The sequence below is a fragment of the Lissotriton vulgaris genome, chromosome 7 (assembly GCF_964263255.1).
Source record: "Lissotriton vulgaris chromosome 7, aLisVul1.2, whole genome shotgun sequence".
Classification (NCBI taxonomy): Eukaryota; Metazoa; Chordata; class Amphibia; order Caudata; family Salamandridae; genus Lissotriton; species Lissotriton vulgaris.
The window spans coordinates 1,426,480,817-1,426,552,905 of NC_141695.1; the positions used below are offsets into that span (position 1 = coordinate 1,426,480,817).

General features: G+C 43.7%; 1 protein-coding gene across 1 annotated transcript; it reads right to left on the bottom strand.

The window, feature by feature from the left end:
• Positions 1-19,493: 19,493 nt before the first annotated feature.
• LOC147705761 (zinc finger BED domain-containing protein 6-like) lies at positions 19,494-28,033 on the bottom strand. Its single transcript, XM_086932202.1, has 5 exons — positions 22,793-28,033; positions 22,519-22,620; positions 21,972-22,073; positions 21,425-21,526; positions 19,494-19,675 (listed from the first exon to the last, which is right to left on the bottom strand). The coding sequence occupies exon 1, from the start codon at positions 27,266-27,268 to the stop codon at positions 23,711-23,713; it is 3,558 nt and encodes a 1,185-aa protein (XP_086788328.1). The 5' UTR covers positions 27,269-28,033; the 3' UTR covers positions 19,494-19,675; positions 21,425-21,526; positions 21,972-22,073; positions 22,519-22,620; positions 22,793-23,710.
• Between the last annotated feature and the right edge of the window lie 44,056 nt (positions 28,034-72,089).

The window sequence follows — 72,089 nt, forward strand, 5'->3', positions numbered from 1 at the left end:
CCTGGCACAGTAGGGGTGCCCGAGCCAACAACCTGGAGCCGAGGGGGCCCAGGAAACAGCGTCGGCGCCCCGTTAGTCCTTCGGGCGGTCGGGGGGCCTGAACCGACCGGGGGTGTGCCTCATCGCTCCGCCCTGACAGGGGGGGCGGGAGTAAACCGTAGTAAAGTACTAACGTATTGCACCGTCAAGAGCATCGACTTACCGTGCAAGATGGCTAATTAGGCATGCGGGTCAGCGAGGGGCTGCCGCATTGGATCGCCTGTAAGATGACCCACCTTATTTGCTACTTGTTATGCAAAATAAACCTGCACTACCGTTTCCCACAATTATGTCTCCTGAGTCTCCTTGGTATGGATGTGGTATGGGGCGCAAGGTAGAGGGAGCGCTGGCGGTGTGGGCACTATGCCGCTGGCCGCGCGACACGAAGGGGAGATAACGTGAGACAGCGTCTTAGTGCCACATGCCGCGCGAACACTACCAGCATGCCGGCCCGGGAGCCGCCCCCTTTTGGAACGGCCAATCGGTGGCGAGATTGTGCAAGCTGGGGGCGGACTCACGGGATTTATAATGGGGAGAGCAAGCTGCTCGGTCTTTTTCTGCCGCGTTTCCTGGGCTGCTCTGCGCTGTTCCCACCCTGGCCCTGACCCAGCAGCAGAGCGGCAGGCGAATTGTGAACAAATTAATGGTCTGTTTTGTGTTGCAGGCGGAGTCACAGGGCGATCTGGAAGCAGATGGACAGTAAGGGTACCTCTGCGACAGAAGGATACAGTCAATACCTCTGCCTGGCACAGTAGGGGTGCCCGAGCCAACAACCTGGAGCCGAGGGGGCCCAGGAAACAGCGTCGGCGCCCCGTTAGTCCTTCGGGCGGTCGGGGGGCCTGAACCGACCGGGGGTGTGCCTCATCGCTCCGCCCTGACAGGGGGGGCGGGAGTAAACCGTAGTAAAGTACTAACGTATTGCACCGTCAAGAGCATCGACTTACCGTGCAAGATGGCTAATTAGGCATGCGGGTCAGCGAGGGGCTGCCGCATTGGATCACCTGTAAGATGACCCACCTTATTTGCTACTTGTTATGCAAAATAAACCTGCACTACCGTTTCCCACAATTATGTCTCCTGAGTCTCCTTGGTATGGATGTGGTATGGGGCGCAAGGTAGAGGGAGCGATGGCGGTGTGGGCACTATAGAAACATGACAGGGCCGAATGACAACATACCCTGGAACAGCCTGAACCAAGCTTGAGCACCTATGCAATGCCCAGCACGCTGTACATCATTACCATACTTGTGAACGTGCGCCCCTGCATGGCATTGCCATGCATGGCATTGCATGGCATATGACAATGCCACATGAACCCTTAACTCTTAAACTCACAGTGCCATTATGCATTGCACTTGCGCCGTTTTGGTGGTGCTACGACCTACATATTACCAGCACCACTCATACTATATGCATCTGCACATAGCCCATTACCATTGGGTACCGTCACGCCACACAAGTGACCAGTCATCTACGTCCATGCGCTCTGCCACATACCAACAGAGCCGCGAAACTCCCACATTGGGAAGCTGAGTATTAATAATTTTTTGTTTTACTTTCTTCAGCCTTTTCACTTCATTTTGTAAACGCACAGATAGAATAAAAAAACAAACCTTTAACACAAGTTGTGTCTTTGGTGTCAACAAAGCTTTATACACACAAGCGCCCGACATACGTGCCAGTGCGCGTCTTTTCTTTCTGTTTATTTTCATCGTAGCACAGCATTTGCCCGCACCTGGAACCAATCTAGTAGTTCCCAGCGGCTTCCAATCAGCCGGCCTGCTCGCACCTGTTCTGTCAGCAAGGTATTTAAGTACCACTCACAACCACAGAGCTCCATGGTGGCTGCAATAGGTACAGAGGCGGATCTTTGACCATGATGAAGTAAGTGGGTACTCATGGATGCAGGCCGCAATGCTGCAATGCTGACACGCTGGTGGCAGCTTCCCATTGCCAACCAGTCGTGTAAGTTTTTAAAGGATTTTGTTTTCTTTCCATTGTCACATAGAGTGTGACTATAGGTCGAGCCCCCACATGGAACTCATGGGGCATTTTCCAGACACTCTCTGAGTAAGGAATTAAGTATCATATGTTTTATGTATATTCTCTAAGCACCATGTAAGACGTACATTGATTACCACATGGTAATGCATAATAACTAGGCTATGTTTTAACTACTCTCTGAACGCCACACTCCGTCCTCACTACGCCATTGCCCGGATAGAGCATGGACACCTCGCTCCGGAATAACTTGCCACTATGTGCTATATAAGCATTTTAAATGTTTCTTCGTCTGTATGTTTGTCTGTCGTTTTTTTCAAAACAGGAATGCGCCGTTAGAGGAAAATATCCTCTACCACATAACGCACCTTAGCGTGTGCGCCAAATAATTGGTCTTTTAAAAGCACTTTTCTAGACCACCACTTAACTTGCACTACACATAAGGTCCTGAAGAAAGCCATCACACTAAAGAGAGCAGTGCTGAAACATGTTGACTGATTAGGATATCAGAGTTACTTTAGACCTCCTAAGATATCCATCTATCGTTTTTAATTACTGCCAAGGGCCCATACATTAAAATAGTCCTTTTTGTTTTGTGTTTACTGCGCCAGGACGCTCATTCGCTGGAGCAGCTGTGCGCATAACAAATACCGATAACATAACATAACATAACATAACATAACCATTGAACAGTTTTTTAACATTCACTCACCCACTTTCACCGCACTTTCAGCGCACAAAACCTGCTCCGCTGTATCCAGGCGTCATACCACACCCAAGGTGCACTCGATGTCTTGGGTGGGGCCCGATGATGAAGCATGTCACCAACTAGGTTGGTGAGTGAGGGCCTTCTAAAAACCAAAATGTGTTTTCCATAGATCAAACATACCCTAGGAGCACCCACCCCATAGCTAGTTCTCCTTGATACATACACATTTTTAAAAGTTTCATTTCTTTAACAGTGACATTAAATTTGACTTGTGCATCAAGTCGGGTTTAATGCCACATTTAATTTGATACCTTACAGTATTCAGCTAAGTAGTCCCATTCGGAAACCCTATGTTAGCCAAAAAGGCTACTAACTCTCCCACTGCAAAATGACAATTTGTAAGTATTGCTGTCAGGACATTTATATAACATACATGTCAGAGTGCTTAGAACTCTGGCACTGAGGTCTGGTTTTCAGGTCTCAGTGCACTCTCAGAGTCGAAAAACCAAAAGCATTAGTCCAAAAAATGTGGGAGAGAACATGTTGGAAGAGGCATTTCCTTAAAGGGTGCACATTAGGGGTATCAACTTGCTGTAGGTCATTATAGACAATATTTCCCGTTTTGGACTTTCCTTTAATAACACCTTGCATCCTAGGTATAGTAGTCTTGTTTTGCTTACATTCAACCACATTGACTAACACTTGCAAACTGTGATAAAAAAAAGTTTGCGACTAGACACAGTGGGCCTGATTCACAAAAGTAATCAAATTCTAACTTTACGACTTTTGGTATTCACAAAAGGCATTTAGGAGTAGTAAAGTTAGGAATCCTAACTTTAATACTCCTAAATGCCTTTTGTGAATACAAAAAGTCGTAAAGTTAGAATTTTGTCTCAGATTACTTTTGTGAATCGGGCCCAGAGTCTGTAATTACCGGGAGTGAGTTGGTCACCCTAATGCAAACTAAGCACCAATGTTTTGCAACCTGCCTGCATTTTTGCAATATCACCATGTATTAACTATTGTTTTGAGGCTCCTTTTTAGAAATTGTACTTGGACGCAACTGTTTCTGTATGAGCAATGAGCTCCACTGACTGCCTTTCTTTGTCTGTTTTACTTTGCTTCATGTGCAATTAAGTCATGTTTGTGCACTGACGTCCGTACATATTAAAAGGTGACTACTTATTGTTGTGTTTGTGAATGTGTTGTTGTGTCATGTTCACCTGGACTTTATTTTTTTGTGATAATTGCTTGCACTACACATTTTGTTTTGTTGTCCACATGTTTGCTTGATTTGCACCAGTGTGAATTTATACTCTGGCAATTATTTGTCACAGCTCCTCTTCTCGAAGTCTGTATGGTCTTGTATTCTATTACCTGACCCTGCAAGATCAGCCCTGAAAAATGCCCTTTAGATGACCTTTTGCAAATAGTACACTTGTCCTAGGCCTGTAACCAATTCTCACCCTGATAGCAAATGTGAGGGAACAGTTTCAGATGACTAAAATCTATTTTTAAGACAGCTTATCCAACCCTCTGTGCAGTAATGTGCTCAGCTAAATCTGTGTTCACCCGAGGACACTTGCAATATCTTTTATCACGAATTATGCTATCCCCAGCATCTTTACATATGTAGGTCAATGGTGATGAGTAATCCTATTCTGAATCTCAGGCAACTCATCACACACTTTAGCAGCAGGGGCACTAGGCAGAAAATGGCAATAAATCCCCAGAGGCAGAGTAAGTTTTAATCAGTGCTAGTAAGGAACTAAATTATGTGGCAAAATGTAGCAGGGTAAATCTTCTACAGCAGCTAAAGCAGATTATGCAGCACATTGAGCAATGAAAGGCACCGTTTGTGACAATATTATGTAGTTATTTTCACATTGTGACACCTTGATCTAAAAGTAATCTCATCACACATTGGTTACTTAAAAAAGAAAAGGAAGAGTTCCACATTCAGTGAAACATATTCAAAATGTTATTCACCAACAATGAATAATTTTGACTTGCATGGAAGCACACGAGCTTCATTTTATTATGAGTCTTTTCTTCATTCTAGAGTAACACAGATTATATAGTGCATAAACTATGTGCTCTTGCAGAAAACTAGCCTTCAAACATATAAACATCTGTAGCAAAAGGTTTGTCCAATTCGATAGACACATTCCAGTGATGTTTATCTTCTAAAACGTATCTTCATGTTGTTGAGTCTCCAGAAGCATCTCTTTTAAGTAAGACATCTCTGAAGATCAAACAAAGCGACTCTGCACTCAAATGTTTAAGGTAGATTACTCATTATTGAAGATTAGTGTCCAAAATCAATCCCAGATTATTAGAATATAAAGCACTGAATGTAAATATCAACAATTAAACACAAATGGCATTAGCATTGCGACTCCCAATTGAGTCACGTTGCCTGTTGTGGTATTGGAAAATTATTCTCCTTTTATTCTTTATTCCTTTATTCAAATTTTCTTTAAGAAAACCGCGCATCACACTGTTACATTTACTTCACAGTGCTACATTTTGTTATGGGGGTCTGATGATGTGTCTCACCTAGGAGGTATCCTTCACCAAATTCCCCAGCTGTCAGCTGTGCATAGATGCCGCTGTTTTGGAAAATGTAGGAGTCGTGGGTACTCCCTGGGAATTTTGCAACCAGGTCTGTGATGGTGCCCTTAGCATTGCAGATCACCTGCACATTGATGGTGTGCGTAGACTTCCTATTGCGGTATATGTATTCTGTGTCAGCAGGGGGGCAAATCGGAATGTGCGTGCCATCAATGCAGCCGATGATGTGGGGAAATCGTGCCATCTGGTAAAAGTCTGCTTTTGTTTGTACCAGTTCCGCAAGGGTTGCAGGGAAAGAAATGTATTGGTCCATCCTCTGTATCATGGCATCAAGGAATTTGTTGAAAAACCTTGACAGGCTGCTCTGGGTCACCCCTCCTACCGCAGCAACTGCACATTGATAGCTGCCAGACGCAAGCAGGTGTAGGCTGCATGGCACCTGCACGTGCGTTGGGATGGCGTGTGCCCTTGGGGTGGGGTGGTCCAACAGTGGTTTTAGGTCCCTGATGAGCTCCAGAATGGTGTCTGAGTCCAGCCTGTACCTCTGTAGGATCTCTGCCTCTGTGAGCATGAACAGGGTGATCCTCTGTCTGTAGACCTGCTCCTCTCTTTGCCATTCCCTCTCTCCTTCCTGCTGTAGCCGTAGCCGCCTTGCAATGACATAAAATGCCACCATCCTGCAAGTTGCATTGCATTTTGGGTCTCATTTTATAGGTTGCAGTTGGTTACCACCTGATTCCAATCCATGGTAAATACCGATTTTGAAATACCGATTTTGAGGCAAAATCAGTATTTCTGTGCTTCCCTACATCTCTATCAGAGTTTTGGCCTGTCCGATTCGGTAATTTACCGATTCGGTAACTCTACCGAATCGGTAGATGGTCCGATTCGGACTATTTACCGATTCAGTAACTCTACCGATTCGGTAAATGGTCCGATTCGGTATATTTATCGATTCGGTATGTTAGCGATTCGTTCATTTACCGATTCGGTGTATTTCCGATTCGTTTTTTTACCGATTCGGTATCTATACCGATTCGGTAAAAATACCGATTCGGACGGATTTCAGGCTCCTACATCCCGATGGCTGGATACCGCTCGATAAGGGCCGAAAATCGGTATTTTCGGCCGATACCGATCGGTATTGGGCCACCTACATCGGGCCCTAGGTGCCTTGACCTTTCTTTGTGTTTTTGTATCTCTGAAGATCAGTTCTATACATTCAAATTTAGGGACACAGGCATGAGCAGGATTGTTTTAGTGCACTAAGGGATAACTTCCTGCACAAAAAGTATCCAAACAAATACTTTCTTCTTTCTATGTGTGATGTAGAATGCATCACGCATAGAAAGAGGAAGTAACGAGGAGAAATTATATTTCACTGGAGAAAACATAGTATTTTGATCAATTATACTAGCTTTAGTTATGCACCAAAATCCATGGGAGGGTGCATGGGATCACCCATGCTCCTTTAAAAATGTAATGCCTCCCAGCTTGAAATATAACGTAACACAGCACAACCCACTGCGTTGTGTTATATTTCTTTACAAAGCCATCAAAGGTGGTACAAATCACCCCTTGTGTGGCTCTGTAAATATTACTGAAGCAGTCCACTTGTGCAACACAAGGACAACACAAAGGCTTGATATATCCCTGGACCTTAAAAAGAAAGACAATATGTTTGGGATTCTGCTGTAGTCTGACTGGCTTTTGGAACTAGCTGCTGCTTTAAGATGTTGTCTGTGTTGTAGTTATGAATTTGTGTGCAAAGTTAAAGAAAACAATTTAATGACAAAGTCATCCTCCCTATTTTATTTATATTTAAATGTGAGACCTAACATCCATTTTGTGGTATTCCCCCAAACCTTTTGCATTCAGCCCCTGATTTTCACAGACCTTGACTTTGTTAGCATTAGGACTCTGCACTTTACCCTAGCTAAACAGTGATAATGTGCTAGTGCCCTTTCCTTCAAAATGGTAAAACTGTACAACAACCAAATTGGCACATTTAATTTATTTGTAAGTCCCTAGGACCTGTAAGCAGCACTCATGCCATCCACTAAAGTAGCCTTTTAAACATGTCTCAGGTCTGCTATTGCAGACTGTATGTGCAGTTTCAAACTGCCATTTCGACCAGTTGAAATAAACCGTTTTGCCAGACCTAAACAAATAGTTAGGAAAGAAAGAATGGTAACTTTCTAAAAGTGACGTTTTTAGAATTGTGACTTTAAATCAACTTTACCTTTAAAGAGGATTTTAAACTACAATTAATTTGGTTGTAAACACCATTTCACTATGTGCTCCCAATGCACAGTTATCACTTATTAATTTGAATAAGGTAGCCAGAGTTATTCAAGGGAGAGATGGGTCTTACGAAAGTGAACGACTTTAGGAGTTTTTCACTGCCGGACATGTAAAATTTAAGTACACATGCCCTACTTTAAAAAAAAATAAAATGCACCCTTCCTTTTGAGCATTTAGGGCCTAACTTTGGGGTGACTTAAAAAGAGAGGTAAATGCATGGCAAAGGTTTCTTTTGTCAGGGCAAAATTGCAGTTTGAAACTGCACTAAAGGCTACAGTGACAGGCATGAGACATGTTTTGAAGTGTGACTTTAGTGGATGGCACAAGGAGTACTGCTGCCCACTAGTAGTATTTAGTAAATAGGGACTGGGTAAATGAAGTGCCATCAACTAGGGACTTACAATTACATGTGGCAATTAGGTGTAAGACAATTTTACCATGTTTGAAGCATAGAGCACACACACTTTAGCACTGGTTAGAAGTGGTAAAGTGCACAGAGTCGTAAAAGCAAACAAACATGGGTTCAGCAAAGGAAGGGGATGAAGGCAAACAGTTTGGGGTGAATCTGCAAACAAAGCCAAGTTCTAAACACATTTATTTCCTTCATAAAAAAGCATAACTTTTCTTCAGTAATAATGTACACCCACAATCTGCATTCATAAAATGTATTGTGGGAAAATGAAATCATTACAATTTTAACAACCGTTAGTTCATAACATCTTTATGTACAGAGTAACAACGTTAACATTTTTCTTGGACTGATCAATGAGATGGTAGTCAATTTGTTGCACACCATGCTGCTTATGTAAACATTCTTACTCTGACAGAGAAATAATTGAATTATTCATGTTTATAGTATAGACATCTTCCATGTTGTGGAATTCTCTATTTATAACAACGCATTCTCCTCATTAATAATAAAGAGTCAAAGCATTAAATAGCAGGGTAATCATTTCATAGGATCTTCATCCAGGCTTAGATCCAATTTTGAATGTGTCTGGAGGAGGGATATCTCAGATTTTAATAGGCCATTTGAAATTCAAAGTTATTGTAACATGAGTTATTAACCCCTTCGCTGCTCATGACGAGCTCACCTGGTCATGCAGTACACTGGTCGTGTGCTTATGACGAGCTGATCTCGTCATGAATAGTGGGATTCATGGATCTGCAGCACAGGAGGGGAATTGCCTTAGCAGTCAAGGTGTTAAATTAGTGGGTGTACTATTGTGATGCTGAATCTTATCCTGGTTTAGACCTGTTTCACATGACTCCTGGAAAATGAACAGAATATGTCGGTGGTTAGAAAACATTGTTTTTCCTACCACTTGTTTTAATCTTATATGGCTTTGTGTTGACGAAATTTGTTTAATACTGATTACAAGTAAGAAAAACTGTCATTTAGACATACTTTGTGAGTGCTAATCCATCAGGTTTGGGATTGCATATAGATTTAAAGGCTGGCATCAGAGTTGTCTGGATTCAAGCCATACAGACAGACTCTCTTTTCTGGACTACCATGCCTGACGTTGCTTTTCTTGAGTTTAAGTGTCTTTATGAAATTTCATAAGAACAATCAATCAATCGATCAATCAATCATAGTATTTGTAAAGCACGCTACTTGCCCATGAGGTTCTCAAGGCACTGGGGCTGGGGGGTGCTGCTACTGCTCGAAGAGCCAGGTCTTGAGGCGTCTTCTGAAGGCTAGCAGGTCTTGGGTCTGCCGTGGGTGGGTAAGGAGGGTGTTCCAGGTCTTGGCGTCAAGGTGGGAGAAGGATCTGCCACCAGAGGTCGCTCTTTGGATGCGGAGGACAGCGGCAAGGGTGAGGCTGGCAGAGCGGAGCTGGCGGATGGGGGTGTAGAAGCTGAGTTGAGGTACGCTGGTTCGGTGTTGTGGAGTGCTTTGTGTGCGTGGGTGAGGAGCTTGAAGGTTATCCTCTTGGTGACCGGGGGCCAGTGCAGGTCTCTAAGGTGGGGTGTGATGTGGCTGTGGCGGGGGATGTCGAGGATCAGACGTGCGGAGGCGTTCTGGATGCGTTGCAGTCGTCTCAGGAGTTTGGCCGAGGCTCCTGCGTAGAGTGCATTTCCGTAGTCCAACCTGCTGCTGACGAGGGTCTGGGTGACCGGTCTTCTTGTTGTGGTGGGGATCCACCTGTAGATCTTGCAGAGCATGTGGAGGTTGTTGAAGCAGGAGGAGGAGATGGTGTTGACCTGTTTGTACATGGAGAGGGTGGAGTCGAGGATGACCCTAGGTTGCGTGCGTGGTCGGTGGGTGTTGGAGCTGTTCCTAGTGCAGCCGTAAACCAGGAGTCATCACAAGCCGAGGGGGTTGATCTGAGGATGAGGACCTCCGTCTTGTCTGAGTTCAGCTTCAACCGGCTGTTCCTCATCTATTCGGCAACGGCCTTCATTCCTTCATGTAGGTTGGCTTTGGCGGTGTGGGGGTCCTTGGTAAGCGAGAGGATCAGTTGGGTGTCATCGGCATAGGAGAAAATGTTGAGGTTGTGCTGTCGGGTGACGTGGCTAGAGGAGCCATGTAGATGTTGAACAGCGTTGGGCTGAGGGATGAGCCCTGGGGTACGCCGCAGATGATCTCGGTGGCCTCGGAGCGGAAGGGGGGAGACGGAAGCTCTGTGTTCTGCCGGAGAGGAAGGAGGTGGCCCAGTCCAGGGCCTTCTCTTGGATCCCCGCGTCATGGAGGCGTGTTTGTAGTGTTCGGTGGCAGACCGTTTCGAAGGCAGCTGACAGGTCCAGGAGGAAGAGGGACGCTGTTTCTTCATTATCCAGCAGAGACTTGAGGTCGTCAGAAGCGGCTATGAGGGCGGTTTTGGTGCTGTGGTTGCTGCGGATCCCAGACTGGGTCGGGTCCAGGATGCTGTTCTCCTCGAGGTAGCGGGTCAGCTGCTTGTTGACGGTTTTCTCGATGTCCTTTGCCGAGAATGGGAGCAGGGAGATGGGTCGGAAGTTCTTGAGGTCATTGGGGTCTGCCTTGAGTTTCTTGAGTAAGGCGTTGATCTCAGCGTGCTTCCGGCTTTCCGGGAAGGTTGCTGTCTCAAAGAAGATGTTGACAACTTTCCGGAGATGGGCTGCGATGATTGTGCTGGCTTTTTTGAAGATGTTGTGTGGGCATGGTTCTGACGGTGATCCGGAGTGGATGGAGTTCATTATCCTGCAGGTTTTGTCATCTTTGATGTTGGTCCAGTAGAGCAGCCTGTTGGTGTGAGTGTTGGTCACTGGGGTGGAGGTCTCAGTGGTTGTCGAGGTGGTCATGGCGTTGAAGCTGTCGTGGATGTTGGCGATCTTGCGGTGGAAGAAGGTGGTCAATGAGTCGCACAGATCTTGCTAGGGTGGGATGTCGTTGATGTTGGAGCTGGTGTTGGAGAGTTCCTTCACGATGATGAAGAGCTCTTTGCTGTTGTGTGCATTGTTGTCTAGGTGGTCTTTGAATGAAGCCCTTCTGGCGGCTCTGATGAGGTGGTGGTGTCTGCGGGTGGCGTGTTTGTGGGCTGCGAAGCTGTCTGGTGTTCGTTCGCGGAGCCAGTTCTTCTCCAGTTTTCGGCAAGTTCGTTTGGAGGCCTGGAAGTCTTCGGTGAACCAGCTGACTTTCTTGCTGGCGAGGGTGTTGGCACAGTTGTGGATCCATTGTCTGAAGTTTGTGGGCGGCGGTGTCGGTGGGGTCGGCAGGTGGGATCTGGGCGAAGGTAGTGGTTAGCTGGTCATCGGTGACTGCGCCACCTGCGGCGAGGCATCTGCTGGGTGCGGTGGTGCGTGGTGGGCTTCCTGAAGGTGGTCGGTTGGTCCAGTGGAGTTCAGTGGTGTGGTTGAAGGAAACATTGGGCTTGCAGAGAAGATGGGGTCGAGTGTGTGGCCGGCGGTGTGGGTGGGTGCAGTGACGAGTTGTCTGAGTCTGAGGTTGTCGAGGTCGTTGAGATTGTCGATTAGGGCGGTGGAGTTGGTGTTGCTGTTGTTCTCGAGGTGGAAGTTCATGTCCCAGAGGAGGATGTAGTCCAGGGAGGTGAGAGCGTGTGTGCTGATGAAGTCGGCGATCGAGTTGCTAAACTGTGGTTAAGGTCTGGGGGGTCTGTAGATGACGGTTCCACTGAAGGTGGTGTTGGGGTCCGTGTGGATCTGGAAGTGCAGGTGTTCGGCGGTGTTGAGGGTGTCGTCGGTGTTGGTCGAGACTCTGAGGCTGTTCCTGTGGACCATGGTGATTCCTCCTCCTACTCCGTTGGTGCAGTCTTTGCGGGTGGTCTTGTAGCCTTCCGGGATGGCTATGGCGGAGTCGGTGCTGAGGCGTTCAGCCAGGTCTCCGTCAAGATGGCAACGTCAGCGAAGGCAGAGTCGAGTAGGTCCCAAAGTTCAACGGCATGTTTGCGGGCGGAGCGGGTGTTGAGGAGGATGCATCTGAGGTAGTTTGGTTCTTTCCTGGGCAGTGGTTTGGGGGGCGAATGCTGGTGAAGCTGCAGGTCCGGCAGGTGAAGGGTCCTTGGGTGCGCTTTGGGTTGGCACTGTAGCAGGTGTGTTCTCTTCCTGGGTTGAGTGCGTGGAGGGTGCTGGCATCAGACCAGCGTCAGGTGTCATGGCGTATGCGGATGCCAGGGGTTCCGGCGCTGGGCGCAGTCCAGGCCCAGATGGGTGCAGACGGGCGCAGACGGGTTTGCCTTAGGCGCGCCCGCTGCGTGGTTGCTGAGCGGCCTCCATAAACAGGGAGCAGGAAGGGAGGAGCAGCTGGGAGGCGGGAGCGGGCGGCCAATGGGGGCTGAGGGGGTGGGCCGCAGGGGAGTCAGCGGCGGTGGGAAAAGTGGCAGGAGCGGGCACAGTGGGGTAACGGGGAAAAAATAGAGTTTGGACACCAGGGGAGAGAAGGCAAAACAACAGAGGCAAAAGTTAGGCACAGATCAGCAGTAGTAGGCAGCAAGCAGTGTGGGGAGCGGTCTACCCAGAGCTGGTCAAGGGACAGCTAAATTCCTTTCTGTGTAGATGCCAGAGTATGTTTTAATCATGGGAGTGCGTTGTATTGTATCTTCTCATTGAGTTGCTCTGACCTGTGCTGTGCCTCAGGGATCATGTAGATTTTTTCAGTCAGGGCTAAAAGCTCAATCCTTCTTCAATATGGCATCTATAGAGCAAATTCTAGTTTATATAATATGCTTATTTTGGGGCTGGAATTAATTATGTTTATATTTAATGCTTACATTTAATGAGGACTTACACTTAAAAGTAATTTTACAGTGCATGCCCTTCGCTGTGTAGCTCAGTCATCCTTAGTGTATCGGAAAAAGTGTACTTTGGGTTTTTTAGATTTCAGCAGTAGTTGTTGCTTTATGTTGCTACCACTTCTCTACATGTCCGATCATGGTTCTAAATTACCCTAGGTCCTAAGATTTAAAATTGGTGGCATGGCCCTATACCAATGATATTTATACTGCTGTATAGTTTAGATAATTTTAAGAGGACATTCTTACGTTCTCATTTGCTAAAGCCCCTCTCTAAGCTTCCTCATTGGTCTTTACCAAGGAGGCTACATTACAAGGACAAGGATGGCACAAAGATGCCACACTTTGTATTGCATTTTGTGGACTAAGAGTAAATGCGGTTATATTATACATATTTTTTTGCCATTTTAGGGTCTAATTATGACTCATACTGTGCATTCCTATCCCTGCATAAACAGGTATTTGTACAGGAATCAGTATTATTAAGTGTTTGAGAATTATTGCAGAGATTATATTTTTCCCCTGACAAATGTTGCCAGAAAAAAACATGCATAATACATGGGGTGAAATTCCCAGAAGAGTCAAAATGTGGATTTTAGTGCAATAAAGATTGCCTCTTTATCCCATTAGCATAGCCAGCGAATGGCTGCAAAAGGAGGTAGTTACCAAAACTGGTCAAAACCTCTTTCTGAAGTTATGGTATTTGCAGGTCTGGTAAATAATCTTCTGCCCAATTCCATGAGTTTCACATAACTCTTAATATGGCCTCATTGTATGTGCTTGTCTTGCAAATGCTCTACACTTGCTTTGTCCTAGAATCAAACAGTGTTTGGTACCTAAATTGGTTTTACAGGCGGATGTGAAATCTTTCATGAGATTCCTTCCCCTCTTTAATGCCAATATAAGCTTCTCTGATTTAACGAGTAGCCTGTTAGAAATGTGGTAAATTCTTTAGATTCTTATATTTATCTGCTTAATTTCTGTTAAATCGTAATGCACAGAAGACATGCCTGACTGCCCTTTTATTCCATAGGACATTTTCTGGATGGGCTGGACAATTGGAGGCTGGTTTTAAAAAAAACAGGACCACTGGTAGTGCCCCCATCACTTTTCCCAGCTGCTGGAGATTAACTGAGTAAGCACAGAGGCTTCAAAGTGAGAAATGAGAGTGGGAAGAAGGGAGGTGGAGAGAAAGAGATCAGATAGTGTGGAGAGAGAGGAGATAATGAGAGAGAAACAGAGAGAGAGCCAGGGAAAAAGGGAGCGGGGCAGGTTTGAGCATTTTTGCCAGGGCTGCTTTTGGGTAACCAGTCCAGCACTGCATACTAGTGGGTTCTCCTTTTTGCATGATTTTTATTAGTACTTTATTAGTTGTAAACCATTGATCTTTTCAGACTATTTAAAGTACCCTCTTTCACGTAATTTAAAAAATAGTGGTTGTCCATTAGAGAAACACTCTTCTTTTTTCATTTTTGACAGTCACAACATATTCTCCACAATGTTATATATTTATATATTACACAGCAGCAGTCACTACTGTGTAGTTATACGTAGGAGAGACCATCCATAGGAAGAACATTTTTGGTTTTGCTAATAACTTTAGCGCCTTTTAACAGAATTTCACGTAACCGCGTGTTTTTAAAAAATATGGTTGCGATTAGCGAAATAATCTTTTTACATTTCTGGCAGTTCCAATGTATTCTCCAAAATGTTATATATGTATATATTACTCAGTGGCGGTTGCTACTGAACAGTTATAGTTAGGACAGACTTTCGATAGGAAAATCATTTTTTGTTTTGCTAATAAGTTTAGCGCTGTTTGACGAATGTCCACAAAACTTTCCACCCCAAAAAAGCTCATCCACCTCAGACTATTTCCTGGAATGTTTGGAGTGATCCACTAATCGGGGGCTGGAAAAAAGAGGGGGTCCCAAAATTCAATTTCCCTATGCAATTTCCGTAGGGAATTTTGAATAGTGCTACAGTCAAAACCGTTGAACAGAATTACATCAAATTTGGTAGAAAGATAGATATTTACCATGAAAGCTAGCTTTTTGTGATTTGGTAAAAATCTGTTCTGTAAATTTGCAAAACTTAAGGTTGAAATGTATAGATATCTGGCAGTGGGGCTCAAAGAAGTCCTGCTAAAGAGCACTGGGCCCTAGATCCTGCAGGAATCCCACTGGAGGCAGCATGGCCCCCAGGACACCTTTGGGACGCCTGCAGTATGAGGATAGAAATTTATGAAAAAAATGGGTATTAGTGCCTGTTTGGGCTGGGGGTGGACTGGTTGTATATCATGAGATTAGGCACAGGGCCTGGCAGTAGGCCAGCCCCTTAGGCCAACCCCACAGCATGCATGACAGAAGGGGGTGCATGGCAGGTGATTAGCATAGTTAGGTATTTTACTAAAATCTTGCTGTATGTTAAACAAAAACCTAGAAATTCACGAAAAAACAAAGGTAAAGTGAAGTTATTGTTCGGTATGTTAATAATTTAATAATATCTCACTTTACATTAAAACTATCCATCAGAAATTCTGTGAAAAAGATTAAAGCGATGCTATAGTTAGGTGAAGATGTCTTTTAGAACATAACATGTTAAACTAAAAAAAGCACTGAAGAGATTCCCTATGGGCCCAAATCTAACAAAAACATTTTTCTGGGTTGCCACAATCCCACATGGTTCTTGTGGAAGCCATCATGCCTCTAACTTCCATAAGAGTTCAGCAGGGATAGAGTTGGTGTCCCTTAGGGCAGGACAAGCCCTGTGTCCAACTTCATGGTGCGCATGGTGGAGAGCAGTATGTGGGGAGTTTGGCTTCCTGCAGTGGGTTGGTCTAAGGGCCTGTACCTCAAGCCAGGCCTGCACCAAACCCCATAAGAGGGAAGAGTGGAAGAGGTGTGGCGCAGCGGCCAGAGCGACTGACGCTGGACGCTGGGGATCATGGTTCGATCCCCAGCTCCGGCGGCAGGGGTCTGCCCAGCACCATGTGACTCTGGGCAATAGCTCCCTTAATCTTCCCGACAGCCTCCAGCGTCTTGACACCTTCGGATAATTGTTTGCGCTTTACAAATACTGGACATTTACATTTACCACACATGGCTGAAGACCATTAATGCGGGTGGCCCATGCAGAGGTGACGGTGCAGGGCATGGCCTCAGACCATGCCATGGTGGCAACCAGATGCCATGCTTAGTGTCAGGCCATGTGTGGCAGGGGTTGGCATTATTCCATATATGGATAAAATATTTTTTTGCATTAACAAGATGCTAGAAATTTCCAAAACAAACAAAAATGTAAGTATTGTTATAGTTAGGTATGGTAGTAATATCTTAATTAACAGATGTCAAAGGTAGTTACTTCAGTTAACTAGGCATGGGCGGATTTTGCGGATTCGCAATCCGCGAATTTGCGGATTTGCGGATTGCGAAAATCCGCAAAATCCGCGAATCCTCGCGGATTTTGCGGATTTTATTTTTTGGGGTGTTCGCACGGGTTTCTGCAAGTTCGCGAGGGTTTTGTGCAATTTCGCAAATTGCGAACTTACTTGTCCGGTCGCCAGTTTTGCGAACTTGTTGTTTCTACGTGCCCAGCCTGTTTGCAAGCCTTTCTTCATCACTGCCACCCTCTGTCACCACTGGCACTCTCTTTGTTCACCCATGCCACCCTCGGGCTCACCCATGTCACCCTCTGTATCATCACAGCACCCTCTGGTTCACCAGTGTACATTATTGGGGCAAACAAAGCACTGCCATCCTCTGTCAACACTGGCACTCTGGTTTACCCATGCCACCCTCTGGCTGTCACACCCATGCCACCCTCGGTGTCATCACAGCACCCTCTGGTTGACCAGTGAGTGTACATTATTGTGGCAAAGCAAAGCACACCTGCTAAGTGCCTTAAGTTTTGCATAATTAAATTACAACAACACCTGCCCTGCCCCAACTGACATTAATGAAGGCTGGCACCTGCTTGTCTGCTCCCTTTCCTTTCCTTTTCCTGTTTGTTGCAATGTAATTTTTTTTTAACAGGAACCTAACCGAATTCTGGATGGCCCCTTCAGGAAGCACTACAGGGAATGGTTACAAATGATGAGGTTGAACTTTTGCACCTGCTCATAGCTTTTCCTTTTGCAAAACTCGTTTTTCGGTAATTTCGCACTATTCGCGAGGCGCGGCGTCGTGCGAAATCGATCGTGTAAGCCGCGAACTCGTGCGAGTTACCCCAAGGTTTCTGGGCGCCGCCATTTTGTTTGCGTGACGTTTTTCCGTTTCCGCCCGCTATGTGTAGTCTCGCGCGATGAGCGCCTTGCGAATACAAGTTCGCACGAGTTTGCGAGAGAAATCGCGTGAGAACCTACTTACGCTCACGTGATCGGCCGCCATCTTGTTTTTCATTCATTCCTATGTGTCTGGGCATGGTGTTTCTATCCTCTGTATATCTCTGCCATCCTTTGCTTATTTTATTTTGTTTTTGATCTATTAAACTTTTTTTCTATCCCTCTTGTTTTTTAGGTCTATATTTTTGTGTTTTAGGCTACTTTTGTTTACTTTTCAAGTACTTTTTAAACTTTTATTTCCTTCTTCTCTACTCCTATTCTTTTTCATTTTATCTCCTTACCTGCCCAGAACATGGTGAAGACAGCTGTCAAGCTGCCCAAGCCGGGCACCGCAGCCCGTGCCCGGCTCCCGTGTGGCCGCTTGAGGGCGGAAATGGTGGTGCCCAGGGAGATCTTCAGCCCTGAGGAGGTGGGCTCACTCGTTTATTTTGTGCAGCGCCGTCTCCCGAGGACCATCGCAGCAGGCGGCAGGATTGCTGCCGGTTATACCAACAGCCAGGAGCGTCGGAAGCGGTGGGGGCAGGTGTGCCGGGCCCTTTTTAAGATCACGGGGGTCCAGCGCACCTATAATCAGGTGACCCACCGCTGGACCGATATTCTGGAGCGGGAGCACGACCTGCTCGATCTGCTGGGAGTGGAGGTCCCCGGGCTTGGTGAGTAGTAGTAGCAATTTTTTCATCACTCACTACTCTGTTTTTTCTCCTGCTCTGTGTGTTAATATTGCAAATGTTTGCTTTAACTTTTTTACAAAGAACAATAATGCTGCTGATTACATTGATAGGAGAGCTAAATTAATATTTCAAAATCTTCTGTGCATTTCAGGTGCACTGCTCTCTTTCTCTGTGGCGGTGCCACTGCTTATTTGTTTTCTATTTTGTGTTCATTTAATTGGGCTGAGTAATGTATGAGTGTACTTTACAGAACTGCGTAATGCTAGACACAAAGGGGCAGATTTACAAGCCCCTTGCGCCACGTTTACGCTGCCTTACCTGACGCACAGCGACGTAAACGTGGCGCATCCCAGCGAGTCATGTACAACGTGATGCTTCTAAGGAGATGCGCCACGTTAAGACCTGGGCCTGCGCCACAATGGGTGCGTTGCCACGCAGGGGGAGGGGGGGGGGGGGGGGGGGTGGCGGTCAGGCAGATGTGCGCCTCGCAAAAGTGCCTGCGTGAAATCTACAAGATTTAACGCAGGCACTTCCGCGACGCTGCTACGTCAATTCTTTATGCCTGCTTGCTTGAAGCAGGCGTAAGGACTGATGCGGTATGTTGAGTATTGGGCATCCCTGAGCATTGCTATAGTTGCATCGCGCCTGCGACGCGACTCTAGAGATGCGCCCCTCTTTCGTCACGAGATGCATCACGCATCTGCCTACCCTTGCGCCAGGGTTTGCCGCATTGTAATTGCGGCGCATCTGCCGTGACGCAAGGTTAGTTTTGAGTTACGCATTTTGTTCTGGTGCACCTCTGGAGGTGTGCAGCCCAGAACTCGTAAGTATGCCCCTAAGTGCATTACCTGTGCATCCCTGCAAAGTGTGAGGCACGCCAGCACCACCCATGGTGCGCCGTATTTTCAATGCGGCACGCCATGGTGCCAAAACGTCACCGAAGCGTTACGCATCGGTGCCGTAAAGGCGGCTCATTGATGGAGTTGCGTTGCAACGATGGCGCAGCTCCAGCAATGCTGCGTCAAGCCGTAAGCCTGCTTCATGCAGGCGCAGGGTTTCAGTGACGCATCATTGTCCTAAATGACTGAGTAGAGGCTCAGGTGCAGTCCTTCCTTTGTAGCCCTCTTTTTGGCTAAAATAGTTGGTTCTTGTTCTTTCTAAATGTTTGATTTGGTTGACAAGGACATCGACAAGCAGCAATCATCATTTTTTTCTGTTCTTTCTTTCATGTTGTACGTCAGGTCCGCCCAGGGGCAAGCGGACAGAAACAGCGGATGCAGTGGCTCCAAAGGAGGAGGATGATGCAGGCCAGGGCGGCGAGTGCTCCTTTGCTGGCCCCAGTAAGTTTTCATTTAAATATAGAGGACCTATTGTTGTCCAAGCGTTCCTAATTTAAATTTTCGAAACAGTGTTTAGATAGGAGCTAAATCAATAATACTACTGTTGCAGGGACAATTCTCCACAAACCTTACTATGGACACCAAAGACCAGAGTAATAATATTTCAGAGTGGCGTGTTTGGCACACTGTATACTATAGTATAAACTCGGTAGTGTCAGCGGCACGGACTCCTCCTTGCAAAAATTACAAAACCTTTCTCTCGGTCACTCTAGCTTGGAGGACCAAAAACCACAGAGTCTATTCAAGTTTAAAAGCTTTATTAAAAAAAGTAAAAGTAAACACATATATTAAAATAAAGTTAGCTGGAAAAGGAAAAGTGCTTGGTGCTGAGTTGATGAGTAATGGAACACATGTCTTGTGGTCGAGCCGAGCTTTCACCTGGTTTAGTTGGTTGCTCTTGTCCGTAGAAGTCCAGCGTCTGTCTGTTCAGAGAAAAAAGATGTGTGTTAAAATTAAGCAAGCATTCATCAATTGTGACAAAAAAGTGCAGCAAGACAACAGCCTTCCCTGGAAGGAGGGACATTTTTACTTTAGACTAGAGTAGACAGTCAATTATTTTTTCTGTTTTCAAACTTCTTCATTCCTAGACCAAATACTAGTGAGTGGTGTAATCTAACAGTCTTAAATATATTTTTTAGGTGGAACAGCTGGTGGCGGGGCCAGCTCGGACGTGATCGTCATCGACTCGGAGTCTGAGGGCGACTCTGGGGAGGATGCGGCGCAAGTGGACAATCAGACTGTGAGGAAGCAGGCAGCGGTGGTGTGGAGTACAGGTAAGCTGGATCATGGTACTATCTGACTCTTAGATAGCATATGATGTGTATCCAGTGCTGGACCAGTGACAAATTACAATATGGTAATTGCAGCAGGCTGGGACCGACAGACAGATAGAGGCAGAGAGAGAGGAAGACAGAAGGAGAGAGAGAGGGAGGGAGCCAGAGGGAGGGTGAGGGAGGGAGACAGAGAGAGAGACAGCGAGGTAGAGGGAGACAGAGGGAGACAGAGAGAGAGATTGAGACATATCGCCTGGGCCTGGTGCAGATGATACGGTTGCTGGTGTGGTTAACGGCTCAGAGGAAAAGACACTCACTTCTGTCAGATCTCTTTCATATGAAAGAGCACCAAACCAAGGATACAAGTGAGTTGTGGGAAGGGAAATGGTGATTCAAGCGCCCCCCCTTGCCCCTCCATGCGGACGCCCATGATACTGGCCTCAATAGTTTTGTACTGCGCTGGCTAGTTGCTAGTTATACTGTGACACAACTTCCTGCTGAATCATTTTGTGTTAATCATATTTTTAAAGAGCATTCGTTACAGATTATGTTTTTTCTTTCTTCTTATAGTTGGTAATACCAAAACATCGAAACCGAGCAGGAGTATGCGGGCTGTACTTGCCCGGCAACGGAGGCTGGATGCCACTGTTGCGCAATATCGCCGGCTGGTGGAAATGGAGGGGGACGACACGCACTCCAGTGTAACATCTTCTGCATCCTCCTCCGTGACCCCACGTTCTGCCGGTAAGCGCAGTGCTCCAGCCAACCGGAGCCGTGCTGGAAGACGCCACCGCCGAGCAGCAAAGGCTGCACCTCCTCACAGTACTGTAAAGGCTCGCTTGCGCCTTGCACTCCGCAGAGTGTCCAACCTAGAGGCGGAGGTCCAGAGATGGAAGGAGTATCACAATCTGGTGGAGGGCCTCCGTTTAGATCAAGCCATCATCCAGGAGAAGTTTGATGCCCTGGAGGCCAAATTCAACAACCTGCATCCGTAGAGTGTCCCTTGCCCCTTTTTTAGAGACTTTTGGGGGGTGGGAATTGGGAGTTGGGGTTTTTGGGGACTTTTGATGGACTATTTGTTGGGGTTAGGGAGGGTCTTGCGGGAGTTTATTTTGTTAGGGATATAAAAATATACTTTTTCAAACTTTATCTGAGCATAGCTGTTTTTTACTACTTTTGAGCCTGGTGGGTGGTGGTTTTGCAGTAAGTTTGTTTTACGGAACACTGTCATCGTGTTGATTCACCTGTAGTTGGCCAAATGTTTTCCAAAGTTAAATGCCTGTCACAGAGTTTCCATAATCAAGAGTCCTAGGAGTTTACTAGTAGTACCACTGTCACTCTCTCGCCTCTCCTCCTAATACTCCATGATACTACCTCCCATCCAAACGCTTATCTTACCTGTAATTTGTGTTTGTTGAAGGGTTGTCTCCACCTGGAATTCACAGTGTCCTAAAGCGTTCCGCAGCTGGGCCCCAACTGGAGTTTCCCGGCGTGGATTTTCTGCAAAGCAAAAGCAACCTGTAGTTGGCCAAATGTTTTCCAAAGTTAAATGCCTGTCACAGAGTTTCCTAAATCAAGAGTCCTAGGAGTTTACTAGTAGTACCACTGTCACTCTCTCGCCTCTCCTCCTAATACTCCATTATACTACCTCCCATCCAAACGCTTATCTTACCTGTAATTTGTGTTTGTTGAGGGTTGTCTCCACCTGGAATTCACAGTGTCCTAAAGCGTTCCGCAGCTGGGCCCCAACTGGAGTTTCCCGGCGTGGATTTTCTGCAAAGCAAAAGCAACCTGTAGTTGGCCAAATGTTTTCCAAAGTTAAATGCCTGTCACAGAGTTTCCATAATCAAGAGTCCTAGGAGTTTACTAGTAGTACCACTGTCACTCTCTCGCCTCTCCTCCTAATACTCCATGATACTACTTCCCATCCAAACGCTTATCTTACCTGTAATTTGTGTTTGTTGAAGGGTTGTCTCCACCTGGAATTCACAGTGTCCTAAAGCGTTCCGCAGCTGGGCCCCAACTGGAGTTTCCCGGCGTGGATTTTCTGCAAAGCAAAAGCAACCTGTAGTTGGCCAAATGTTTTCCAAAGTTAAATGCCTGTCACAGAGTTTCCTAAATCAAGAGTCCTAGGAGTTTACTAGTAGTACCACTGTCACTCTCTCGCCTCTCCTCCTAATACTCCATTATACTACCTCCCATCCAAACGCTTATCTTACCTGTAATTTGTGTTTGTTGAGGGTTGTCTCCACCTGGAATTCACAGTGTCCTAAAGCGTTCCGCAGCTGGGCCCCAACTGGAGTTTCCCGGCGTGGATTTTCTGCAAAGCAAAAGCAACCTGTAGTTGGCCAAATGTTTTCCAAAGTTAAATGCCTGTCACAGAGTTTCCATAATCAAGAGTCCTAGGAGTTTACTAGTAGTACCACTGTCACTCTCTCGCCTCTCCTCCTAATACTCCATTATACTACCTCCCATCCAAACGCTTATCTTACCTGTAATTTGTGTTTGTTGAAGGGTTGTCTCCACCTGGAATTCACAGTGTCCTAAAGCGTTCCGCAGCTGGGCCCCAACTGGAGTTTCCCGGCGTGGATTTTCTGCAAAGCAAAAGCAACCTGTAGTTGGCCAAATGTTTTCCAAAGTTAAATGCCTGTCACAGAGTTTCCTAAATCAAGAGTCCTAGGAGTTTACTAGTAGTACCACTGTCACTCTCTCGCCTCTCCTCCTAATACTCCATTATACTACCTCCCATCCAAACGCTTATCTTACCTGTAATTTGTGTTTGTTGAGGGTTGTCTCCACCTGGAATTCACAGTGTCCTAAAGCGTTCCGCAGCTGGGCCCCAACTGGAGTTTCCCGGCGTGGATTTTCTGCAAAGCAAAAGCAACCTGTAGTTGGCCAAATGTTTTCCAAAGTTAAATGCCTGTCACAGAGTTTCCATAATCAAGAGTCCTAGGAGTTTACTAGTAGTACCACTGTCACTCTCTCGCCTCTCCTCCTAATACTCCATTATACTACCTCCCATCCAAACGCTTATCTTACCTGTAATTTGTGTTTGTTGAAGGGTTGTCTCCACCTGGAATTCACAGTGTCCTAAAGCGTTCCGCAGCTGGGCCCCAACTGGAGTTTCCCGGCGTGGATTTTCTGCAAAGCAAAAGCAACCTGTAGTTGGCCAAATGTTTTCCAAAGTTAAATGCCTGTCACAGAGTTTCCTAAATCAAGAGTCCTAGGAGTTTACTAGTAGTACCACTGTCACTCTCTCGCCTCTCCTCCTAATACTCCATGATACTACCTCCCATCCAAACGCTTATCTTACCTGTAATTTGTGTTTGTTGAAGGGTTGTCTCCACCTGGAATTCACAGTGTCCTAAAGCGTTCTGCAGCAACTCGTCAACGTAAGTTTCTTCATTGTGCGGAATCCAGGCATCAGCATTACGGGAAATGGATAGAATGAGTCTGGAGGAGGAGGATAGACGACCAGGACTGAGTTCTTGGCAACTAACTTGTGAACCTGATGAATGCTGCGGCAAGACAGTTCTGCTGATGGGCTTGTTCTTTGATTGGGTGATTACAGTTTTGTTGTGAATGGGATCAAGCACTTGGTAAACAAAGAAAGACAGACACACAGGAATAAAAGTGAATAAGGAGTCGAACTAAAAATAAAGTTAATGAATCATTGACTCATTTTCAGAACTCGGTGTCAGGGAAAATGAACTCGTCCTCATACTCTGCAAATTCAGTCGGTAGTACTTGTGGTAACTGAGGAGAACTTTCCTCAGGTAGGTCGGTGTCCTCTTCTTCCTGCGTGCATTCTCGTACTTTGTAATCTGGTGGTATGAAGTGCTGGTTCATCTTTATCATGGTGAGCCGCTCCACATTTGCGGGCAAGAGGCGGGACCTTTTGGAAGTCACAATGCCACCAGCAGAACTAAAAACACGTTCTGAAGACACGCTTGCGAGTGGGCAAGACAAGTAATTGATAGCCAGGTTGGTGAGCTCTCGCCATATGTTTCTTTTCCCATGCCAATACGCCAATGGGTCCTCAGTAATATTGACCGCTGTTGAGTCATCCAGGTAGGCCTGCACCATTGAAACAATGTTCTCCCGCATTCCTGTACTTTGCACTTCTGTGTCCTTTCTGGGACAAGCAAACCCTAGCTGACTTAGCCAATCCTCTTCAGACATATCGCCTGTGCCTGGTGCAGATGATACGGTTGCTGGTGTGGTTAACGGCTCAGAGGAAAAGACACTCACTTCTGCCACAGGCACAGAAGTGCTTTTATCCGACGCCTGTTGGCCTGCTGATTCACTAGTACTGTCTTCTCCTACAGTTTCCTTCCTCTCTCTTTCAAAACGAATGGCTGACCGAGCTAGCCAACCTTTGTACTCTGTAACATCTGAAGTTTCAAAAGGAATTAATACTTTTCCTAACAATGGCTTTCTGTAACGTGGATCCAGAATAGTAGCACAAATGTAGTGCTGTTGTTTCTTGATATTTACAAGCCGTTTATTGCTAACTAGGCGTTGTAATAATCTCTGCGCCAACTCATATGCTTCATTCTTTCCCGCATCCTTTAATTCTGAAGACACCACCTTGACTTGGTGCTCGAGCTTCAGCAACAATGGGATAGCTTTGCTCAAAGAACAGTCCTCCCTGCTGACTTCACGCGTGAAGACCTCAAAAGGACGAAGCATGTCTGTCAGGCTTTTAACTAGCTGCCATTGCTCCACCGCTAGCATCATTTCTGTCGTATCACCACCCAGGTTGTAGAAATACTCATTGACTACTGGAAACAGCTCATGCAGACGCTCAAGCATGTAGAAGGTTGAGTTCCAACGTGTTGCCACCTCCTGGATAAGTGCTTTCACTGGCATTCTACGTACATTTTGCTGGCGCCTCAGCTCCTTCCGGGCCTTAAAAGAATGGTTGAAATGTGTGCATATTCTTCTGCAGATGGTCAGTATTTTGTCGACTGCAGGTTCTTTTTTCAAGAACTTTTGCACGACAAGGTTCATACAGTGCGCCAAACACGGCACTCTGAAATAGTCACCTTCCGCCATGGCCTTAACTACATTGCTGCCATTATCAGTAGAAACATAACCAACCTTGCAATTTCTTTTGGGCAGCCATTGCAAGACCTTTTTGTTAAAGTCATGCAAAATGTTGTCTGCAGTATGAGTTTTCTCCATGCCAAACATGGCTAATGTTGCATGTTTACGAGCACCCTTAAAAATGTCGACCAAGTCACCACCTGCATTTATCCGTTTAGCAACCCCTGAAAAAGAGACCCAGTGTGCAGTGATGCACATGTAATCAAGGGCTTGGCAACTGGTCCACATGTCTGTTGTCAGGTGTATAGTGTGAACAGCACTCTTCTGCAAAGCTGCCCCAACCAACTCAAGCACCTCTTTATGTAGTGCTGGAACAGCAACCCTGGCAAAATAGAACCGGCTAGGAACCTTCCATTTAGGGACCAGTGTTGCCACGAGTTCAAGAAAACCCACACCTTCGACAAACGAAAAAGGGAGAAGGTCCACCGCTAGCATTTTAGCCAGCTTAGTGTTATACAGGCGCACAATTGGGTGGTTGCGTTGAAATGGCGCATCTGAGGAGAACATGTCTGTAATGCTGCGCTGGACAAGTTTAATGGATGATGCTGATGCCTTCTTCGACCCACTTCTGCTCAGTGTTGACATTTTCCGCATTGGTGTGTCTCCCAGACTCTCAGTGTGCCTCCTATGTGTTCCGGAGGGTGTGGTGCTGCCAGGGGTACTGGGTGCGCCCGAATAAATGTCTGACGCTTCTTCTACCTCCCCGTCATCTTCAGATGAAACACCTAGTACGGGTTTATTTTGGCCACTTGCCCTTTGGGATTCCTTTGCCTTGATGTTTGCTAGGTGCGCAGACCATTCTACAGAGTGCCATCTTTCAAGATGACCTAGCTGGCCTCCGGTACCATAGTTGGTACCAATCTTACCGCGGCTAACTGTAGTCGTACAAATGGAACAAACGGCTAGGTTATCATGCTTTGCATGGACACTAAAATAGTTCCAAACTGGGGACTGGAAACTTCTGGTTTTGCCGCACGAGGTGATGATACTGCCAATGCCAGATGAAGCAGTGGTGGATGAGCCTTGCAGACCTCTACTGGGTTGTGCAATTATTGCAGCAACCCTACTTGAGGGAGTCGAGCTGGATGGAGTTCCCCTCTGGGGAGAAAATATGGGAGCTGTAGGTTTTGGTGAACTTGTACTACATGACTGCGTTGGTGGTGCTACCAGTGCCACATCGCCAGGGTCACGCTCAGCATGACGTCGGGATAGGGTATAAATGTCTGTCTGCTGCATGGCCGGTGTGGCTGGAATGACGTGTGTGATGACTAGGTCATTACTGTCATCCTGTTCATCAACATCAGAATGCACCACTTCATCAAGTCCGACGTTCGGATCCATAAGTATGAGCTTTCCGGGGCCCTTCCTTTTAACATTTGATACCTTTCTCAGCTCATGGTGTGCCTCCCTCTCAGACGTCGGAGATAGTTGCCGATCTGGATCCAGATCATCTGATGGAGCGGGGCTTGAAGAGGAACTTCTACACACCCTTCTTGATCTTTTCCTTGCTGGGGAGCTGGGAGAAAATGAATCATCAAGAGGAGTGGCTTCGTCTTCCTGACTTGATACCCCGGGTCCAAAGTCAATTTCCTCCTGTGCCCCGACTTCGGGAAGAACAACCATTGTGGCCACTTGCACCGCTCCATGCGCCGCTACATGGCCCTCTTCACTGACCTCTACTTGCAACTCTTCATGGACCTCGCCTTCTCGGCCTTCTCCTTCTCGGCCTTCTCCTTCTCGGCCTTCTCCTTCTCGGCCTTCTCCTTCTCGGCCTTCTCCTTCTCGGCCTTCCCCTTCTCGGCCTTCCCCTTCTCGGCCAGCTCCTTCTCGACCAGCTCCTTCTCGGACAGCTCCTTGCGCATGTACTTGTGCTTGTACTGTTAGCTCCTGCAGTTGTTGTTGCGGCTTTGGTTGTTGAATAGTACTTGAGCCAACATCACTGGTCGTTGGTGATTGAACCAATAAACAGGCTACCTGTGCAGCACTCATGGTGGACTTTGGTTCTTTTTTCCACATAAATTTAGTGGTCGAGGCACCAGACTCTTTGGTAAGTGGTGCCACTTGCTTCTTCTTCTCCTTAGTAGAGACATCTTTCTTGCAAGAGGAGCTACGGGCACCTCTTTTCGGACCCATCTTCTGATTCTTCTTCAGATGTCGGAACAGCAGGCCGCAGCAGGACTTCTTCCTGGCACTGATGCTCAACGATGATGCAGAGTTCTTGACTTTGTGCACCTAAAAGCAAACGAAGACAGAGGAACATCAGTTAAATATATGTTGCATATGTGGCGCTTCATTTAATAGTTTGCAAGTAGGCATTTATGAATACACATGTGCACACCACAATATGGAAATATCAAAAATAAGAATTGCTACATTTTTGGGAAACAGGAATTCAACATTGATCCAAGAGAGCCCACAGAGAGGCATGTAGTTAGTTTCATGTACCACTGACTCAACCTGGGCACAAGGGGTGAAAGCAAGGAAAAATGGGTGCAGGCCTATGGCACAAAGCTCACTGCCTGCCTTCAAAATGGCCGCTTGACCCCCATCCACATGGCCAGGAGGACCATGCTTCAAAATGGCCCCACCCAACATAGCCAGCCCCCAACCCCTACTCCAAAAAGTCAAAAAAGACAACACAAATCACCACATTCCAATGCCATCCATCAAGTTTCAGAAGGTTTATGCTGCCTGCTGGTGGTTTTCTGGTGCAGAATTGCACTTTTTGCAATTTAGCGAGTGCGAGATTGTTGCTTCACGACGCGAACGCGGCAAAACACCCGCAAAATCACCAAAACAACCGCAAAAGTCGGAAAACACACACAAAAATCACCACAAAGAAAATCAACTTATCAACTTACTGGTGAAATCAAATTTAGAATACACGTGCACACCACAATTATCAAAAATAAGAATTGCTACATTTTTGGGAAACAGGAATTCAACATTGATCCAAGAGAGCCCACAGAGAGGCATGTAGTTAGTTTCATGTACCACTGACTCAACCTGGGCACAAGGGGTGAAAGCAAGGAAAAATGGGTGCAGGCCTATGGCACAAAGCTCACTGCCTGCCTTCAAAATGGCCGCTTGACCCCCATCCACATGGCCAGGAGGACCATGCTTCAAAATGGCCCCACCCAACATAGCCAGCCCCCAACCCCTACTCCAAAAAGTCAAAAAAGACAACACAAATCACCACATTCCAATGCCATCCATCAAGTTTCAGAAGGTTTATGCTGCCTGCTGGTGGTTTTCTGGTGCAGAATTGCACTTTTTGCAATTTAGCGAGTGCGAGATTGTTGCTTCACGACGCGAACGCGGCAAACACCCGCAAAATCACCAAAACAACCGCAAAAGTCGGAAAACACACACAAAAATCACCACAAAGAAAATCAACTTATCAACTTACTGGTGAAATCAAATTTAGAATACACGTGCACACCACAATTATCAAAAATAAGAATTGCTACATTTTTGGGAAACAGGAATTCAACATTGATCCAAGAGAGCCCACAGAGAGGCATGTAGTTAGTTTCATGTACCACTGACTCAACCTGGGCACAAGGGGTGAAAGCAAGGAAAAATGGGTGCAGGCCTATGGCACAAAGCTCACTGCCTGCCTTCAAAATGGCCGCTTGACCCCCATCCACATGGCCAGGAGGACCATGCTTCAAAATGGCCCCACCCAACATAGCCAGCCCCCAACCCCTACTCCAAAAAGTCAAAAAAGACAACACAAATCACCACATTCCAATGCCATCCATCAAGTTTCAGAAGGTTTATGCTGCCTGCTGGTGGTTTTCTGGTGCAGAATTGCACTTTTTGCAATTTAGCGAGTGCGAGATTGTTGCTTCACGACGCGAACGCGGCAAAACACCCGCAAAATCACCAAAACAACCGCAAAAGTCGGAAAACACACACAAAAATCACCACAAAGAAAATCAACTTATCAACTTACTGGTGAAATCAAATTTAGAATACACGTGCACACCACAATTATCAAAAATAAGAATTGCTACATTTTTGGGAAACAGGAATTCAACATTGATCCAAGAGAGCCCACAGAGAGGCATGTAGTTAGTTTCATGTACCACTGACTCAACCTGGGCACAAGGGGTGAAAGCAAGGAAAAATGGGTGCAGGCCTATGGCACAAAGCTCACTGCCTGCCTTCAAAATGGCCGCTTGACCCCCATCCACATGGCCAGGAGGACCATGCTTCAAAATGGCCCCACCCAACATAGCCAGCCCCCAACCCCTACTCCAAAAAGTCAAAAAAGACAACACAAATCACCACATTCCAATGCCATCCATCAAGTTTCAGAAGGTTTATGCTGCCTGCTGGTGGTTTTCTGGTGCAGAATTGCACTTTTTGCAATTTAGCGAGTGCGAGATTGTTGCTTCACGACGCGAACGCGGCAAAACACCCGCAAAATCACCAAAACAACCGCAAAAGTCGGAAAACACACACAAAAATCACCACAAAGAAAATCAACTTATCAACTTACTGGTGAAATCAAATTTAGAATACACGTGCACACCACAATATGGAAATATCAAAAATAAGAATTGCTACATTTTTGGGAAACAGGAATTCAACATTGATCCAAGAGAGCCCACAGAGAGGCATGTAGTTAGTTTCATGTACCACTGACTCAACCTGGGCACAAGGGGTGAAAGCAAGGAAAAATGGGTGCAGGCCTATGGCACAAAGCTCACTGCCTGCCTTCAAAATGGCCGCTTGACCCCCATCCACATGGCCAGGAGGACCATGCTTCAAAATGGCCCCACCCAACATAGCCAGCCCCCAACCCCTACTCCAAAAAGTCAAAAAAGACAACACAAATCATCACATTCCAATGCCATCCATCAAGTTTCAGAAGGTTTATGCTGCCTGCTGGTGGTTTTCTGGTGCAGAATTGCACTTTTTGCAATTTAGCGAGTGCGAGATTGTTGCTTCACGACGCGAACGCGGCAAAACACCCGCAAAATCACCAAAACAACCGCAAAAGTCGGAAAACACACACAAAAATCACCACAAAGAAAATCAACTTATCAACTTACTGGTGAAATCAAATTTAGAATACACGTGCACACCACAATATGGAAATATCAAAAATAAGAATTGCTACATTTTTGGGAAACAGGAATTCAACATTGATCCAAGAGAGCCCACAGAGAGGCATGTAGTTAGTTTCATGTACCACTGACTCAACCTGGGCACAAGGGGTGAAAGCAAGGAAAAATGGGTGCAGGCCTATGGCACAAAGCTCACTGCCTGCCTTCAAAATGGCCGCTTGACCCCCATCCACATGGCCAGGAGGACCATGCTTCAAAATGGCCCCACCCAACATAGCCAGCCCCCAACCCCTACTCCAAAAAGTCAAAAAAGACAACACAAATCACCACAATCCAATGCCATCCATCAAGTTTCAGAAGGTTTATGCTGCCTGCTGGTGGTTTTCTGGTGCAGAATTGCACTTTTTGCAATTTAGCGAGTGCGAGATTGTTGCTTCACGACGCGAACGCGGCAAAATAACCGCTAAATCACCAAAACCACCCCAAAAGTCGGAAAACACACACAAAAATCACCACAAAGAAAATCAACTTATCAACTTATTTGTGAAATCAAATTTCGAATCCAAAAGTTATTACAAATGGCCCACCACCAACATAGCCAGCCCCCAACACCACCCCAAAAGTCGATTAACACACACAAAAATCACCACAAACAACATCAACTTATCAACTTACTTGTGAAATCAAATTTTGAATCCAAAAGGCCTCAAATCCAAATATCCAGCAGCATCCACAAAAAGTAATCCTTCCCAGTCAAGATCGAATCCAAAATGGCCAGGAAAGGAAACAGGAACAGGAAGTTGGAGACTGGGGCACTTCCTTCACCCCTCCCCAATGGGAGGAACTTGCTGGACAGGAACAGGAAGTTGGAGACTGGGCCACTTCCTTCCTTCACTCCTCCGCCATTTTTGTAATTTCGCGAGTGCGAGATTGTTGCTGCCCGCGCCGCGGGCCGCGAGCAGTGCGAACACAAGCAAAAAAATCCGCAGCGCGCGGATTTGCGGATTTTGCGGGAAATCCGCGAATCTCGCGGATTGCGGATTTACCGAAAATCCGCAAAATCCGCGAGCGGAACGGATTTGACGCCCATGCCTACAGTTAACCATAATTAGTGAATTTCAGTGCTTTTTTTAGTTTAAAATGCTACAACGTTTAAACTGATATATAAACATGAAAAACAGGGGTGTACAACATATAAAACAAATAACAAAGATTAATAATTCTTTTTACAAAATTAAGAAATCAATAGACATTTTATCATTTTCAGTTGTTTCATAAAAAGCCAGCCAACGCATTTCGTCGACTGGCCATCTTCGGGACACAAAATGCAAAACAACAGTTGATGGACAGAATGCATAACAATGTCATACATTCACCCCAGTACAGACATATGGGCCTAAATCCATCGTTTTTTTGCACTCCACACCACCCCAGTTCAGACATGGCCATATGCAAATCAGCCTTGACCCTGTGCCTCATGGGAACAGTCCAGCCCGAACTGCCAAGCAATGTCTTTCCTGGACCGGAATCAAGCATCCTAGGACCGGTTTCTGGCTATCAGCCGTCTTCAGCCAGGATAGCTTGACTCCAGTGGTGTGGAGAGCATGGGACTCACGTCTGAGCATACCCATCCCACTCGGGGTCACAAAATGCAAAACAACAGTTGATGGACAGAATGCAGAACAATGTCATACATTCACCCCAGTACAGAGATCTGGGCCTAAATCCATCGTTTTTTTTGCACTCCACACCACCCCAGTTCAGACATGGCCATATGCAAATCAGCCTTGACCCTGTGCTGAATGGGAACAGTCCAGCCCGAACTGCCAAGCCATGTCTTTCCTGGACCGAAATCAAGCATCCTAAGACCCGTTTCTGGCTATCAGCCGTCTTCAGCCAGTATAGCTTGACTCCAGTGGTGTCGAGAGCATGGCACTCACGTCTGAGCATACCCATCCCACTCGGGGTTACACAATGCAAAACAACAGTTGATGGACAGAATGCAGAACAAGGTCATACATTCACCCCAGTACAGAGATCTGGGCCTAAATCCATCATTTTTTTGCACTCCACACTACCCCAGTTCAGACATGGCCATATACAAATCAGCCTTCACCCTGCGCCTCATGGGAACAGTCCAGCCCGAACTGCCAAGCCATGTCTTTCCTGGACCGGAATCAAGCATCCTAGGACCAGTTTCTGGCTATCAGCCGTCTTCAGCCAGGATAGGTTGACTCCAGTGGTGTGGAGAGCATGGGACTCACGTCTGAGCATACCCATCCCACTCGGGGCCACAAAATGCAAAACAACAGTTGATGGACAGAATGCAGAACAACAGAGGTGGGCAAATCTGTTGTATAATCCACTCTTGCAACAAGTTTGTTTAATCTATTTCAACCATCGATCCAGGTATAAGTCTTCCTAGAATCTTCCATAAAAGTGTTTAAAGAATTAAATATATCCACTCCATCCCTTAGTCCAATGTCCATGTGTAACTAGATGTTCCAGATGAATGGACAGGCTGGTCCGCCCATCATCAAGCACTACAATTGGTGTCATGCAAGAAACCGAGGAAGCAACCTTCTCGACCCCGGTACCATGAAATATATATATATATCTATAAGGAGCAGATTCCCACGAATGGGAAGGATGAAGGACAACTTTAAACATGGATGTGGCAGCATTTCAGAATATTGGGGCATCTGAGGAAGGCCGTTCAGGCCGAAATGTATTATGCTGTTTCATCATGAATAGAGAGCTTCCAAGGAAATCCTGTGTGGCCTCTGCTTCTTCGCCGTGGAGGAGTTCGCTTTGCATATTTTTTAGTGCCAACCAGAGACACAACACATAGGCCCCATTCAGCAAGTTGTCCTGGGCTTCCCTGGTTTCTGTTCCGGCAGGTTTCTTTCATCTTCTAAGGTATTGGATTGGCCTAGGCCCGTTTCATACACAGCAAGGGCGGCTGCTGCGCAGTTCGTGACTTCACAAAGGGATGGATGCACTGACATTCCTGCCCCTGCCCAGCGTGTGATTTGAAATCTTGGAGGTTTGAACATCTGGGGACTCGGGGAAGCCCTGGAATGTTAATTGAATCAGGACATTGATTTTTTTTCCACAACGTGAACTGCCCTGCCCTCCGCCAATGCATTAGGCACATCAAATAACTAATCCCCTACTTAATACCTACCTGGATAAGAGCACTCTGGGAATTGCAGTTCCCATGATCGGCAAGGGGTTTATGGACACATGACTGGGGGTGGAGCGGATTCCCACGAATGGGAAGGATGCAGGACAACTTTAATTGTGGATGTGGCAGCATTTCAGAGTATTGGGGCATCTGAGGAAGGCCGTTCAGGCCGAAATGTATTATGCCGTTGCATCACCATTGAAGAGCTTCCAAGGAAATCCCAGTGTGACCTCTGCTTCTTCGCCCTGGAGGAGTTAGCTGTGCATATAACACACATATATAAGCCCTCCTGTTACCTCCAGTAACTCCCACACAGCAGGATTGGTGAGAATTGTTTGGAGGCCATGCCCCCCTTTCTGACCACTTTGCTAATGCACCTAGTGTTTACCATTGGGACCACAGGACTAGCCTCAATGTCCCCACAGTTTGCTATGGCTTGGCAGGAGTGGTAAAGCTCCTGCCCAGCCATAGCAAACAACAATGTCCCTGGAGTGGACACCCTGGGAAGTAGCAGGAGCCCACCCTGGGGGCTTGCTGTCCGCAGGGCCACTTATGGTGACGCTCCCTCATTTCTTGTTTTAGGGAGGGGGCGGTCGCCAGGGTCGAAAACTGCCCCCAAGAGGGACCATGAGGTCCCCCTCCTATTTCTTAAAAAGCTGTTTGGCCCAAAGGAGGTGGCAGTCCCTGGGGCGCAGGATGTCTGTGTGGCCCCCCATGCCAAAAATGTACTTCACTGGAGATGTGGTGGTTACCAGGGCTTCTGGGGAGGTCATATGGGCTTCCCCCCCATGAATTTACTAAATAGCCCTGACAAGGTGGTGATCCCCTTGGCTGCGGGACATGCAGGCCCACCTGAATGTTTATTATTGCTTGCCTCCGGGAAGATGGCCTTCCCTGGGGTACGGGTGTGCCGCATGATCACTCCCAGCATTAATAAATAAACTGCCCTGGGCATTTGGCCCACCCGGAGTTTCATTAAAAGAGCACGGGAACCTACACATCTTTTTTTATTTTACTGTGGATCCGGGGGTCCACTCACAAATTTGCAATAACATTCAATTAAAAAAATTCTTTTAGCCCCTGGCGAGATCCCTATGGGACATTCACCATATCTGGGGTGTCAGGGTATTCCTACCCTGCCCCCTTTTCTTAGAATTTTTTTTATGGGACTCGGTTTCAAACCGAGTCCCAAGATGGCTGCCCACACTTTCTGGTTGAAGTGTTGGCAGCCAATAAAATTTCAGTAGGATCCGCAAGTCCATTGCAAGGACTTGTGTCTCCATATATCTATCTTTTTTAAACTTAAATATCTGAAAAACAATGGATTTACACCAAATCACAAAAAGCACTCTTTCTGGACCAACATCTAGCTCTCTGCCCAATTTAGTGTAATTCCATTCAGCGGTTCGGACTGTAGTTGTGTTCAAAAAATGGAAAATCCCCTCAGACATAACATGGGGAAAACGTGTTTTGGGATTCCCCTTTTTTTCTCGGCCCCTGCTTGACGGATCGCCTCAAAACTTCCAACACAGCAGCTGAACCAAAATTGGGAAGTTTTGTGAACATTTTGTGAAGATTTCTCAAGCGGTGCCAAAGTTATTGGAAAAACAGAAAACGCTATTCCTATGGAAACTTATGGCCCGATTCACAGAACTATCTTAAGACAAAATCCTACACTTACTACCATTTTGGTATTCACAGAAGGCACTTACTTGTTTAGGTATTCACAGAACGCACTTACTCATTTTGGTATTCACAGAAGTTAGGAGTCCTAACTTTAGGACTTCTAAATGCCTTCTGTGAATACCGAAATTCTTAAAGTTAGGATTTTTCTCAGTTTAAAAGTAGTAAAGTTAGGACTCCTAACTTTAGGACTCCTAAATGCCTTCTGTGAATACTGAAAGTCTTAAAGTTAGGATTTTTCTCAGTTTAGGAGTAGTAAAGTTAGGACTCCTAACTTTAGGACTCCTAAATGCCTTCTGTGAATATCGAAAGTCTTAAAGTTAGGATTTTTCTCAGTTTAGAAGTAGTAAAGTTAGGACTCCTAATTTCTAACTACAATGTTCCTATAACCTAAAATGTTTTTTAAGTACATTTTAAAAAGACGTGTATACTTTTTATAGTGAAAACTAACGTAACAGTAGTCTTTTATAACTTATAATTATGGCTCCTGGTTTTATGGTATTTATTTTTTGGGCAATTCAGTCTGTATTTATCCATATTTATACATATATTTTTTTAATAATTGTATCTGTATTTACCCATATATATTTTGGGTTTCGTGAAAACATTCATCTAAAATGAGTACAATTCCACATTTATTTGTCTGATAAATATGTCCTCATGCTTGAAGGACTGACCGTTTTTCGTCATATAAACTAAACACTCTCAGTTGATAAAATATGCACAACCTGGATATTAAAATGTGCATGTTTTCTTATACAAGCATATATATTGCTGTTTAGGACTCTTTATTAAAATTGTTTTATTGTTTTAACCCTTTTACATTTAGAACTACAGACCTATTCGACTGGTAGTCATGATTTACAGCATTTAGAATTGCTCAAAAAATAACCCAGTTTCAGTTTTTATCCACATTTTAAAATAAATACGGAGAGGAAAATAAATAGTTTTTGTCTGTATTTATCTGTAAAAATCAGTAAAAGCGGAAAACAGGGAGCCCTACTTATAATGTAACAATGATCACAACTTAATTAGCAGTAATTAACATATAAGTGTAGTAAAAGTGTGACGCAGCACCTATAATACCTGACTTCTAACAACAGTGTTCACAGTGCGATTCCGGGCTCCGGTTGCACGTTAGCCCACCACTATCTTACTGTGGGCAACACCTTGCTTAATCTTCCCACTGCCCCGAGCGCCAGTACATCTTTCCGGGGGTAGCTGTACGCTTTACAAATGCTGCCATGTTTTTCAATTTAACAGCATACTGATTACAAATATTAGCACATCTTTTTTTTTCTTCTATTGTGAACGATATTTTTTTATGTCGTTTTTAATCATGTCAATGCAAATGACACAGTTTGCTGGGTAACAGTTTTTAAACTTTCTAAGGTATGTACATAATAAGGACTTTATACGTGTTACGATGGAAATCGAAACCTTTACAGCTTCACATTTTGTAACTTTTCCCAACAAGTGCAGAAGTTAAACAGTGAAAACGTGAGCATGTGTTAACTATGAAACGTGACATCTAAATGGGCGGAGCCGCATCTTCCTTCCTAGACTACTCAATAACCAAAAAGTACATAAACCACACCTGTTGTTCGATTAGTTTTGTTTTCGAGAGTTATTTATCCGTGTTCATTCTGTGATGCAGGTTCCCTTTTCTAGCATTGGATTCTTGTTTTGCTGCAACAAAACATATTCCAGAGTTGTAAGTTGTTTGATTATGGCATAGTAGATATTTATAATAGGTAGCTATTTGTCAATATTTAAACATTTATATCTAAAAAAACTGTTAATGCATGTTTTTGCCTTTTTTCTGTCACGTCAGTAGCTTGTTTTCAGAAACAGATAGATTACAGCAAACATTGCTCCTTTTCTGGCTCCTTTGAGCTTATATATTGTGACTTTCTATATTATAATATTGACACTGTACTTCTGTTCAGAGGTGTTGATGACCCGTTGGCGCAAGTCCTAAAGATTTATAATTAACGTCACCAGCTTCTGGTTGTTATTTTGTTTCCCCCGGGGATCATATACTGTCAATATGTATATTATAATATGAACAGTCATGGTGGTCTCAGAGGAGTTAATGAACCGTTGGCGCCAAGAGTAAAGATATATAAGCAACGTCACCAGCTTCTGGTTTTTAGTCTGTTCCCCCCCTTTTAATCATATACTGTGAATATGTATATTATAATTTTCACAGTCATAATGATATCAGAGGAGTTTATGACCTGTCGCCACGAAGATCAAACATTTCGAAGTCCCGGAGAAAAGAAGCTCTGAAAATATTCACAGCTCGAAAGTATTTAGTTATTGATCTTCTGTTGTATTCATGACTTTATTTTCCTTTTCTTTTACTGTAACAATGGTGTTACTTGTTATATTGTTATAGACTGTGCTATTGTTACAGAAGAGGAATTGGAGATTTTTCGGCGCCATCTGAAATACAGCTTACTAAGCTTTATAACGTTCTTGATCAGATATTTTTTAAGTGAGCATATTTTACGAAATTGCAGTCTAAAAAAATATAGCTTTCATAGATACTTTCTTACTTTAAACATTTGATAAACCCAACATTTCTGAATGTTATTTTCTAATTTCTATTTATGTCCCTTGTGGTTCTTATTCACCTTCTCCCTATAGAATATATTGGACCAGTACTGTACATTATAATAGTACTATCCTATATATTCTTAAATGAGTATGTGATTTGTTAGCGGAACAGTGTGCAAAGCACTACGAGAGAACGTTCCTGAATTCTACAGAATACAATCTTGAAAAATGATAATGCATACATTTCTATGTAATATGAAGTCTTTTGTGTTTAACTGTTTTTTACTTGTTCTTTTGACCTCAGATAATGTAGTGCGGGAGTGTTTGTTGTAGCACTTCTTTTCTATTTTATCTAAAAGTAACTGATGCCCTCTTATATTATCAAGAACACTTTTACAAACTATAGCAGAAAAAAGGAGGGTGTGGCCATGAGTAAGTGATATTTTATGAAATTCCATTGTTATTTGAAACCCCTTTGATATATACAGCGTCAGTTTCCGAAGAAAGTTCATTTGTATTTGCTAAATAAAAACTGTTTGAAACCTAGACTGAAATTTTTGCTGCGCAACAACACCTCCCTGTTACAAAAGTAAACACCACATTATAAGTAAATATTGCTTCTGGGAAGTATCCCACCCGCAAACTTGATAAAAAAGAAGACCGCAAGACACTCTGTTATTTTTTCGCCATGATTTGCACACCCCACAGCAATAATATGAATGGTCTTTAAACCCTTCGATGCTCATGACGGAACGGTTCCGTCATGAGGCACAGTGGAGCTGTGCTCATGACGGAACCGTTCCGTCATGACCACACCCATTAACATTGGCCCTCAGCACAGGAGGGGAAAATCTCAAGCAGTGATGAGGTTAAAATATATAAAAAACAATTTTTAACTTCACAATCCCTCTCCAACACCTTGTGACCACTGTACAGAGTTAATAGTGTTCCTACCCTCCCCTCTACTACTTTGTTTGCCCGTACTCCTTTGGAAGTGCGTCACAAAATGCCTGACAACAGTGAACCGTTCCCACCCAATAAGGAACAAACTTGTACTCGGAACACTTTAGCCAATAAAATGTCTATGTTGTTCTGCAGAGCAGGAGGGAATGGCTGCCAACACTTCTACTTTTAATCCTTCACAGTCAATGAACATTAAGCTTGGGAAGGTCCCGCTTGGAACACGTTACCAAATGTGATCTCCTTCATACTCCACCGAGGGGGAAGGAAACGCTGACAACACTTCTACTTTCAATGGTTTGCTGCCAATCAACATTAAGCTTGGGAAAGTCCTCCTTGGAACACGTCAGCCAATCAGATGTCCCTCCTACTCCGTGGAGGGGAAGTGAATGTCTGGCAACACTTCCACTTTCCACAGTTCGCAACCAATTAACATGAAGCTCTGGAAGCTCCTCCTTAGAACACGTCAGCCAATCAGATGTCCCTCCTACTCCGGGGAGGAGAAGGGAATACCTAGCAACACTCTACTTTCTATAGTTTGCAATCAATCAACAGTAAGCTCTGGAAGGTCCTCCTTACAACATGTGAGCCAATTAGATGTGCTTGTGACTCTGTGGCAGGGAAGTGAATGGAAGGAAACACTTCTACTTTCAATGGTTAGCAGCCAATGAACATTAAGCTTGTTGGTGGAACACCTCAGCCAATTAAACGTTAATTGTGTTCTGTGCACACATACAGAACATGCCCTCCCACATAATAATATATTTCCTGTAACAAAGTGACTCTATCCATGATAAAAGTGAACACTGCACAATAAGTAAACAAAGTAAGGGCAAACGGCAGACCTAGGTCAAGCACATCCAGTCCATATGTACATTAAATTCAGAGGGCGGTGCGATAACTTCCCTCACCCGCCGTCCAAAAGTGTCAGTAGCAGCCAGATTCACAGGAGGAAACAGAAGGTGCTCTTGTTGCGAAGTCAATACATGTACGTCAAAGTCAGTACCAAATTTACTTCTTTTTATTCAATCAACCCTTTAAAACTGGCACACATCCAACGCGTTTCGTTCCCAGATTTTTGCCAGAGGGAACTTCGTCAGGGCTGCAACATTATAGATAGGACATGACATCAAAAAAAGGCCAACAAACAAAACCAAAAAGCACATAAGTAATATCAGATGGCCCACATCTTTCCATAACAAACTCTCACATAAGTAGTGCATATGTCAGGGACATGTAAAAAACATATACAGAACATCACATTAATAGTACATATATCAAAGAAACATGCAGAAAACATACACAAAACCAAAATAGAAGGAATATTATTTTTCACAAGCTCATATTCTGATTTTTATGTACAAGGAGACAGATAATTTTATCTTAAAGGTTGCATCACACAAAAACATCACCATGTCTAGAAAAGTACCAAACAGTACAGATCTATACAACAATACTAAGAGGAGTATAAGAATGGTAATTGTTATTGAAAGATACCTCTATTAGAGTAGGGAGCCCGTATGAGTATTGGATGGTCAAGTAATCCACAACCCTTGTGGATTACAGGGGGTCCTTTAGGGGCCCCCTGACTAGGCCTAGGGGGTCAGGGTGTTTCTACTCTGACCACTTCTCTTGTTTTCTACCTTTGTTTCTCTGTTTTCTAGCAACTCACTTCTACTGAGCCACAAGATGGCTGCCAACACTTCCTGGTTTAGAGTGTTGGCAGCCAGTCACAATGAAGCTCATGCACGGGACTTAGGCTTCGCCCAGATATAGAAACTTTTATTTTTCTAATTTCTCAGCAACTACTGAAAAGATTTACACCATTTGAAAAAAAAGGTCTCTTTCTGACCCACTGACTACCTTTGTGCCAAATTTGGGGTAATTCCGTTCAGTAGTTTCAGCTGTAACCTTGCACAAAGTTTCTTACAGGAAACTGATTTTTTTACTCTTCTTTTTTGAATTTCTCAAAAAATACAGAACAGATTTACACCATTTAAGCTCTAGCATTCTGCCAAATGTTAGGTAATTAGGTTCAGTAGTTCACGCTGTAGCTCGTCGCAAAATTTCCTATGGAAATTAACATGGGGAAAACGTGTTTTGGGACCCCTTTTTTCTCAGCCCCCGCTTGATGAATCAACCCTAAACTTTCAGGATAGGTCGCCAGTAGGTCGCCAGTAGGTATATATAGTTAGGATTTTTTTTCCTATGGGATTTTTGAAAATTTTATGTCGAATAACTTTGGCGTTTGTGGACGGAATTGGCTGAAATTTTCAGGAAAATGGCACATTTTGTTTCTGAGCAGCCCCTGAAAATTTGAGGGGTTTCGTCAAGGGGGGCCAAGAAAAAAGGGGGGTCCCAAAATGCATTTCTAACATTGAGTTTTCCATAGGGCGGTTGGACTCACTTTTAGCTCGAATGGCTGAATGGATTTACACGAAACTTGGCAAACTTGTAGATATGGTTTGCCCGACGTGCCTTTTCTATGTCTCAATATATGTGCTCCAGTGGATTTTGAGAAATTAACGTTTTAAAAAACAGATATATCTGTGACAGCGCTCCGGTTAGCGCTCCGGTTCGCGTACCTGACGCGTAACGGAACTTTCCGAAGTGAAGCTGATTGGCTCTCGGGTGTCTGTAAACATTCTAAACAGTCCGGAGCGGCCGCCATCTTGTGTCTCGGTAGGATCGAGACACAAGAGGTGGCCAAAACAAAGTGGGAAATGAGCATAAGGGGGCAGAGTACATCCTCCCTGACCCCCTAGGTTTGATGAGGGGGCTTTAAAAGGGCCTCGCGGGGTTAAAAAATAATAATTTTTATATCGGTTTTTTTTGCGGGGGGAGCGCTCGGTACGCGCCCTGGGAAGCGGTCCGGGAAGCGTAATATTGGGAAAATAGGATGAAAGAATGTTCAAATATTGTATGTTTATTGATTGTTATTTTTGTTTTTTTTTATTTATTTTATTTAAGTACCAACATGTAGGTACCAATGCAGAGTCTAAAAATAAAAATACATTGTTTCCTTTGTAGATATCTTGCAGGTTGTTTCAGAAGTTATTGTGGTATATGGAATTCATAGCGTAGTCTGTCAGGAAAGCAGAAACACCATGGAGGCAGGAGATGATAAAGAGATGTTAAATACACATTGGAGATGATATAGTGGAAGAAAGGAAGTAACTATGAGCAAACTTAAAGTTGCACAGTATATTTAAAGTCTGATTTTACATTAAAATCAATTTGCTACTGGTTTAAAAAATACATATAAAAATGAATAATGTCTCAAACAATTTTTGAATTATTATATATAAATTTATTATTCTGATTTATTTTCAAAATTAAAAAGAACTTCTAATAATTCTTGGTCAGATTTTGACTCATTTTCAATTAACAAATCCACAGCTTCAACACATTGCAGAAGTTCTATGTCCATTGATTGATCAAAGAATTCTGAATCATTTTCTTTGTCTTGGTTGCATTCTGCAATTTCCATGTTATTTCTCTGCTCTCCTTCCATTTTGTATGCTGTAAAATGAATTTAAAAAAAATATATCAGTACAGATAGGGCACTGTTGGGTTTAAGTACAGACAGGTAGTTTGGTTTTTTAAACAGTGATTTTTTCGTTGGGCAGTGTATGGTATCAAACTGGAAGTAGAAATATGAAAAAATTTATGAAATAAACTCAAAGTCAATTCTTAATTATACAAGACAAGTCTAACTCCATCCATAACTAAAACAGAGAAGTCTATTTTATTCTATAAGTATTACAGAGGGATAGTATATAACTATCAGAAAATGTTTTCCTAATTAGCTTACAGTACAGAACATACTTCAGTTTTTAAAATAACATCTTACCTTTCAAATAGAACTTCAAGTTATCAGTTGAAATGTACTTGATATGTACTTCAAGAAGTAGTAGTCAAAATGGCTGTGTTTCTCTCTCTTTCTTTATATATATTCAGGTACATAACCAATCAAATGTCATGAAATAATAGAAGATATTGAAAGTAGCATTTTGATTGGTTGTCAATTCTAACACTTCATAAGTGTTTGGGTTAGGTAATTTACCTCAGGATATTTAATCAGGCTTACAGCATAATTTTCACAATGAAATTCCATCAAATTTGGGGAAATGGTAGGGACTGCTATGTAGTAGGGGCTATTCTATATTTGATGAAAATGTCTGTAGTGGTTTTTCTGTAAATTACTTTCCCACCTTTTTTTATCGAGCGCTTACTGGTGCGCTCCCCGGTACGCGAACCGGCAGCTTTACGGGAGTCCTCCATTTTGTGTATTGGTAGAATTAAGACATAAGATGGAGGACAAACAATGTACGGAATGGGTAGAAGGGGACACGGTAGACACTTTGTGACCCTCTAGGTTTTCGGAGGGAGGATTAGGATGCTGATACATGCAAAAATTAAGAATTTTTTTTTAAAAAAAATTCGCGAGGGGAGCGCTCGGTACGCGCACCGGTAAGCTAACCGGGGAGCGTACTTTAGTGAAGAAAAAAAAAGAATACATTTTACATCTTTTGATATTTGCTATTAAAAAACCATTGAAATTCACTGAAAAAACCATAGGTTATAGACCATATATAGTTAGGAATTAGCATTTACAAAACCTTGAAAATTCACTGAAAAAACCATAGGTTATAGACCATATATAGTTAGGGATTAGCATTTACAAAACCTTATTTTACTCGCACAAAACCATTGAAATTCGCATATATAGTTAGTTGCACTAACTATATATCGCGCACCCGCAATCCACTGCTGATGATGTCACATATTACATCATTCATGACTTGGTCAGTGACATCACTGATGACATCACTGATGACATCTCAAATGACATATATATGTCATTTGATGTATGTATATATGTGTATATATATATATATATATATAATGCAAAAAAGAAGCAGAGAAATATGGGTAGTTCTCAAGTTTAGGTGGAAAGCAGTTCCTGTATTGAGCACTCTCAACACCAGCGACACTCTATATCTGCTCACCTCAAATGTCTGCTTTTCTATCAAAGTCTTTAAGCATAGGATTAGCACAGTGCCATCCACACTGGGATAGAAATTGACAAAGTATTTTGCCATTACTACAGCAAAGTCTTTAGGCATAGAACTAGCATAGTGCTGCCCTTGCCGAGCTGTAAAATGACAAAAGCCATTTACCACTCATTTACTACACATTTACCAGGATGCTTGTTTCCGGTCCAGGGAAGACATGGCTTTGGCAGTTCGGGCTGGACTGTTCCCATGAGGCACAGGGTCAGATTGATTTGCATATGGCCATCTCTGAACTGGGGCGGTGGAGTGAGCTAAAGAATGGTGATGGATTAAACCCAGATCAGTTGACTGGGGGTGCGTGTTTGATTTGCTCAGGCGCTCCGTCCATCATCCCCTTTTGTATCGCATTTACCACTCCAGGCACAATATTACAGCTTCGAATTGGTAAAATACCAACCAAGCCAACCTGAAATGAGTAAAAGCAACCCCGGACACAGTGTTTCACTCTAATTTAAGCTCTTCAGAGAGGTATAGCTTTGTCCAGACACAAGGGAGCACCCAGTGTAAGTCAAAAACATACCCTTTCAGGCATAGAGTGACGAATAAATTATGCAAAAAAGAAGCGGTGAACTCTGGGTAGTTCTCAAGTTTGGAATACTCTGAACCCTCTTGGATTTCCCGTAGTAAGTGGGGATCAAACGAGTGCTGTTTTCTGTGGTGTCTTTCTTAGTTCTGCCATCCTCCCTGAACAGTGCTTCCTCTTGTATCTTATCAGATGCTCTTTTGCTCGATTGTTCAATGACCCATGATGGAACCCAAGTTCTTTACTCTCTTAGACATCACCAGGAGCTCATCTTCAAATGCCTGGATAGAGCTACAATTTCCCCTAGCACGGAGACTTCACCCATAGGGTATGTTCCACTACAAGGGAGCAGGGTGACTGCTATGTTCATGTTATAAAGTATTGTCTTCTGTCGCCTTGCTAAACAGTTTAGATTTAAGATGGTACACACATGCATTAACTTGAACATCAAAAAAATTGTTCTTAGAAACAAATCCTCCACATACCTTAGCCAAAGAATAACTCTGCTCATATTTTCCATATACTCTGCTGCTGTGGACACCTGCTTCTCCCACCAGTCCATAGTAAAATTGGCATAGCTGGGGGCAAAGCAGGTTCCCATCACAGTCATTTCTAAATGTACAGTGGCCCATTAAAGAGGAAAATGTTGTTCTCTAGGCTGTATCTTATCATGTTGAGGATCATTTTGTGTGAGTATGGTATGACATGGGCCTAGCTCACAAAAAGCGTCTACAGCCTTCAGCACCCGTTTCATGATGAATATTTTGTGTATAAAGGAGATAGGTCTAAGAAAATCTTCCACCCAGGGGATGCACTCAATTTTCTTCAGATAGTCTTTGGTATCTTGCACATATGATGGTAATGCAATAACAAAGGGTCTCAAGTAAAAATCCAAATATTTGGATCTATTTTCCAGAAGATTTCCCTTTGAAGACACAATTAGTCTCCCAGGAGAATTCTGGCTGTCTTTATGAACTTTAGGGAGCAGGTAAAATATGGGAATGCAAGGGTATTCGCGCCATGAAAAGGGGAATTTTTCAAATTCCATAGTAATTTCAGTTCACCAACATTTTAAAGTTATTCATCCCTTTCCACCTCTCTGATCTAAGGATTTTTAAGACCCTGATCATAACTTCATAGAACATGTTAATGGTGGCATGTGCAGTTTGATTTTTAGAAACTGGAATTAGGTTTAATGTGGGTGGATGGGCATTTGTCAAAGTTCAAAATAATCTTCAACAACAAGGCCATAAAAGCCCATTTTATAAAGAAGCACAAACAGATCACACAAATCATTAGCACATAATCAATTAATAAAAAGTATGTAATCATTGCCCTTCCATTTCTAAATAGCTGGATTATGCAGAATATTTTTTCCTTAAGCTCCTTGCCTGAGTAATAAAATTCAACTCTGGCTTTTTAGTGAAAAAGGGCCTGTTTCCCAAAAAGCTTGATTATCCCAACAAAGGTTTGGATATCTACCTGGTTTTCAGCCATTAAATCCATTGCAAAGGAAAAGTTATTAACTAGTATTAGTCTTGATAATGCTTCTCCATTCGCCAAGTGCATAAAATGACCAGCAGGCTCACCCAGCCCATTATTGATTCCGCAGATATTGGTTCCCACTATAGGTACATTTAATTATGTTAAAATCAACCCCCCCATTGAAGAGAAACCCCCTTCGGCTCTTTATCTATTTGATCCAGGAGAGTGAGCTCTAACTCCTTGACAATCCCTACCAGTAGAGCCCCAAAATAATTATAATAAAGATTAAGATGATGTTAAACTCTTAATAATAAGATATCTTTACTGGTTGGAAATGAGAATTTAAAAAAAAATCCTTTACTTGGACATTCCAAACCACAGTTGATCAAATTAAAAGGCCGCTGGTCCCCTGCCAGCAGGTGAGGGGACAACAGGTGAGCTAAAAGACCTAACCCCACTGATTGAGATGTGATCATAGGCCCAAGTATCCTGACAGCACATGCTATCAAAGGGTTCAACTAAACGTAGCCAGTCATTAGAAATCTGTTTTTGGACCTTTGCCATGTTCAAGCTTTGTTTCAGGACTGTACTCCGTTAATACGGGGTCCATCTGATTCGGGGGGAGTTCATTTGAAGAGATCATGAGTGCCAGGGGTATTTTGCATTCCTAGTGTCTGGCATGCCTTCCTGTAATAACTCAGCCCTGCCCACAGGTGGGTAGCAGGTGGTCCTTTCAGGAGGGAGCACAATGTTTGGCTCAGGTCTAACAGAACCTTCTTTTTGTGAATCTTGCTGCTTTAAATGGACGGCATTTGGCTCAAGACAATTGTTCGCATCACACTCTGAGAGCATCTGAAATCTGTTGTGAGTAGGGAGCCCAGGTGCTCTTCATGAGTCTACATTAGAGCAAGGTAAAGAAGCAACCCTTTCCCCTCATCTCCTGGTGCAAATGAACAATAAAAGTCGCCCAATGGAACATAAGAAATTAGGTCAGGATTGCTCTTGCCCCCACTCCTACTGCCATATTTACTCAAGCGATGCACCAGCTATTGGAACCTGCAGCTGACCACAATACAGCCCTTTTTCAAAGCTGTTGGGGAAGGCCAAATACAGGTGACTGTCCTCACCATGAGGATGTCATCAAACTCCCTGTTCGTCAGGGAGGAGTTTCTCGTGAGCCAATGACACACTTTATTTATTTAGGGCCGTGTCATTTTCAGCTGTGTGCACTGGAACAGGAGATACCCCCATCAGCACTGCCGCGTAGGTGTAACACCCTGGAGGCCAATATAAGACTTGATATGCATGTGGACTGCTGGACTGATGGGAATGACCAGTAGTAGCTGGTGGGTCTTTAAACCCATCGTGACTCGTTCTGGCCTGCAACTGGGGACCCCTCAGGGCTCTATCATGCCTCTTTGCTGTAGCAGAAACTGTCATCTTTGTCAGAGATGAGATGGGACCCCTTTTTTGGGTAAAGTCTGAAGCTGCTTGTCAGCCCTCATAAGTATCCAATGTGCTACAGTTATTTGATACATTTATTGAGTCATCTGCAGACACAGAATCTAGGGGGTTTGGGGTAGACTTGCTCTTGGAGACTAATTCCTTAATTTCCCCTACCAGAGTATTTGGCCTTTCCAAAATCAGTGCAGTAGCAGAAGTTAAAATCCCCTTTATTGCATCTACTATTTTCTCCCCAAGTACGTTTAACTCCACCTGCCAATGTCTTGTTTCACAGCAGGTGGAGAAACTGGTTGGTGCAAAGGTCCCGGATTCTGCTGAGTAGATTTGATTTTTGGACCCAGTATTTTAGTGATAGCTGAGGCTGGGCCTGATTTTGTTTTTCTTTTCTTTTTAACCACAGGTTCACCTGCATTCTTATTGAGCCCAGGACCTGAGCAGGGCCCAGGTGTGGCAGTCAATAGACTTGATCTGGACTCTCCTTCCTTCGCCACCCATGGCTCAAGCAGGACAGCCTCAATTAGAGATGTATTTGCTGGAACTGCCTCAGCTGCAGCAGATCTAGCAGACTGTGAATAACTCAACCATGAAGTGATAGGGCTTAGGTCTTCTCCTCATTCAAGGGGCAACCGTCTTTCCGCTAGTTCAATCTCCTTTAATACTACACTGACAGCCAACACCAGGAACTAATCCGAAGTAGTACCAGTACTGGAGCAGGCTATTGCAGTATCCCTATCAAGTGGCAGCTTGCGTTTACTTATAAGTTGCGTAGATTTTAGCCAAACTCTCTGTAGGACAATATCACCTGAAAAAGAAAGCAGATAGGCTGGCCAATGGCGAACACCAGTCACTTTCCTCCTCCCCTGGCTGTGCGGACCTGTTGCCACCTCCACTCACACACACACACCACCAATGTTAGGTATCCATTATCTAAGTATCAGCTTAAATACCGCTAACAGCCTCCAAACAGACTGTGTTTCCATGCCTGGACCGTGCCCGGGCCTCCAAGGCTCCTTCAGGGAGAGGCCTCCAGTGGGTCTTTCCTTCATTTTTCCTGCTTTTCTCCATTTCTCACTCAGCCACGCCCTGGCTACTGCGCAGCCTAGGTCACTCAGCTGCCAAATGCCAAGCACAACACCACATGAAGCGACCACCTCCCAGACCCAAACCCACCCGCCTCCACAGGTGGGCCAGGTGCAGTGATGGCTGATGCTATCTTCTAAGCACCGCACAGTGCTATCACGGCAAGCTGGACCAGGCCTGTAGATCTCGGGTGTATGGGAGTGTCATGCCCAGGAGACAATCACGCAATCTGAGAGGTCCCAGTCTTCTTCCCCCCAGACCACTGCACACCAGGGCACCAGGGGCAGAGAACATGACCGTGACCACGACCATGACAGTGAGCAAGACACAGAGACGCAGAAAACACATGACCTGCTTAACAGGCAGTGGGGTCTCTAGACTGCGGTCTCATTTTCTCCTCTCTAGGAGACTAGATGGCCAGTGCAGCAGAAACACCAACAGCAGCCACCTCGACAGAGGCTTTCTGGCATGTGACGCTTGGGTGTGTGAGCGGGCTCCAGTACAGGAAGGAGGAGCATTTCTCAAAAGGAATATCAAGATTTTCCAAAAGGTCTACCATTTTTTTGGTATCTGTGGAGGGTGGCATTAGTAAGGTCCCCTCTGATTACCCCATCCCTCAGGGCGGGTTAAATTATATAAGGGAAGGGGTGCGCACCCCCACCCGCCCTTTCCGAGCCACTTTTGGCCCCAGGGACTCCATCCCCCAGGACTCTAAAACTTTATTAAATGAAAGTGGGCATGCACCCCCTTCCCCTCAGATGCCCTCACACAGGGTCAAATGTCAATAGTGGTCGCTGGTGTTTTAAGTGGTGGGGCGAGGGGAATAAAATGAAAGAAAAAAAATTATAAACATAAAAAATTAGACTTACATGCTCTGACGGGCGCCTTGCCCCTGATCCTCATGTCCTTTTTAGGAGCCTGCTGCACACTGCACAGGCTCCCAGCTCCCAATCCCAGCACTGCTTACATGCTGGGAATGCTATTCCCAGCATGTGAGCAGCGCTGGGATTGGTCTGAGTGCCTCCATTTGGCACTCTGACATGGACTGGGAGACAGTGTTGATTTCTTCCCTCAGCTGTACAACACAGCTAGGTGGAGAAAGGCTAAGGGCCCGATTCTCAGAACTAATTTAAGACAAAATCCTAAACTTACTACTTTTGGTATTCACAGAAGTTAGGATTTTGTCTTTTTTCTTAAGTTTGTCTTAAGACAAACTTAAGACAGACTTAAGACAGACTTAAGTTAGGATTGTGTCTTAAGTTTGTCTTAAGTCTGTCTTAAGTCTGTCTTAAGTCTATCTTAAGTCTGTCGTAAGTCTGTCTTAAATTTGTCTTAAATTTGTCTTAAGTCAAACGTAAGACAAAATCCTAACTTCTGTGAATACCAAAAGTAGTAAGTTTAGGATTTTGTCTTAAGTTAGTTCTGTAAATTGGGCCCTTAGTTCTGTGAATACCAAAAGTAGTAAGTTTAGGATTCTGTCTTAAGTTAGTTCTGTGAATCGGGCCCTTAGTTCTGTAAATCGGCCTCTAAGTGTGTATGGCAATTTGGCTGGACCCAGAGACCCCGCCAAACCCTCATACACACTTGGCAATGCCCACCACTCCCCCTTCTCACTGGTGCTGCAGCTGCAACATCAGGATGAAAGGCCCGCCCCTCCCTCGGCTCGCAGCCTGTAAGACAAGAAAATAACATGATAATAAAAAAAATTATTAGCATTTTATATTTGTTGGTTGCCTCTACTGGCTTTCAGCAGGGGGGGCAACGCTCCTCGCCATAACGGAGGAGCCGCTCCTGTGTTTAAAGGGAGGGGAGGGGAGTGACAAAACTGCATGCACTGTTCATGAGTACGGAGATTCCACAGACGCTCGGAGAACTCGGCACTTAAAAATAGCCCAGGCCCAAAGAGTTTGAATGTTTCAACAATGCTGACCTGTGCTCTATAGTTGCTTATTTTCTTCCACAAATGTATATAGAAAACCATCCAAGATTTATAGTGCTTTTATATAAATATATTGTTTTTCAAACCATTGATGCCTTATAATAATCCTTGTGTGTCTGACTGTGTGCAGGTGATATAATTGGCGGAAGATTATTAATATGCTGCAATAAATGAGATCCTTTCCTTATTAGCAAGGGTCGCTCTTCGATAACGGCCCTCTAAATAAGGGAGTGCATGAGGTCATAAAATGCATAGACTCCTGTCTGCAACAGCATTGCACTCCAACATCCGTCATTAACAAAATGGAAACATTGACACTAAACGTGTTTTTTTATTTTCCAAAATGATTTTTACCAAACTGAATAAACAGCAATGGGCAGTTCCCTTGGAATAAGATTTTACTCTCTTCGCTTATTTTTTCTCCTGATACTTATCATATTTAAACAACGACAATCGATGTTAAAACCTAAGACTCCATACAATAATGACCAAAGATGGTGGGGATCTGGGAAAAACAACCGATCAAAACTCTATTAGCTAGAGAGAGACATGGGTCAGATCTGTATGTAATATTGCAAATATTAATTACTTGTGGTTTGGTTTATTGCATTCAATTAGGAATGAAATCACCAGCAGTGCAAATAACCCAAAAAAAACATTGTTATCTAACGATGGACCACAGTAATGACCTACAGCACCCACTGGTACTGAATTGCTGTGACATTCCTATCGTCATCAAGCAGTGATTTCTGATTGGTGAGATATTGACAAGGCTCCCACAATGCACCTCTATATTGGCATGCACCATGCACCACTATAGACTGCTGAGACATGCACAGGACTCCCACAATGCATCTTTGTTTTATTCTACCAGTCACTGATTTCTGACTGTTGGGACTGACCAGTGTCATGCAAAAATATCTCTGTACAGAAACATTCATAGGTCTCTATTGCTGCACCTGCATTCCGACCTGGGCTGCAAACCATTATCCAAGTACTGAGATATTTACTCAGGTCTCACAATGTGCCTCTGTATTGGCACGCGCCATGCAACACTGTACCACGATTGAGGCAACGACATAATGCCCATTTAGTGTGCCTTTCACAAGTCACCAATGTGCCATCATTAAAATATGTGCTTAGCTATCAAACTGCACACTTGTCCTGGCCTACATCTTTCACAGCTCTGAGCTCTCTACTAGCAAGAAGAAACACAGGGCATCTCTATTTTGGCCTGCCTCATTTTCTGACATCCCAGGGGTCTGTCTTCTGATTTGATGATCCACAAATGAGACATTTAGAGGACTTTCACAGCTCTCCTCTATTTTGACCAGCACATCAATTGATTTCCAAATGCCGAGGAATCCTCAAGGGCTTTACTGGAACACTGCACTGATATTCCCAAACTGCGACTATCACATGTGCCAGGGCTTTTATATTTTGATGATGCGTGTTAAATACAACACAGGCCTGATTCCTTGCCTGCATTTGACATTAGAGAATGAGGGCCTCATTTATGAAAAAATGATGCAGCGCAGCGCAGCAATGCATTTTGCTGCTCTGAGCTGGCTAAAAGCACAGGGAACCAGTGGAGAAGTGTGGCTCACTGGTTAGAGCAGGCAGACCCTGAAGCAGAGGTCAGACCCGGGACCAGGGTTCGATTCCCGACGCGGCAGGGTGTTGAGCTCAAATGTCCATGGACTCGATAATTCTCGCTTCGGTGCCTGACCTAATCATGGGTTCACACTCTGCAACTCAACTCTGGGCATTAAGCTTGCTTAATCTCCACAACGCCCCCCCCCCCCCCAATACAATAATAATAATAATAATAATCTGGAAATGTGTTAGGTTCCATGGATGTTGTGTGGGAACACCCACAGCAACACCCATGAAACGCCCCTTTCAAGCAGAGTAATGCGTGAAAAAGGCCCATGTTTACAAGGCAATGAAAAGTCATGCAGGGTGACTTTACTTGGCCTTGTAAATATTGAAGGCACTCTGCGCTTCAAAAGAAGTGACATACTGGCGGCGCGGTGTCATTGAGCCCTGAGTGTATCAGAATAGGGACTAGAAAAACAAACTGTTTGAATGCTAAAGCTAACAAATGTGCTCAGTCACCATGCTATCAGTTTTGAAAATCCTCATTTTTCATCACCATTCAAAGCCTGACACAAAAGGAAACCTTTGCACTTCTCTGGTCCACACTGCAGGAGAAGATTGGCTTGTCGACATCCATCTTGGCAGGTAGAAGGAAACATAGCATTAATTCCCATTCCTTCCATATGCTCTGCAAAAGGACATTGCTTGCACATTATTGTAGCAAAGCAGGAGCTCCTTATTCCATAATATACCATTAGTAATAAAAGTATAGAATGTACCAGGGCAGAGAAAGGGGTCAGAGAGAGTGAGCTGTTGCTGCAGGGAGATACTGAAGGACTGAATTCCGACTGCTGACTGGATGACAGCATAAGATATGGAAACTCTTCATGGATTGGCATCATAAAGCTTGGTGTAGTTTTATAGCCACTTAGGTTTGATGACTGAAACCATTGTAGGTACATTGGCGAGGTAGTAGGCTAATACGTTAGCAATGGGCGCTGAAATACAACTGGGGCTTTCTTAACCTTTTTCTTAATTTACATATTATTTGCTGAATTGTTTAAAATATTCACAATCATAAGATTACACTAATTATGTAGGAAAATACTACACAATAAATAACCATATAATTGTGGCAAACCAATGATTGTGTGTTTGTATTGATTCAGGGTACTAGGGCATCATCCTCTGCATACTGGAGATTCTCTGACATATTTTTCTGACTACTAACACTCCTCATCAAGCAGACCTTAACTCACTGGAAGAGAGTGTGACACACCTGCCAGGTCTCCTTTTCTTGGAAAGGGTTACATTTTCATTTTGGTGTCAAGAGGATCTGCTGGGTCTGGCCCATAAATATTGGGGTCTACATGACAAAACATCTGGATCAAGCTCAAGGTACACTTTTATTAGACATGGGAGGTAATCTCTGCTCCGTGCATGGAGTATGCAGAGTTTTCCACACTCTGCGTTCCTTGGGGCACGCGGAGTTCCACAAAACTCTGCTCTGCTGAGCAGAGTTTTTTCCTCGCTCGTGCTCACCAAAGTTAGGTTGGCTAGCACAAGTGAGGAAAGTCCACCATTAGACCGCCTCCCAGTGAGGTTTCTTAACACGGGCAGTTGCGGATGGTCGCGACCACTCACGTTGAGAAGCCATCTGTTCACGCTGAGGAAACTGTTGTTTGAGTAGAAAATCTACTTGAGCTGCAGAAAGAAGCAGCGCCCTGATTTTTCAGTGCAGGACAAACACCAAGAGCTAAAAATCAATGCCATCAGCGCTACCTAATGCAATCCGCCGCTTGCAAAGCTCTCCGTAGTGGGACACAGTCATTGGTCACTTTGCAGAGTCCTGCATAAACTCCACAAAGTCAGCCCAGGCATCACCTTTATACTCTCCAGCACCTTGCGGCAATACCCCCTGAACCAATCACAGGATCACTGACCACAGGATCACTGGTGCTCTATACTGCCATCCATCATGCAATGATATCCCAATACAGACAGCAAAATATAACTTGCATCCTGGAAGTAAAATCTCATGTCAGAGTTTTCAAAGCCAGTAGGACAGCCTGGATAGTTAATGCATCTGCTGCAGATATTGTGCATGTGTCTGTGTATAAGCATGTATGTTTCATGCAGATTAAAGGTTTCAATTCTGGTAAAACAGCATGTGAAGTTAATGTCACTTGATGCAACCTGCATGTTGCATTTTCCAGTAGTTTTCATGTAGGTAGGGAGTGAGGTGACCTCTAGAAAGATATGTCTAGATCAGGAAATTGCAGTGCTCATATGGTTTCTCAGAATGGCTAGCCTTCTCAGTGTAGAGATGTTGTGTAACCAGCAGGACACATGTTCTCATCAGAGGGATATAGCTCTGATTGTTAACGTGTCTACTACAAGGTCTGCTTACCCCAAAAGTTGCATTTTCCATTCCCTGGAAAAGCTGAGGAGTGGCTGCTGCTTTAATGTACCTGCAACCTGCAGGTCACGAGTTCCAGTCCCAGTAATATATGTCTGTGGTTCATCCTTCTGCGATCTTTATGTTCATTGCAATTCATAGGTCTGAATCAGTTCAGCACACCCTCAGACTTTGATCCCTTAGTGAGTGAAATATAAGTATATTGGATATGTTAATTGTAATAACTCTGGTGGTAATTACGATGGCGGAGGATCCGCCACCGCCAGCCGTGCGTTGACAGACCCTCATCATTGGACAGCAATTTTCCCCTGCCAAATTAAGTCGGCGGGGGAATCATCCTACATCCATGGCGGTCGCAAAGGCTGCCCGCCACAGTTCTGCCACAGGCAATCGTACTGATTGCCTGGCGGAGCGGTCAGCATGAGTAGAATGGTGGCGGTGCCTAGCATGCACCGTCCGCCAAATTACAATACTGGCTGCGGCCAGCCTTTGGAAAGGCTGGTGGGGATTGGATTTGGGGGCTCATTGCAGCCTCCCCCTTGTGTTGGGGGGTGGTAGTGCACTGGAGGGTACCCATGGTACCCCCGGGACATTTCCCTGCACTAATTGGCAGGCACTGCGCGGTGCCTGCTACGTAGGCCAGGGAAATGCACAACATGGCTTTTTAGCATTGGGGCCGGTGCAGCAGCCAGTATCACCCACCACAATGTTAAATGGCCTGGATGCGACCGCCACCATGGTGGGGGTACCCATAGTACCCCCTACATTTCCCTGCACTAAGTGGCAGGCACTGCGTGGTGATGGCCACGTAGAGCAGGGGAATGCACGCCATGGCTTTTTATCACTGCGGCCAGTGATGCAGCTAGCAGCACCTGCTGCAATGTTAAATGGCGTGGATGCGACCACCATGGTAGTGATTGCATCGTAATACTACATGTGGGACTTCCACCTTACAGGCGGGCTTTCCCTGTCACCGCAACGATGGGGCGGACTCGAAATGACCCCCTCTGTCTTGAACTATAAACTAGGAATTAGGATTAGGGATCCTTAGGTATTTTCACAGTCCCACTTAACATTAATGTGGGACAAATTTCAACTCTAGCCACCTCATCTCTCTCACAGGGTATTCAGACAAAATATCGAATAAGAATATCGACTGACACAATTATCGATTTGGAAATATCGTGATGCAAAAATTTTGCGAGCAAGAATGTCAATTTTATGCGAAGCGATATTGGTTTTTAAAATACTGAAATTATCATTATCATTTGAAAATATATAGTTTAAAATATTGTGTTTTAATTAGTGTTATGTATTTTAGTATATATTTTAAATGTATATGATGAAATTATTTTATATGAGTATTGTTTATGTGTTTAATGTATCTGTTACATGTGTAGTAGTTATTACATTTAATTTATTTACATTTTGTAATTTTTAGTTCCGTTGTGGGTTGTGGGTTTATAGGGGAATCGGGTGGAAAGTAATTACATTCTTATAAGTTAATGATTATTTGTTATATAATAATTTATATTTAATTGATATTCAGTAGTGTTAATTGTGCTTTTAATTTTGGGGGGTAAATTTTATGAGTGGGTTGTGGGATTTAAAGGGATAAGAGTTGGGAAGTAATTATTTTCTAATTAATTAATAATTCCTGTTTAAATACTATTATTTATTTGTGTTATTAATTTGTTTTTAGTTTAATTTTAGGTTGGGGTCGTGGGTTTTATAGGGGTAAAGGGTGGGAAGGTAATTAATTGTAATTAATTTCTATTTCGTTTTTATTAAATAATATTTCTTCAATTGATAAATATTATTTGTGCAATTATTGTTTTTTTTATTTGATATGTGGGTTGTAGGTTATGTAGGGGTATGAGGTGTGAAGTAAATTAATGTTTAGTAAATAATATTTTTTAAGTAATATTAATTATTAATCTGATAATATATTATGCTAATTGTGTAAATGATTTTCTGGTAAATTTTATGAGTGCGTTTTGTTTTGTAGGGGTATACTGTGGAAAAACATTAATTAAAAAAAAATGTAATCAATGATAATTGGTTTGTTAATAAATATTTACACAATTAGTGTATATCATTTTTTGTTTTAGTTACTTTTTAGGTGCAGGTTGTGAGTTTTGTGTCATTATAGAACGGGAAGTAACATTTTTGAAAAACAAATAATTTTTAGATAAAATTGTTTACATGTATGAAAAAATGTTTTGTATTATATTAATATTAATATTTGTAGGTATTTGCGATATGTATTTAACATTTTTTTATGTTTAATTTTAATTATATTTGTATTTTGTATTAAACATATTTGTGTTTTCATTTATTTACATCTTTTTTTAAAAAAGTGTTCAAGATATTTATTTATTTTTCAATGTTGCACTGATTGGAGTGGGAATAATAAATATTAAACAAAGAAGGTACGACACCTAGCTTGCTGGGTGTGTGAGAGCCCTAGTTCCAAGAGGAGGAATTCCCCTCCTCCTCTACTTTAATTTTTACTCGTGTTTTGCCACAATTTATTTACCTAGCCACACATCCCAGTCTTGGCCCTAGTGGGTGAATAATTTTTCACCTAGGAACTGCATACCTTCTTTGTTTAACTGCATTTAGGGCAAGTACACTGGACCTAACAAAAGCACATCTAGTATTCCCTCTTTTTTTATATCAATAAGAAATGTTACCCTTTCTTAATCCAACACTTTTCGTACTGTTTCACTAACTGGAGTGGGAATGGTACATTTTACTTCTCCGCAATCCAACACTTTCCCTACTGTCGCATTGACTGGAGTCGGAATAGTAAATGTTACCCATCCGCAATCCAGTGCTTTCCCTACTGTTGCACTGACTGGAGTGGGAATAGTACATTTTACCCCTCCGCAATCCAGCGCTTTCTTTAAAGTTGCACTGACTGGAGTGGGAATGGTAAATTTCACCCCTCCACAATCCAGCGCTTTCTCTACTGCGCACTGACTGAAGTGTGAATTTTTTTGCGTTAATTATACATTTTATTGTTGTGTTAAGCATTGTGGGAGTAGTACATTGTAGTATTTTGTACTGTTATATTTTATGTCGTTTTATATTTATTGTAGTTAGAATAGTAAATCTTATTTTGTGTAATTTAAAATATTATGTTCTGTTAGGAGGGAGTAATTATTTTTATTTTTATTTAGTATAAAAATGTTTTCTTTTTAATGTGGTGGGAAATGTACATGTATTTATATTAATTTGTAGTCATTTCTTTTATATTGTAATTCATATAATTATGTGTTTGATTTATTATAACAATATTATAATTTACAATATTTTGTTTGTAACTTATTTTTAATTAAATTGTAAAATATGTGTGTTGTTTTTTTTTTATTTTAAATTGGATTGATTTTCTTTTTGAGGTTTCATGATTTGGTATATTTAAAAATGTGTATATATATTTTTGATAATATTTTGCTATTTAAGATTTTATAAATTATATTATTATTTAAAATATGTGTTCATTTATATATTATATATATATATATATATATATATATAGTTATATATGTATATATCTTTGTATATATGTGTGTTTACATTTTTTAAAGGAAGTTTATTAGTTGTATGTGTTAAAATGAATATTTCATTATATTTTTTATAAATTAAAGTTAGTATTTAATTTATCTTTATTTTATTATTTGAAATTATATATTTTTAAATAGCTATTTAATACAACTATAACTTTTTCTTGATATTTTTGTACTTACCTTTTTAAGTATAGGGAGTCAATATTTTTGTATGCCATATTTTTCCTCGATATTTTTCACATCTATATTTTTGTGGTTGATATGTCAGTGAACCCTCTCACAGCAAAGCTACTTTGATGTTGTGTCTGTAAAGTTGCAACTACATGTTCACAAAATAAAACAACTGAAACCTCTCTTCTCCACACAAAAAAACAAAAGAGAGCTGCTGTATTACCTCCAGTGCATTGGCGTGTACCTTACTACTGAGGCATCAACTGCCACTGATATGTGTAATCACTCTCATTACCCCTGTCCTGCTGTAGCTAGAGACACTCACTCTTACTTAGGTCAGCAGCAGTTTCAAATGATCCACAATTCTCAATATAATGCCTGCACTGTGTGTGATGTCTCATTTTGAGCATACAAATCGAGACAAACTGACTAGGCAAATCAAACTTGTGTCATCCCCCCCCCCCCCACAACTCCCCCAAAGCTTTCATTTTCCATTGTCTATTGGACAGCTGATTGAACAAACACCCCATTCCCGCTTAAATGACATTGGTTACAACATACCCACCCATGGGGAATAGGCCATCTGGGTCAAGACTGGTGAGAGTTTTTCTAAATATCTGCCTCTCATCTGATCAGAATAGTCTATGGTCCATTGGTCTTTCTTAAAGACAAACAGGATGTGCTTCACAAACACCAAAAGTCCTTATACCACCAGTTCAGATCAATTTAATTCACTAAAGCAAATGCATCACAAACCATACACTGTTTCTGATCTAGAGCTATGAAGACCCCATCAAAAAAAATAGCTGAAGAATTCTCACCCAAAGCCCACTCTCTTGGTAATACTTATTCCATGTAGATTTTAAAATAATTGGTAGTGCAAGGGCTTACCAGACAGTTAATGCTGTCTCTAAAGGGACCTAAAACAGTGGATTCAGCCTGATTTGCTTTTGGGCAATTGGTTTCCCTCACCCAGACATTCTTTTTTTCTGCTCCTGGGCTCTCATGTCATCAGTAACTTTTCTATATTTTTTAACCCTCTTATATTTAATCAATTGCAGTGGAATACAGTCTTAACTTCCCCTTGAATCATTTCCTAACTTTCCAGTAACAAGACTAGTTTCTAACCCAGTGATGTCATTTGCAGTTTTTTAACACATACTCGTTCTGTTTTCCCATTGCTCTTAAAGCACCAGTCTGTTTTGGTGACATGAGCAACAGCAATAGGTAAGCCATGTGATAGCTGTTTGATGAAGGATACTATGTCAAGACGTAGGGACTCAGAAGGTCAATGTTTAATCTACATTATCTTGTCCCAAACATGATGGACAAACCCAGGTCAGAAGAAGGTCCGTCAGCTATAAAGAAATATATTTCCTACAGAAGCATCGCTGGTCTAGTGGAAAAAGATGTGTACAGAAAACTGGGAAACGTGGGTTTAATTTACCACAGTCTGTTGATATTTTTGTACTATAATATGGTATTATATGATATAATATTTTTGTACTATAATATGGTGCAAGTCCTGGGTAAAAATTATGCTATGCTGGTGTAATCATGTGTAATTTCAAACATTTCACATTAAGCTTTTTACATGAAATGCCTAAAATTATGACACATGCCGTAATTTTCAGTCCTTTCATGGAAAATTCCTATTGATAGAGTAAGAGAACAACGTGAATGAACAAAACTCGAATTGCTGCTGTACGTTTCATGTGCAATTTTGCTCTATTTTTTAACACAAAATGCATCTTCAGAAGCATTTAATGCTAGCGAATAGTGCTAAATAATAATAATAATAATAATAATAAAGAGCTTATAGAGCGCTCAGTAATGCCATCACGGCGTGTCCCCGCGCTGAAGCTATCAGTGAACAGCGAGAGAGCCTAGGATCTACGTCGTGTATAGATGTGTTTTAAGCATGGCCCTAAACCGCGATTCACTGCTCTCCAGTCTCAGAGCAGGGGAAAGTATGTTCCATTGTTGAGCTGCTTGGAGCGCAAAAGAGCGTCCGCCCATTCTAGCCTTCCTAATCCTAGGGACTGTCAGCAGTCCGGCACCCTCCGAGCGGAGGGTCCTAGTTGGTTCATATCGGCTGACTAAATCCTTTAGGTATGCAGGGGACCTGTCCCAGACAATTCGGTGACAGAAGAGGAGGCACTTAAACAGCACACGCTTCTTCACAGACAACCAGTGAAGCGCGTCCAGCGCCTTTTTCGAGTTAGCTCTCCTGGGTCTTCTTAACACCAGTCTGGCGGCGGAGTTCTGTATCACTTGTAGGCGGCCTATGCTGCCCTCGGTTGCCCCAAGGAACAGAATGTTTCCATAATCTAACCGCGAGGTCACCAGTGCCTGAGTTAGTGTCCTTCTGGCCACTAAGGGAAGGAGGTCTAGAGTTTTATTTAGGGTCTTTAGTACTCCAAAACATTTGCCCACAAGACGCCTTATGTGGCCATCATATGAAAGAGAGGGGTTCATCCAGATTCCTAAGTTCTTAGCCTCCTGACATGGTATGGGGGTAGGGCCCAGACATGTAGGCCACCACTCGGCCGACCAGTTTTCGCTTTTACCCCCTACCACCAGCACCTCTGTTTTAGAGCCATTGAGTTTTAAGCAATGGGCATCCATCCACTCTGCTAGTGCCTGCATACAGGATTTAAAGTTGTTGGGGGTGTTGGAGGTGTTCTGCGATAGGGAGATCAGCAGCTGGGTGTCGTCGGCGTACGACACCAATTCCACCCCAAATGAATGTACAACTTTCGCCAGGGAGGCCATGTATAGATTAAAAAGGGTAGGGCTCAAAGCTGAGCCCTGAGGCACTCCCTGGTCAAGTGACATCTCAGCTGAGCGGCATGTCCCTTGCTGTACCTGGAAACACCTTTCCGTAAGAAACGATTGTAGCCAGCACAGCGCTGGACCAACTACCCCGGCTTCGCTCAGACACCGTAGCAAGATGGAATGCGCTACGGTGTCAAAAGCCGCGCTTAGGTCAAGCATGATCAAGGCCATTGTATGACCTGCATCTGCCCCTGCTCTTAAGGTCTCAGTGGCTCGTAGGAGAGCCGTCTCCGTGGAGTAGCCCGTCCTAAAACCTGATTGTGAGGGATGGAGTAGATTCCATTTCTCCAGGTGCTCCGTAAGCTGAGCGTTAACCACCTTCTCAGCCACCTTCGCCACGTACGGCAATAAGGAAATAGGTCTAAGGTTTTCCAGCACCTCCATGCTTACATTCGGTTTTTTCCTTATTGGCAGTACTATGGCCTTCTTCCACTCCATAGGGACTTGTTGAGTGGAAAAGGAGGTTTGTAGGACGTGTCTGATGTGAGGTTCCAGGGCTATCAGGCCCTCTGAGATGACCCAGGCCGGAGCCGGATCGTTGGGGGAACCGGACTTCACACTTCGACAGATCTTTATTAGCTTGTCTGCTGCGGGGACCTCGAAAGTTAGTAATGAGGAATCAGGGGCTGCCGGTGAGCTGTCTGCTATAAAATCTATGCCCTTATCTGGTTGTTGAGAGAAGGAAGCATAAATCTTTTTAACTTTACTAGAGAAAAAGTCGGCGACTCTATTGCATCCCTCCTTAGAGGTTTTTATGGGGGTGTTAAAGCTAGAGACTAAAGATATTTCTTTATATATTTTGAACAGTTCGCGCGAGGAGCTCTCAGCAGCCTCAATACGTGTCTGAAAGTATTTGGCTTTAGCTCTACGCACCGCATACTGGTAGCTCCGGTGTGCTGAGCTATAACTGTTTTTTGCTTGTTCACTCGGGTTCCTTCTCCATCTCCTTTCAAGTTTGTTACAGTTCGATTTAATTTGCTGGAGTTCAGTAGTGAACCATGGGGCAGTACGTTGTCTGCCTTCTCTAGCTTTACCCTTGCTCATGGGAGCTAGCTCATCCAAGGTGGCAGTTACAAGTAGATTAAATTCCTTGTTCGCCTGATCACTGTCTGTGGCACTTAATGGTTGTGCTTTCTGGATGGCACCTATAAAGTTTTCTTTAGAGTATTGTCTCCATAGTGGCTTTGTGTAGGAAAGTGTCTCTTTTTTGCATGGTCAGCCCCCACGTATTGCCTGAAGCCTGATGTGATTGCACTGGGCCCCTGCTAACCAGAATGTCAGTGCCTGATCTCTTTCCCAAACACTGTAATGTAATTGGTACAACTTCAGTTACCCCTGTATGTCCCTACTAAATGGTACCCCTGGTGCCTAGGGCATGGGTACTGGAGAAGGTCCCCTGGGGCTGCAGCACTGGTTGTGCCACCCGAGGAACCTCTCGCCAAGGCTATGATCTTTTCCATTGCAGGTTGCGTGTCCTGATGCAGAGAAATCCGAAGAGCCGACATGGCACACAGCCCAGTGTACCATTCCACCCATAAACTACATAAGATAAAGGTAAGTCACTCCTATGGCAAGCCTTTAACCCTAAGGTGGCATGCCCTATGTCCTATTTGAGGGCCTTTCAGCATGAGCAGATGTGTACCTACAATCTCCAGTCTATTCTGGGATGTGGCAAGTGAACAGTGGAGTAATACAGAGTACATAGACTAAATACTTGTCAACACAAGTTCCTAGCTCTATGATGGCTTCACTGATTTCTAAGATGTTTGGTATCAAACATCTTGTTTGAATAAATCTTCACTGATGCAAGTGTTGGATTTATTAATACATTCACACAAAAGACCCGTTTAGAAAGTCCAGTTAAACCCTACCAAGCACTAGTGTGGTTCATGATTTATTTTTTGCCAGTCTGCCAACCCTAGACATTTTTCTGACCTCCTGGAGTGAGAGCCAGCACTCTCAGAGGACAGAAACAAAGCCTACTCTGGGTTCTTCGCACCTCCTTTAGGACATTGTGGCCTTCCCGAGCGGGAAGCTTCAAAGGCGATCCTGCCTTTGAAATCCAACCCAGGAACCTCCAGATAGTGGGGGAAGCCAAGTCGCCTTTCCTGTTCCACTTTGGTCAGAGGAATGGCAGGAAAATAGGTTACATTTAGAAAATGTCCATGCTCAGCCTGCACCACCCCTAGGCTGTGACAGACGATGTGAACCCCTCTACTGAAATTACAATATCTTTGGATGATGGGAAAATAACCTATCAGGGCTAGGATAGTGCCCCTTCCCACAGGAAGTGGTCCCTAGAGTGTAGACACCCTTAAGGTAAGTAGTCCATTTGCTACTAATTGCCTATTCTTGTAAAACAGTTTATCAAAAGGAGATAGGACACTTGTGACCACTTATTCCAAGAGATTTGAAAAAGCCCTCATAAACGCTGCGTATCTCGAGAAGCGGTATATCTTATTCTCCGCCCCACGCGAGCGTTATGGCAACAGTCATTGGGCTTATTCAGTCAGTGTCTTGCCAGCCTCACCCGAGGCAATCTCTGGTTTTTTTGTGGCAGTATCCAGAGAAACGGGGGTTACCCCACTGAAGCTGAGTGATAGGTAAAAAAGTGTGCAGGTGATTAAGTTTTATTCAGTTCACTTGACCACTTATTAAAAGTTATTTGGTATGCTCTGGGGATAGTTAGGAATCCTTAGCATGAGTCATTTGGACAAAAAAATATAACGTCGACATGTTTCTGCTCTATCGGCCCGAGGGTCTAAGAGCTTTCGTCAGGACAAATAAACAGGAAAACACACAGTGAGTAAAAACTAATGTCACAATTTTTGACATAAGGGGTCTCTATTATTTAATAGTCTTACCCTTGAAGGTTTTCAAATACCTAGGGATTTGGGAAAAATGAAAAAATGGGGGTAACTTATGGCCATTTGACAATTTCATATTAGAAACGTGGTCTTTATAACATGCATTGTGTCAATATGCAAATTGCATAATTTATACAAACATTTGTGCAAATTATAAGAAACACACAACAATAGTGACATTATGGTGAATTAAACTATGGGGAAGAAACGGAGATATCACAGCAGTGCACAGTTGACTATATGGTATAACCACTAGATTAAGGGTCTTTTTAACACGATTTGTTTGCTTAGAGCGCTTCGATAGGAAGGGGCGGTGGAAATGCAAAGTCGCTCTTATACATGTGTTTGCATTGTACCTCGTAACGAGGTCTTACCTTGAACAGAAATTTGCCGCATTTCAGCAGGAGAGTCAGGCTGCAGAAACATCAAAACGGGGTTATGATTATGCTGTGTGCCGGTAACTGATGCACGGCGGTGGAGGTGGAAACACTCACCCGCTATAGAAGCGTGTTCCGCGTCTTGTGCTGGCTCTGCCTCCTGGACGCTAGGAGCACGCTTCCGATGGCGTTTTCACCATGTTCAGTCATGGGGATAGAAAGCGGACAGTTGTTTTGTACCAAACGGGGCACATTTCAGAAGCATAAAGATTGTTTTAGCTCCCTTTTATTTGACAATAACTGATTTTTAGGTGATTAGCATGATTTATCTGAAATTACCACAACGTAAGATAAAGAGATTTAAGATTAAAAAGATTTTTGAAAAGTCGGCGAAAAAATTGCCGAACAAGATAGCTAAATGCTATTTGCTTCTCATTATAGTTTAATTAGTGATCTGTATCTCTATCGTGTGTTGGGCTTGCAATTAGATTGTAAGGGCTCGTATTTTACAGGACTCTGGTTGTGAGCATAGGTTCAGCGTGCAAAGTGATGCCATGAGATCTCATCATTCAAACCAAACTTATTGGTTTTAAGACGGTCCACCCAACGTTGTTCTTTCTCATATAGTATTTTTTCTGCGTTCGGTGTCGCTTCCGATATCTTCTCTATTACCGTCCTTCTCAGATCTTCAATGCTGTGATTTTGTTCAATGAAGTGGGAACAAAGTTTGGTTGTATTCTTTTTGAGGCGAATATTACTTTTGTGTTCCCCTATTCGTAGTTTCACCTTCCTGCAAGTCATCCCGATGTATTTTTTATCACATGGGCAAGTGACCATATAGATCACATGGGATGAATTGCAGTTACTATGTTGTTTCTGTGTCCATTTAAGTTTAGGGGACAATTGTAAGGTTTTTGTACTGGTAGTGGATTTGCAGGCCAAACAGGAACCGCATGGGTAGTGTCCTGTTACTGGGACCATGTGGGCATTTATTGTGGATTTTGACGTGATTGTTTTTCTTGGGCGCGTGTGTACCAAAAGATCACGTAAATTCTTTGTGCGTTTATTTGCCATACGTGGTTTTGGCCATTTGAATTTTCCGGTATTGACAATATGCCAGTTTTTGTGGATGAGTTTATTCACCTGGTATGATGCTGGGCAAAAGGTGGTTACGCATGTCATGAGATCCACAGTTTCACTTTTTTCAAAAGTTGTTAAGAGATTGTCTCTAGGCTGGTTCATTGCTCTTTTTCTGCATTTTGCTATGGTCGTTGTCTTGTACTCCCTTTGAAGCAGTCTAATGCTGAGTTCTTTTGATTGTGCCAGGTAGTCCATTTTTTGGCTGCAGTTCCTTTTCAACCGTAAGAATTGACTGTAAGGTAAATTGGCCCTTAACGGTTGGGGATGATAACTCTTGTAGGACAATAAACTGTTCTTGGCTGTTGGTTTCCTGAATGATTTAGTTTCTATTTTCAGTTCTTTTGAGTATATAGTCAGGTCTAGGAAGTCAATGCTTTCTTTATCAGCCGTATATGTAAAGCGAAGCCATGGATCACGAGTATTAAGCCATTCCACAAATATTTTTACATCTTGGTTGTTATGCCATATTAGGAGGACGTCATCAATGTAACGTTTCCAGTAGAGTATACTGGAAACGTAAGGGTATCCGCTTTCTATCCCCATGACTGAACATGGTGAAAACGCCATCGGAAGCGTGCTCCTAGCGTCCAGGAGGCAGAGCCAGCACAAGACGCGGAACACGCTTCTATAGCGGATGAGTGTTTCCACCTCCACCGCCGTGCATCAGTTACCGGCACACAGCATAATCATAACCCCGTTTTGATGTTTCTGCAGCCTGACTCTCCTGCTGAAATGCGGCAAATTTCTGTTCAAGGTAAGACCTCGTTACGAGGTACAATGCAAACACATGTATAAGAGCGACTTTGCATTTCCACCGCCCCTTCCTATTGAAGCGCTCTAAGCAAACAAATCGTGTTAAAAAGACCCTTAATCTAGTGGTTATACCATATAGTCAACTGTGCACTGCTGTGATATCTCCGTTTCTTCCCCATAGTTTAATTCACCATAATGTCACTATTGTTGTGTGTTTCTTATAATTTGCACAAATGTTTGTATAAATTATGCAATTTGCATATTGACACAATGCATGTTATAAAGACCACGTTTCTAATATGAAATTGTCAAATGGCCATAAGTTACCCCCATTTTTTCATTTTTCCCAAATCCCTAGGTATTTGAAAACCTTCAAGGGTAAGACTATTAAATAATAGAGACCCCTTATGTCAAAAATTGTGACATTAGTTTTTACTCACTGTGTGTTTTCCTGTTTATTTGTCCTGACGAAAGCTCTTAGACCCTCGGGCCGATAGAGCAGAAACATGTCGACGTTATATTTTTTGTCCAAATGACTCATGCTAAGGATTCCTAACTATCCCCAGAGCATACCAAATAACTTTTAATAAGTGGTCAAGTGAACTGAATAAAACTTAATCACCTGCACACTTTTTTACCTATCACTCAGCTTCAGTGGGGTAACTCCCGTTTCTCTGGATACTGCCACAAAAAAAACCAGAGATTGCCTCGGGTGAGGCTGGCAAGACACTGACTGAATAAGCCCAATGACTGTTGCCATAACGCTCGCGTGGGGCGGAGAATAAGATATACCGCTTCTCGAGATACGCAGCGTTTATGAGGGCTTTTTCAAATCTCTTGGAATAAGTGGTCACAAGTGTCCTATCTCCTTTTGATAAACTGTACCTTGTTCTGGGGAACCGATAGGACAGCCATTCCTCCTCCCTCCTCTTGATAACTAAGTATTCTTGTAAAACCCCTGAATTCAGTATTTAGGTGGGGCTCCGAGACCTGAACATCAGATTTGATGGACAAGAGAAGACCAAGACAAAGAACTTGATAATTGCTGTTGCTATGCTGTATTGAAATCTGAAAGGAATCCAAGAACTCACTCCAAGAAAAGCCTTAAAGAAATTGCCACGAAGCTCCCTTGGAGTGAAGGTATTCACTCTTGCAGGAACTATTCTAATGGAAATGCAGGGATAGACTCCTGACATTGCCTGAAAAAGATGCTGAGACTGACCTCACGAAGGGTCCCCTGATTGAGGGCTTTGAATTCACCACTGAGGTGTATAAAATAAGATTCAGGGAGACTTGAATAACCCAGAGTTAGTCCTGTGTGGCATCCGTTGACTTTTTCAGTGAAAACACTATGTGGTTAGTTAACAGGTAACAATGTGAATGACTATAAAAGGCTTTACAATTTAATTATGATGGAGCATTTTTTAAGTTGTTAAGTCATGTTCAAAGCTGAAAACAGCAGATGATCATAATGCACAATGGTAGACTGTCTTTTTATTCTGGATGAAAAATCCCGGGGGGAAAAATCTTGGGTTAAAAAATCGAGAGTTTTGAAAAATAGGTGGAAGAAATTCAGGAGTGGTACAAGTAAATATAAGATTATTGGTTACGTTAAAAGAATAAGGGTTAAGCCCCCTCAGCAATCTTCTCTGGGGTCCTTTCTCGTGTCGTCACTGTAGGTGGACGTCCCTGGGATCCGCTGGCGGAGTACCCAAACCGCCCCCCACATCTAAGCAAAAGTTGAATACTTTTAAGGGAGGGCTCATTAACGCTAGGTCCCTAGCGTGTCATGGTCAAGACATTCATGACCTTATACTATACCACGACTTAGATGCTCTCTTTATTACTGAAACCTGGCTTAATGATTCATCGAATCCTGATCTTGCAACCGCCCTACCCCCAGATTTTACCATCTTTAGGCGGGATAGACCCATTGGGCGGGGAGGGGGGGTAGCCTTTGCCATCAAGAAATCCTTCATGTGCCATACTTTCGATCTAGGCTACCTCAAGGACAGTGAGGGCATAGGCTTTGCGATTAAAATCAACGCTTCCACCTCCTTCTCAGGGGGACTTATCTACCGCCCCCCTGGGAATGCCACCCCCTTCCTGGACTCTCTTGACGATACACTCGGGTCACTCCTGACACATTACCCCACCTTCACTCTCCTAGGCGACATGAACTTGCACCTGGAATCAGACACAGACCCTCACACCATCAGCTTCCAACAATCTCTCAGCATTTTTGGTCTCTCCCAACTTGTTACTTCCCTGACACACAGGGCTGGACATACGTTAGACGGCATTTGCTCTAATTTGACAACCATGATTACAGCCCCCCCGATCCCGTAAATATGGACCGACCACTGCCTTATCCCCTTTGCCATCAAGGTAAACCCCTCCATGCCATCAAGCACCAAGCGCCTCCTTACTCCCTCTTCGACCAATTGGAAGAAGGTGGCTGAACGCATCAAGTCAGACTCCCAGCCTCTGGCTCCGCCCCCCATATTAGTTGGAGATGTAACGTCCGACTCTTGCAACTTCCACATTTGGATTGACAAAATCGTCTCGGACAACTCCAGTCCAAATCGCCGCCACCCAGACCGCCGTAAAAGAAAGCCCAATGCCCCCTGGTACACCCAGTCCCTCACTGAAAGCCACCTCCAATGTAGGATCCTTGAAAGGAAATGGAGAAAAACTTACGACGAAGCCTCTAGACTACTCTACATCCTACAGAGTAAAATTTATCTCTCTGGCATTAAAGCGGCCAAAAAGGAGTACTTTACCAAAGCCATAGAGGAAGCCCAGCAAAAACAACAAACAGTCTTCTCCATAGTTAAGTCCTTCACTCATCCCAAAGCCCTCCTACCCGAAATTCCTCCATCCCAAACCTTATGCAATCAAATTGCTGATTTCTTTATAGATAAAATCACCAACATTCAGAAGGATTTCCCTCAACCCCTTACCACCACCCATGACGCCGTCACAATTCCCTCCACTCTCGGCAGTTTCTCTCCAGTCTCTCTTCAACAAACTCATAAGGCTATCTTGGCCTGCAAATCGGGAGCCCCCACGGACTCATGCCCCCCTAGCATTCTTCACCATCTCATCGAGGCTGTAAATCCTACGATTAACGCCATCATCAACAAATCCCTCGAATCAGGCATCGTTCCCGATGACTGGAAAAGGCCATAGTGAAGCCTCTAATGAAGAAGCAAAACAAATCCCCCACTGACCTCACTAACATGCGCCCAATTTCTCTACTACCCGCACTAGGCAAAATCACGGAGCAGCTAGTATACGGCGAGTTAAAAACCTTTGTAGAGAGCAATCACATTCTGCACCCCCAACAATCAGGGTTCCGTTCCGGCCACTCCACTGAAACCGCCTTGATTGAATTATCTGATTCTATCAAGTTCCTGCAGGATGAGGGGAGACAGGCTGTACTCATCCTGCTCGACTTAACAGCAGCGTTCGACACCATCTCGCATGCCATTCTTATCAATAGAATGCGCGAGATTGGTGTGTCAGATACTGTGCTGACATGGATTATATTGTTCCTGTCCAATAGATCCCAAACGGTTTCACTAGGCCCCTACCTCTCCAGAGAAAGACCAATCACATCAGGAGTCCCCCAGGGGTCCATACTTAGCCCTCTATTTTTTAACATTTACATGGCCCCCCTCCTCGCAGTGATAGAATCCCACGGAATCCTCGTCACATCGTATACTGATGACACTCAGCTTGTCGTCACCATCGATAAAAAATGCACGGATGCAGCCCTTAGATTTAAGAATTGTCTCTCTGAGGTTTTTCTATGGCTGAATAGAAATCACCTCAGATGTAACAGTGCCAAGACTGAGATTATACCCTTAGGGAAAGACGTGTCCTTTTCCCCAAAAGACTGGTGGCCAAAAAACTCAGAATCTCCGCCGAGTGCTGTTTCCTCGGCACGTAATCTTGGCATCCAATTCGACGCATCCCTCAGCTTTGATGATCATGTCCGCATCACTGCTGGGTGCTGTTTTAGCCTCATCAGAACACTGAAGAAATTCTTTGACTTCCTCCCCATCTCAGCCAGAAAATCAGTCGCGGTTGCTCTAATCCTCTCCCGACTTGATTATTGCAACGGACTAATGGCAGGAGTGAAGAAGTCCACCCTCAGGAAACTGCAAAGCGTTCAACACGAGGCGGCCAGACTCGTTCTTAAACTCCCAAGAAGGTCCTCAGCCTCAGCAGCCCTTAACACCCTCCACTGGCTACCTCTTCACAAAAGAATTTTGTTTAAACTTCTGCTCACTGCATTCAAAGCCACTAGGGAAACAGGCCCCCTGTATTTGACTAAGCGCTTTATGCATTACAATCCCACGCGCTGCCTGAGATCCTCAGGAACCAACCTTGTCGTTATCCCAAGATTTAAGTTAAAAACGCGAGGGGGGAAAACCTTCTCTTTCCTAGCAGCAAGAGCTTGGAACAACCTCCCCGTTAATCTCAGGCTAGCTGATACTGAGAGCCACTTCAGGAAACTCTTGAAAACCTGGGTATTTCAGCAATCCGACTCCTCGGTTTTCACAGCCATCTGATTCATTCATCACTACGTTTCCTTTTTCTGCACGCTCAGCGCCAAGATGCTCCTTCCGGAGCGATAGCCGCGCTTTACAAAATCTTATAAATATCAAATATCAAATATAACTTAGGGTGTTGTTTAGGCTATAAGTAAAGGAAAGGAAAGGAGAAGGGTTGGTTTAGGCACTGTTTCATCTGTGTAGATGGTTTTAAGAGAACGGCTTCCAACTTTCATTAATTGAGCACCTGAACTTATTTTTCATCATTTAAACATTGACCCAGAGCCAAAGAGTTTCAGAAAAGGAAGAAAGGATGAATTAGAGAAATAAAGGCACAGAGTGATAATGGGAGAAAACAGATGGAAAGAGCCTGCAGTTGTGAAATAAAGAGACATGGATTTTCAAAAAAGAGGCATGTGGTGGAATAAAAATACTTAGCTTTCATACTAGGCAACACTGGCTATTAGTAGCACTGCTGGCTGACTCCTAAGAAAAACTTTGAGTCCCTGCACTTATGTTTTTACAAATGACGAACCAGAGAAGGGCAAGGGGTAAAAGGGGAATACCTCCGCATGAAAAAAACTAAAAGGAGTAACTCAAAATGTTTATAAAAATAGAGTTTAGATGCAAAAATCTAACAAAAGTAGTACTCTGCATTTAATCACCATGAGACTTATCACTGAGGGTAATCTTAAACCGATGATTCATACTCTTGAAATGGACACCTGGCATCTGTACAACATATTGCTATAGCTCAGAAGGTATAAGGACGATTGAGGGACTGGCACTTCTGTGTATCCAAGAAAATGAAGGAGGCCTTGGCATTTTTACTTCTGTCCATCAGGATGGCAGAATACAATACGTCCACCAGCTCTTGCAGGCAGAGGGTCGACATATTTAGAGATCAAAGTTGGCTCAGAGTTGATCTCTGTACCTTCAGAGGAGCCACAGTCATGGTGGTTTGCTGAAGGTACCAAACGTTTAGTAGACACTCACCAAACATCCTGTTTTTCAAAAACAATCTTCCGAACTGGTAATTTGTTTTTAAAAAACAAATAACTAAGGAAACCACAGCCAGGTAGTTTTTCTATGTGCGTTGGGGTCATTTTATTTTTTGGGTTTGTCACTACCTGGATTTTCCCAGCACTGACAGACAGTCAAAAAAGGACATCAGATCATTCAGCAGGCGGTCCATGGCCAACAGGGGCAGAGAAAGCTAGCTGGGCCCTTGGTTTACAATGGTGCAGGCGGATTAAGTTTTTATGGACAAGGTAGTCTGTCATGTTTGTTATGGAGTGCCCTCTCGGCCTTTCTCTAAATAGGCCTCTATGAGAGATTTACAGGTAAGTTAACACATACAAGACATATCACTTGTTCTAGTGGTGGGCAGCAATTGAACTGTTACCAAACATTGCTAGATTGTTTCATCCTTTGCTTGATTTACAAGTCTGGGATATTAATTACCCTGCAGCAACCTGAACGTCAGTGGAAGAGACATTTGAATGCCCACTCAGTTTATGAAAGGCCTTCTGACATCACCTTGATAGTTTGTTTTAACATTCAGGACCGCTGTGTGCATCAGAGCATAAGTGTGATAATGTCCCCAATCCATAGGCA

What these genes read in the sequence shown, in the direction of transcription:
- LOC147705761 (XM_086932202.1), bottom strand. Translation starts at nt 27,268, where the DNA reads ATGGGTCCGAAAAGAGGTGCCCGTAGCTCCTCTTGCAAGAAAGATGTC.